The sequence below is a fragment of the Taudactylus pleione genome, unplaced genomic scaffold (assembly GCF_031769625.1).
Source record: "Taudactylus pleione unplaced genomic scaffold, aTauple2 ptg000166l, whole genome shotgun sequence".
NCBI classification, from domain to species: domain Eukaryota; kingdom Metazoa; phylum Chordata; class Amphibia; order Anura; family Myobatrachidae; genus Taudactylus; species Taudactylus pleione.
In genome coordinates this window covers 2,120,021-2,192,109 of record NW_028284568.1, presented here as the reverse complement: position 1 = coordinate 2,192,109, position 72,089 = coordinate 2,120,021, and positions in this window count along the sequence as shown.

Here is a 72,089-nt window from a genome sequence, read left to right as displayed (position 1 = left end):
GTTTCTCACATAAAGTGGCTATAGTGCTCATGTTACTCACATAAAGTGGCTATGGTGCCTGTGTTACTCACATAAAGTGGCTATAGTGCCTGTTTTTCCCACATAAAGTGGATTTGCTGCCTCTTTTACTCACATAAAGTGGCAAACTCAGGCACCATAGCCACTTTTTGTGAGTAACTGATGTGCACCCTTACTGATGTGCCCTTTACTAACGTGCCCCTTATTGATGTGCCACTTACTGATGTGCCCTTTACTGATGTGCCCCTTACTGATGTTCCCTTAGTAATATGCCCCTTACTGATGTGCCCTTTACTGATGTGCACCCTTACTGATGTGCCCTTTACTTATGTGCCCCTTACTGATGTGCCCCTTACTGATGTGCCCTTTACTGATGTGCCCTTTACTGATGTACCCCTTACTGATGTGCCCCTTAATGATGTACCCCTTACTGATGTGCCCTTTACTGATGTGTCCCTTACTGATGTACCCCTTACAGATGTGCCCCTTACTGAAGTGCCCTTTACTGATGTGCCCCTTACTGATGTGCACCTTACTGATGTACCCCTTACTGATGTGCCCCTTACTAATGGACCCCTTACTTATGTGCCCCTTACTGATGTGCCCTTTACTGATGTGCACCTTATTGATGTACCCATTACTGATGTGCCCCTTACTAATGTACCCTTTACTGATGTGCCCCTTACTGATGTGCCCTTTACTGATGTGCCCCTTACTAATGTACCCCTTACTGATGTGCCCCTTACTTATGTGCCCTTTACTGATGTGCCCCTTACTGATGTACACCTTACTGATGTGCCCTTTACTGATGTGCCCCTTGCAGATGTGCCTTTTACTGATGTGCCCTTTACCGATGTACCCCTTACCGATGTGCCCCTTACTAATGTGCCCTTTACTGATGTGCCCCTTACTGATGTGCCCTTTACTGATGTCCCCTTAGTGATGTGCCCTTTACTGATGTGCCCTTTACTGATGTGCCCCTTACTGATGTGCCCATTACTGATGTCCCCTTAGTGATGTGCCCTTTACTGTTGTGCTCCTTACTGATGTGCCCCTTACTGATGTACCCCTTACTGATGTGCCCCTTACTGATGTGCCCTTTACGGATGTGCCCCTTACGGATGTGCCCCTTACTGATGTGCCCTTTACTGATGTGCCCCTTAGTGATGTGCCCCTTAGTGATGTGCACTTTACTGATGTGCCCCTTACTGATGTGCACCTTACTGATGTGCCCTTTACTGATGTGCCCCTTACTGATGTACCTTTTATTGATTTGCCCTTTACTGATGTACCCTTACTGATGTGCCACTTACTGATTTACCCTTTACTGATGTGCCCCTTACTGATGTGCCCCTTACTGTTGTGCACCTTTACAGATGTACCCCATACTGATGTACCCTTAGTGATGTGCCCCTTACTGATGTGCCCTTTACTGATGTGCCCCTTACTAATGTGCCCTTTACTGATGTGCCCTTTACTGATGTGCCCCTTACTGATGTTATCCTTAGTGATGTGCCCCTTACTGATGTGCCCTTTACTGATGTGCCCCTTACTGATGTGCCCTTTACTGATGTGCCCCTTACTGATGTTCCCTTTACTGATGTATCCTTAGTGATGTGCCCCTTACTGATGTGCCCTTTATTGATGTGCCCTTTACTGATGTGCCCCTTACTGATGTACCCTTACTGATGTGCCCCTTCCTGAAGTGCCCTTTACAGATGTGTCCCTTACTGATGTGCCCTTTACTGATGTGCCCTTTACTGATGTGCCGCTTACTGACGTACCCTTAGTGATGGGCCCTTTACTGATGTACCCTTTGTGATGTGCCCCTTACTGATGTGCCCTTTACTGATGTGCCCCTTACTGATGTGCCCTTTACTGATGTGCCCCTTACTGATGTTATCCTTAGTGATGTGCCCCTTACTGATGTGCCCTTTACTGATGTGCCCCTTACTGATGTACCCTTAGTGATGTGCCCCTTACTGATGTGCCCTTTACTGATGTGCCCCTTACTGATGTGCCCTTTACTGATGTGCCCCTTACTGATGTATCCTTAGTGATGTGCCCCTTACTGATGTGCCCTTTATTTATATGCCCTTTACTGATGTGCCCCTTACTGATGTACCCTTAGTGATGTGCCCCTTACTGATGTGCCGTTTACTGATGTGCCCCTTACTGATGTGCCCCTTACTAATGTGCCCTTTACTGATGTGCACCCAGTGTTTTGCATACATACATGCACCTTGTGTATGTATGTCCACAATGAGGAAGACTGGCAAATCTACATAGTACTAAGTTGCTCTATCTTTACATGAGTGTAAATGAAATGACAGCCACAGAATTGCAAGTCCACAGGCACATTTTCACATCCAATTTTAAATCAGACTCAAAGTGTTTAATGTTAAAATTATATTTTTATTATTATGCAACAGTTGCATTTTTCAAAGCCAAAAGCAAGAAGAAATAGTGAAATAAATTCCTAGAAAAACATTAAACTCTCCTTTCTAGCCCTAAAGCGTAAATCCCGCCAAAGACCTTTTAGCTTATGTAAAGAGCTTATATTTCCCAAACCAAGTGAATGGTTTTAGCTCCATTCTCCAGTCAAAGAAAGTAAAATCTTTGGAACTTCCTGGAAAAGCACATTATAAAAGGTTTTTCTTTTTGATTTTTTTTGTACAGTAAATCAGTAATTGTTGATGGTTTATTTTCCTTATCCAAGAAAAATATAGTAAAATAAGCATTGAATATATCTGTAAATATAAGTTACGGTTGTTGAACTTCTGGTTCCTAATGCTCTGTCAATGGGTAACGTCAGAAAAAAGTAATTTTAAACCGACTTCCTATAGATCAAAGCCCAGGATCCACATAATGGGAATAACTCACACCAGCCAGAGCTGCAACACTTGTTGCTATGACACTAACGGCAACCATAAATCCTTACCCTAAACCTAACTCTAATAACCACCCTAATACTAAGTCCAACCCAAACTACCACCCTAATACTAAATTCAAACCTAACCACAACCCTAATACTAAATCCAACACTAACCACCACCCTAACACTAAATCAAACCCTAACCACCACCCTAATACTAAATCCAACCCTAACTACCTCCCTAATACTAAATCCAACACTAACAACCACCCTAATATTAAATCCAACCCTAACCACCACACTAATAATAAATCCAGCCCTAACTACCACCTTAATACTAAATCCAACCCTAACCGCCACCCTAATACCAAATCCAACCCTAACTACCACCCTAATATCAAATCCAACAAAGTAATACTAATACAACCCTAACCTCCACCAAAATTCTAAATCCAACCCCAACTACCAGCCTAATACTAATACCACCCTTACCACCACCCTAATACTAAATCCAACCCTAACCACCACCCTAATACTAATACAACCTTACCATCACCCTAATACTAATACAACCCTAACCATCACCCTAATATTAAAACCAACCCTAACCATCACCCTATTATTAATACAACCTTACCATCACCCTAATACTAATACAACCCTAACCATCACCGTAATATTTAATCCAACCCTAACCATCACCCTATTACTAATACAAACCTAACCTCCACCCTAACACTAAATCCAACCATAACCTCCACCCTAACACTAAATCCAATGCTAACCACCACCTTAATACTAAATCCAATGCTAACCATCACCCTAATATTAAATCCAACCATAACCACCTCCCTCATACTAAACCAAACTCTAACCATCACCATAATACTATATTCAACAACAACCTTAATACTAAATCCAACCCTAACCAACACCCTAATACTAAATCCAACTCTAACCACCACCTTTATACTATATCGAACCCTAACCACTACCCTAATACTAAATCCACCCTAACCACCACCCTAATTCTAAATACATCCCTAACCATCACCCTAATATTAAATTTAACCCTAACCATCACCACAATACTAAATCCAACCATAACCTCCACCCTTATACTATATCCAACCCTAACAACCACCTTAATACTAAATCCACCCTAACCACCACCCTTATACTAAATCCAACCCTTAACATGACCCTAGAAGACATCCAACCATGACCACCACACTAACCCAAAATCCAACCCTAACCAGCACCCTAATACTAAATCCAAACCAAACCAATACCCAAAATCTAAATCCAACACTAACCATCATCATAATACTAATACAACCCTAACCATAACCCTAACACTAATACAACCCTAACCTCCACCCTAATACTAAGTCCACCCTAACCACCACCCTAATACTAAATTCAACCCTAACCACCACCCTAATACTAAATCCAACCCTAACAATCACCCTAATACTAATTCCAACCCTAACCATTACCTTAATACTAAATTCAACCCTAACCATCACCCTAATACTAAATCCAACCCTAAACTCCTATCCTAACAACCTCCTTAATATTAAATCTACCATAACCACCACTCTTATACTAAATCCACCACTAACCACCACCCTAGTAGACAGCCAACCCTAATGCCCACCCAAATACTAAAACCAACCACGACCACCACACTAAAACAAATTCCAACCCTAAGCACCACCTTAATTCTAAATCCAAACCTAAACACCACTTTAAAATTAATACAACCTTATCCACCACTCTAATACTAAATCTATGCTAACCACTACCCTAATACAAATACAACGCTAACTACCACCATAGTAAAAATCCAACCCTTACCACCACCCTAATACTAAATACAACCCTAACCAGCCCCCTAATACTAAACCTACATTAACTACCACTCTAATAATAAATCTACCCTAACCACCACCCTAATACTAAATCAAACCCTAACCACCATAATACTAAATCCAACAATAAACACCACCATAATACTAAATCCAACCCTAACCACCATCCTAATGATAAATTCAACCCTAACCACCCCCCTAATACTAATGTCAACCCTAACCACTACCCTAGTACTAATACAACCCTAAAATCCACCCTGATACTAAATCCACCCTAACCACCACCCTAATACCAAATCCAACCCTAGCAACCACCCAAATACTAAATATAACACAACCCACTACAAAAATACTAAATTCAACACTAACCACCACTCTAACACTAAATCCAACCCTAACAACCAACCTAATACTAAATCCAACAATAACAACCATTCTAATAATAAAGTATACAGAATGATAAATCCCCATGGTCGGTATACACTATGATAAATCTCCATGGTCAGTATACATAATGATAATTCCCCATGGTTGGTATAAAGAATTATACATACCCATGGTCAGTATACAGAATGATAAATACCCATGGTCGATATAAAGTTTAATACATCCCGATGGTTGGTATACGGAATGATAGATCCCCATGGTCGGTATACAGAATGATACATCCCCATGGTCAGTATACACATCCCCATGGTGTATATAAGGAATGATACATCCCGATGGTCAGAATACGGAATGATACGTCCCCATGATTGGTATACAAAATGATACACCCCCATGGTCGGTAAACAGAATTATACCTCCCCATGGTCAGTATACAGAATAATACACCCCCATGGTCGGTATATGGAATGATACATCCCCATGGTCAGTATAAGGAATGATACATCCCCATGGTCAGTATAAGGAATGATACATCCCCATGGTCGGTATACGGAATGATACATTGTTATGGTCGGTATACGGAATGATACATCCCCATGGTTGGAATACAGAATGATACATTGCTATGGTCGGTATATGGGATGATACTTTCCCATGGTCAGTATACAGAATGATACATACCCATGGTTTGTATATGGAATAATGATACATCCCCATGGTCGATATACAGAATCATACACCCCCATGGTCTGTATAAGAAATGATACAACCCCATGGTCTGTATACGGAATGATACATCCCCATGGACGGTATATGGAATGGTACATTGCTATGGTCGGTATATGGAATGATACATCCCCATGGTCAGTAAACGGAATGATAAACCCCCATGGTCGGTATATGGAATGAAACATCCCCATGGTCACTATACGGAATGATACATCCCCATGGTCGCTATACGGAATGATACATCGCCATGATCAGTATACAGATTAATAAACCCCCATGGTCGGTATATGGAATGAAACATCCCGATGGTCATTATACGGAATGATACATCCCCATTGTCGGTTTACGGATTGATACATCCTATTGATCGGTATATGGAATGATACATCCCCATGGTCAGTATACAGAATGATACATCCCCATGGTCGGTATATAGAATGATACATCCCCATGAATGGTATACGGAATGATACATCCCCAATGATACATCCCCATGGTCAGTATACGGAATGATACATCCCCATGGTTGGTATACAGAATGACACATCCCCATGGCCGGTATACAGAATGATATATCCCTATAGTCAGTATACAGAGTGATACATCCCTAGGGTTGGTATACGGAATGATACATCCCCATGGTTAGTATACGGAATGATACATCCCCAAAGATACGTACCCATGGTCGGTATACGGAATGATACATCCCCATGGTCGGTATACGGAATGATACATACCCATGTTCTGTATACTTAATGATACATCATTAAGTATACGGAATGATACATCCCCATGGTCAGTATACAGAATGATACATCCCCATGGTCGGTATACTTAATGATACATCCCCATGGTTGGTATATGGAATGAAACATCCCCATGGTCGGTATACGGAATGATACATCCCCATGGTCGGTATACGAAATTATACAACCCCATGGTCAGTATTGTTGATTTTAAAATGAACCTCTATATACCCCTGCCTGTACCTTCTAAAATCCTTCCTATAAACCTCTAAGGATGATGCTAATTTGCGTGCGCAGTCATACAATAAATAGAGACTCCAGACTCAGAACATGTGGTTCCAAAGCACAAAGTATTATTCAAGTAAAAGTACAGTCAGTTACTCGCAATTGATACATACACAATTTAGGCGTAAAAGGAAATAATACAGACCCAAGTACAGTATACATACGCTGCGCCTCCGGACACGGAGATTGGCATCAGTAAGAGACCTTCAGTTCATACAGCATTCAGCATGGACTAAAAACCCAGTATCCGGGCACACATATTTATCCCCCCCAGACTAAAACAGGACAATGGGGAAGTTTCTTGCTGATGTCATTGGTTCCCAGAGGAGAAGCATATGTTACAGCACATTTAACAGGCTGGTTCAAATAGACTCTCCCCGCCTCTAACAACAGATGAATCTTTCTAGTAACACGCTCTGTAACATTTAAACATTTTGCTGCTTGTAAGTTCTGCGATCCATAACTTGTTTGCATGATGCGATCTCTCCACCGATAACACCAGAATGCTGTAAAAAGCGTACACATCAGAACAAAACCAAACTTGCTAATCATGTATAATACCTTAGGCCCTGATTCAGACCCACTCACAAGCGGCTGTCCGCTCGCAAGTGGGTCAATGGTCTGCACTGAGCATGCGCACGACGGAGTGAGCTCCGTCGTGCGCATGCGCCAGACGCGACAAGCGAAGGAAAGTCCTTTGCTCGTTGTGTCTGATCAAAGGGGGCGAGCTGTTGATGTTGATTGACAGCACGCCCCCTTTGGTGGGTGTGCCGGGGGCGTGCCTCCATGACAGGGGCGTTCCCACGTGAACGCCTCCCGTCAGAAGCCGGCCCACTGACAACACTAGTGATGTCAGTGGGAGTGATTTTGGCTCTGATAGAGCCAAAATCACTCCGGGGCTTGCGGTTGAAAACCTCAACCGCAGGCTCCGGCTCGCAGTTTCGATGGTCGTGATGGTCACGACCATCGCGGCCATCAAACTGCACGCTCGTATAGGCTGTGGGTGGTGACCCACAGCTATATGAGCGTCCAGGAGGACGCTCCTTTTTTATGGAGGGCGGCCCTCATTCAGAGCGTGCGCTCTGCTCAGAGCGTACGGCTCTGAATGAGGGCCTTAGTTATCAAATACCTTTATTTCTCAGCATTTAAACTAACTTAACCAACTTAAATCATACATTTTGAAGCTTATTGAACCTTATGTGTGAATATGAAATGTGTGAGTATTCGGGGTTTGATATAAAGACATATTTAATGTGTGTATGAAGATGAGTGCATTTGTCTCTAACATTTTCTAGATAGTTCTACATGTCCTGTCAACAGGCCCTCCCACCTTTCCTGTGTTCAAAGGACAGATAACTCTGTCGGTCTCTTGTGTGAAAATGCAAAATATCCCAACTACAAGAGACAGACCCAAGGTGACACTCCAGCCCCCGAAATCATGTCATTGCAGGAAGTCTGCTTATTTATTCTAGCCAGACCACCCATAGTGGGCAAACACTATGCAGGAAGCTTATCTACACAAGCCAGTTATCACCTGGCCACTTGCTTAATGCAATATTGTAAAGCCATTTCTGGAATATATCCTTTATAATACGTAAAGTAATGAAAGGCTTTTAGTGAATCGCCATAACTTATGGTAAAGGTCACAGATGCATTCGCATGATGCTAATGGTATTATCGCCACATGTACTAAAATGTGAGTTTATCTAAAATGGCGCTTAGGCGGCCATTTCGCAAAATGGCGTCTTGCGGCCAGTCGCAAAATGGTGTCGCTGCGATTCAATTTTAAACTGATCTTGTCTCAGCCAATAATCCAGCTTCGACAGTATACGGAATGATACATCCCCATGGTAAGTATACGGAATGATACATACCCATGGTTGGTATACAGAATGATACATCCCTATGGTCGGTATACAAAATGATACATCCCCATGGTCGGTATACGTAATGATACATCCCCATGGTCGTTATACGGAATGATACATCAACATGGTCGGTATACAGAATGAGACATCCCCATTGTTGGTATACAGAATAATACATCCACATGGTTGGTATACAAAATAATACATCACCATGGTCGGTATACAGATTGATACATCCCCATGGTTGCTATTCAGAATAATACATCCCCATGGTTGGTATACAGAATGTTACATGCCCATGGTCGGTATACAGAATGATACATCCCCATGGTTGTTATACGGAATGATACATCCCCAATAATAAATCTGCATGGTCGGTATATGGAACGATACATCCCCATGGTCGGTATACGGAATGATACATCCCTATGGTTGGTATACGGAATGATACATCCCCATGGTCAGTATAGGGAATGAAACATCCCCATGGTCGGTATAAGGAATGATACATCCCCATGGTGGGTATACAGAATGATACATCCCCATGGTCGGTATACGGAATGATACATCCTCGTGGTCGGTATACAGAATGATACATCCCCATGGCCGGAATATGGACTGATACACCCCCATGGTCGGTATACGGAATGATACATCCCTATGTTCAGTATACGGAATGATACTTCCCTATGGCAGGTATACAGAATGATACATCCCCATGGTCGGTAAACGGAATGATACATCCCCAATGATACATCCCCGTTGTCCGTACATCCCCATGGTTGGTATACGGAATAATGATACATCCCCATGGTCGGTATTCAGAATGATACAACCCTATGGTCGATATATGGAATGATACATCCCCATGGTCGGTATACGGAATGATACATCCCCATGGTCGGTATACGGAATGACACATCGCTGTGGTCGGTATATGGAATGATACATCCCCATGGTTGGTACATATGGAATAATAAACCCCCATGTTTGGTATATGGAATCATACATCCCAATGGTCGTTATACGGAATGAAAAATCCCCATGGTCGGTATACAGAATGATACATCGTTATGGTTGCTATATGGAATGAAACATCCCCATGGTCAGTTTACAGAATGATAAATACCCATGGTAGATATAAAGTTTAATACATCCCGATGGTCGGTATATGGAATGATAGATCCCCATGGTCAGAATACAGAATGATACATCCCCATTATCAGTATACACATCCCCATGGAGTATGTAAGGAATGATACATCCCGATGGTCAGTATACGGAATGATGCATCCCCATGGTCGGTATATGGAACGATACATCCCCACGGTCATTATACAGAAGGAAACATCCCCATGGTCGGTATACAGAATGATACACCCCCATGGTCGGTAAACGGAATGATAAATTTCCATGGTCGGTATACAGAATAATACACTCCCATGGTCAGTATACAGAATGATACATCCCAATGAATGGAAAACGGAATCATACATCACCAATATACATCCACATGGTCCATACATCCACATGGTTGGTATTTGGAATGATACATCCCCACTCATACATCCACATGTTCAGTATACAGAATGATACATCCCCATGGTCAGTATTTAGAATGATACATCCCCATGGTCGGTATACAGAATGATTCATCACCATTGTTGATATACAGAATGATACATCCTCATGGTTGGTATACAGAATGATACATCTGCATGGTCGGTATACAGAATGATACATCCCCATGGTTGTTATACGGAATGATACATCCCCAATAATAAATCTGTATCGTCGGTATACGGAATGATACATCCCCATGGTCTGTATACGGAATGATACATCCCTATGGTCGGTATACGGAATGATACATCCCCATGGTCGGTATACGGAATGAAACATCCCAATGGTCGGTATACAGAATGATACATCCCCATGGTTGGTATATGGAATGAAACATCGCAATGGTCGGTAAATGGAAAGATACATCCCCATGGTCGGTATACGGAATGATACATCCCCATGGTCGGTATATGGAATGATACATCCCCATGGTTGGTGTACGGAATGATACATCCCTATGTTCGGAATACGGAATGATACATCTCTATGGCAGGTATACGGAATGAAACATCCCCATAGTCGATAAACGGAATGATACATCCCCAAAGATACATCCCCATGGTCCGTTCATCCACATGGTTGGTATACAGAATAATCATACATCCCCATGGTCGGTATTCGGAATGATACAACCCTATGGTCGGTATACGGAATGATACATCCCCATGGTCGGTATACGGAATGATACATCCCCATGGTCGGTATACAGAATGACACATTGCTGTGGTCGGTATAAGGAATGATACATCCCCATGGTCGGTATACGGAATAATAAACCCCCATGTTTGGTATATGGATTGATATATCCCAATGGTCGGTATGCGGAATGATACATCCCCATGGTCGGTATACGGAATGATGCATCCCCATGGTCGGTATATGGAACGATACATCCCCACGGTCGTTATACAGAAGGAAACATCCCCTTGGTCGGTATACAGAATGATACACCCCCATGGTCGGTATACGCAATGATACATCCCCATGGTCGGTGTACGGAATAATAAACCGCCATGGTTGGTAAATGGAATGATACATCTCCATGGTCGGTATACGGATTGATACATCTCCATTGTCGGTGTACAGATTGATACATCCCCATGGTCGGTATACAAAATAATACATTCCCATGGTCGGTATACGGAATGAAACATCCCTATGGTCGGTATACGGAATGATACATCCCCATGGTCGGTATACGGAATGATACATCCCCATGGTCGGTATACGGAAAGATACATCCCTATGTTGTTTGTACGGAAAGAAAAATCCCAAAGGTCAGTTAAAGGAATGATACATCCCCATGGTCGGTATACGTAATGATACATCCCCATCGGTTGGTATACGGAATGATACATCACTATGGTCGCTATACGGAATGAAACATCCCCATGGTCAGTACACATAATGATAAATACCCATGGTTGATAAAAAGTTTAATACATCCCGTTGGTCGGTATATGGAATGATAGATCACCATGGTCGGTATACAGAATGATACATCCCCATTGTCAGTATACACATCCCCATGGTGTATATAAGGAATGATACATTCCCATAGTCGTTATATGGAACGATACATCCCCATCGTCATTATACAGAAGGAAACATCCCCATGGTCGGTAAACGGAATGATACATCCCCATGGTTGGTATACAGAATAATACACCCCCATGGTCGGTATACAGAATAATAAATCCCTATGGTCGGTATATGGAATGATACATCCCCATGGTCGGTATATGGAATGATACATCCCCATGGTCGACATACAGAATAAAACACCCCCATGGTGTGTATACGGAATGATGAATCCTGATGGTCAGTATAAGGAATGATACATCCCCATGGTCGGTATACGGAATGATACATCCCCATGTTCGGTATACGGAATGATACCTCCACATGGTCTGTATACGGAATGATACATCCCTTTGGTCGGTATACAAAATGATACATCCCCATGGTTGGTATACGGAATGAAACATCCCCATGGTTGGTTAACGGAATGATACATCCCCATGGTCGGTATTCGGAATAATAAACCCCCATGGTCTGTATATGGAATAATACATCCACAAGGTCTGTTTGCAGAATGATACATCCCCATGGTCGGTATATGGAATGATACTTGCCCATGGTCAGTATACAGAATGATACATCCCCATGGTCGGTATACATAATGATACATCCTCATGGTCGGTATACAGATTGATACATCGTTATGGTCGGTAAACGGAATGAAACATCCCCTTGGTCGGTATACGGAATGTTACATCCCCATAGTGGGTATACAGAATGATACATCCCCAATGATACATCCCCATGGACCGAACATCCCCATGTTTGCTATACGGAATAATGATACATCCCCATAGTCGGTATATGGAATGATACATCCCCATGATCGGTATACAGAATGATACATCCCCATTGTCGGTATACAGAATAATAAACTGCCATGGTCGGTATATGGAATGATACATCCCCATGCTTGGTATACGGATTGATACATCCCCATTGTCGGTATACGGAATGATGCATCACATGCTCGGTACATGGAATGAAACATTCCCATGGTCGGTATACGGAATGATACATCCCCTTTGTCGGTATACGGAATGATACATCCCCATGGTTGGTATACAGAATGATACACCCACATAGTGCTTGTACGGAATGATAAATCCAAAAGGTCAGTTAAAGGAATGATACATCCTCATGGTCGGTATACGTAATGATACATCCCCATGGTCAGTATACGGAATGATACATCATTATGGTCGCTATACAGAATGAGACATCCCAATGGTCAGTATACAGAATTATAAATACTTATGGTCGATATAAAGTTGAATACATCCCGAAGGTCAGTATATGGAATGACAGAGCCCCATGGTCAGTATACAGAAAGATACATCCCCATTGTCAGTATACGGAATGATGCATCCCAATGGTCGGTGTATGGAACGATACATCCCCATGGTCGTTATACAGAAGGAAACATCCCCATGGTCGGTATACAGAATGATACACCCCCATGGTCGGTAAACGGAATGATACATCCCCATGTTCGGTATACAGAATAATACACTCCCATGGTCGGTATACAGAATGATAAATCCCCATGGTCGGTATATGGAATGACACATCCCTATGGTCGGCATACAGAATGATACACTCCCATGGTGTGTATACGGAATGATAAATCCTGATGGTCAGTATAAGGAATGATACATCCCCATGGTCGGTATATGGAATGATACATCCCCATGGTCGGTATACGGAATGATACATCCCCATGGTCGGTATACGGAATGATACATCCCCATGGTCGGTATACGGAATGATACATCCCCATGGTCGGTATACGGAATGAAACATGCCCATGGTTGGTTTACGGAATGATAGATCCCCATGGTCGGTATATGGAATAATAAACCCACATGGCCGGTAAATGGAATAATACATCCCCATGGTCGGTTTGCAGATTGATACATCCCCATGGTCGGTATACGGAATAATACATCCCCATGGTCAGTATACGGAATGATACATCATCATGGTCAGTATACAGAATGATACATCTCCATTATTGGTTTACAGAATTATACATCCACATGGTTGGTATACAGAATGATACATCACCATGGTCGTTATACAGAATTACACATTCCCATGGTTGGTATACAGAATGATACATCCCCATGGTGGGTATACAGAATGATACATGCCCATGGTCAATATACGGAAGGATACATCCCTATAGTCACTATACGGAATGATACATCCCCATCGTCGGTATACGGAATGATACATCCCCATGGTCTGTGTACGGAATGATACATTCCTATTTTTGGTATATAGAATGATACATCCCCATGGTCAGTATATGGAATGAAACATCAACATGGTCGGTATACGGAATGATACATCCCCATGGTCGGTGTACGGAATGATACATTCGCATGGCCGGAATATGGAATGATACACCCCCATGGTTGGTATAAGGAATGATACATCCAAATGCTCGGTATACGGAATTATACATCCCTATGGTTGGTATACGGAATGATACATCCCCATGGTCGGTATACGGAATGATACATCCCCAATGATACATCCCCATGGTCCGTACATCCCCATGGTTGGTATATGGAATAATGATACATCCCCATGGTCGGTATTCAGAATGATACATCCCCATGGTCGGTATACGGAAAGATACATCCCCATGGTCGGTATATGTAATGATACATCTCCATGGTCGGTAAACGAAATGATACATCGGTGTGGTCGGTATATGGAATGATACATCCCCATGGACGGTATACGGAATAATAAGCTCCCATGTTCGGTATATGAAATGATACATCCCCATGGTCAGTTTACAGAATGATACATCCCCATGGTCGGTATACGGAATGATACATCCCCCAGGTTGGAATACGAAATGATACATCCCCATGGTAAGTATATGGAATGATACATGCCCATGGTCAGTATACGGAATGATACATCCCCATGGTCGGTATACGGATTGATACATCTCCATTGTCGGTGTACGGATTGATACATCCCCATGGTCGGTATACAAAATAATACATTCCCATGGTCGGTATACGGAATGAAACATCCCTATGGTCGGTATACGGAATGATACATCCCCATGGTCGGTATACGGAATGATACATCCCCATGTTCGGTATACGGAAAGATACATCCCTATGTTGTTTGTACGGAAAGAAAAATCCCAAAGGTCAGTTAAAGCAATGATACATCCCCATGGTCGGTATACGTAATGATACATCCCCATCGGTTGGTATACGGAATGATACATCACTATGGTCGCTATACGGAATGAAACATCCCCATGGTCAGTACACATAATGATAAATACCCATGGTTGATAAAAAGTTTAATACATCCCGTTGGTCGGTATATGGAATGATAGATCACCATGGTCGGTATACAGAATGATACATCCCCATTGTCAGTATACACATCCCCATGGTGTATATAAGGAATGATACATTCCCATAGTCGTTATATGGAACGATACATCCCCATCGTCATTATACAGAAGGAAACATCCCCATGGTCGGTAAACGGAATGATACATCCCCATGGTTGGTATACAGAATAATACACCCCCATGGTCGGTATACAGAATAATAAATCCCCATGGTCGGTATATGGAATGATACATCCCCATGGTCGGTATATGGAATGATACATCCCCATGGTCGACATACAGAATAAAACACCCCCATGGTGTGTATACGGAATGATGAATCCTGATGGTCAGTATAAGGAATGATACATCCCCATGGTCGGTATACGGAATGATACATCCCCATGTTCGGTATACGGAATGATACCTCCCCATGGTCTGTATACGGAATGATACATCCCTTTGGTCAGTATACAAAATGATACATCCCCATGGTTGGTATACGGAATGAAACATCCCCATGGTTGGTTAACGGAATGATACATCTGCATGGTCGGTATACAGAATGATACATCTGCATGGTCGGTATACAGAATGATACATCGCCATGGTTGTTATACGGAATGATACATCCCCAATAATAAATCTGTATCGTCGGTATACGGAATGATACATCCCCATGGTCTGTATACGGAATGATACATCCCTATGGTCGGTATACGGAATGATACATCCCCATGGTCGGTATACGGAATGAAACATCCCAATGGTCGGTATACAGAATGATACATCCCCATGGTTGGTATATGGAATGAAACATCGCAATGGTCGGTAAATGGAAAGATACATCCCCATGGTCGGTATACGGAATGATACATCCCCATGGTCGGTATATGGAATGATACATCCCCATGGTTGGTGTACGGAATGATACATCCCTATGTTCGGAATACGGAATGATACATCTCTATGGCAGGTATACGGAATGAAACATCCCCATAGTCGATAAACGGAATGATACATCCCCAAAGATACATCCCCATGGTCCGTTCATCCCCATGGTTGGTATACAGAATAATCATACATCCACATGGTCGGTATTCGGAATGATACAACCCTATGGTCGGTATACGGAATGATACATCCCCATGGTCGGTATACGGAATGATACATCCCCATGGTCGGTATACAGAATGACACATTGCTGTGGTCGGTATAAGGAATGATACATCCCCATGGTCGGTATACGGAATAATAAACCCCCATGTTTGGTATATGGATTGATATATCCCAATGGTCGGTATGCGGAATGATACATCCCCATGGTCGGTATACGGAATGATGCATCCCCATGGTCGGTATATGGAACGATACATCCCCACGGTCGTTATACAGAAGGAAACATCCCCTTGGTCGGTATAAAGAATGATACACCCCCATGGTCGGTATACGCAATGATACTTCCCCATGGTCGGTGTACGGAATAATAAACCGCCATGGTTGGTAAATGGAATGATACATCTCCATGGTCGGTATACGGATTGATACATCTCCATTGTCGGTGTACGGATTGATACATCCCCATGGTCGGTATACAAAATAATACATTCCCATGGTCGGTATACGGAATGAAACATCCCTATGGTCGGTATACGGAATGATACATCCCCATGGTCGGTATACGGAATGATACATCCCCATGGTCGGTATACGGAAAGATACATCCCTATGTTGTTTGTACGGAAAGAAAAATCCCAAAGGTCAGTTAAAGGAATGATACATCCCCATGGTCGGTATACGTAATGATACATCCCCATCGGTTGGTATACGGAATGATACATCACTATGGTCGCTATACGGAATGAAACATCCCCATGGTCAGTACACATAATGATAAATACCCATGGTTGATAAAAAGTTTAATACATCCCGTTGGTCGGTATATGGAATGATAGATCACCATGGTCGGTATACAGAATGATACATCCCCATTGTCAGTATACACATCCCCATGGTGTATATAAGGAATGATACATTCCCATAGTCGTTATATGGAACGATACATCCCCATCGTCATTATACAGAAGGAAACATCCCCATGGTCGGTAAACGGAATGATACATCCCCATGGTTGGTATACAGAATAATACACCCCCATGGTCGGTATACAGAATAATAAATCCCCATGGTCGGTATATGGAATGATACATCCCCATGGTCGGTATATGGAATGATACATCCCCATGGTCGACATACAGAATAAAACACCCCCATGGTGTGTATACGGAATGATGAATCCTGATGGTCAGTATAAGGAATGATACATCCCCATGGTCGGTATACGGAATGATACATCCCCATGTTCGGTATACGGAATGATACCTCCACATGGTCTGTATACGGAATGATACATCCCTTTGGTCGGTATACAAAATGATACATCCCCATGGTTGGTATACGGAATGAAACATCCCCATGGTTGGTTAACGGAATGATACATCCCCATGGTCGGTATTCGGAATAATAAACCCCCATGGTCTGTATATGGAATAATACATCCACAAGGTCTGTTTGCAGAATGATACATCCCCATGGTCGGTATATGGAATGATACTTGCCCATGGTCAGTATACAGAATGATACATCCCCATGGTCGGTATACATAATGATACATCCTCATGGTCGGTATACAGATTGATACATCGTTATGGTCGGTAAACGGAATGAAACATCCCCTTGGTCGGTATACGGAATGTTACATCCCCATAGTGGGTATACAGAATGATACATCCCCAATGATACATCCCCATGGACCGAACATCCCCATGTTTGCTATACGGAATAATGATACATCCCCATAGTCGGTATATGGAATGATACATCCCCATGATCGGTATACAGAATGATACATCCCCATTGTCGGTATACAGAATAATAAACTGCCATGGTCGGTATATGGAATGATACATCCCCATGCTTGGTATACGGATTGATACATCTCCATTGTCGGTATACGGAATGATGCATCACATGCTCGGTACATGGAATGAAACATTCCCATGGTCGGTATACGGAATGATACATACCCTTTGTCGGTATACGGAATGATACATCCCCATGGTTGGTATACAGAATGATACACCCACATAGTGCTTGTACGGAATGATAAATCCAAAAGATCAGTTAAAGGAATGATACATCCTCATGGTCGGTATACGTAATGATACATCCCCATGGTCAGTATACGGAATGATACATCATTATGGTCGCTATACAGAATGAGACATCCCAATGGTCAGTATACAGAATTATAAATACTTATGGTCGATATAAAGTTGAATACATCCCGAAGGTCAGTATATGGAATGACAGAGCCCCATGGTCAGTATACAGAAAGATACATCCCCATTGTCAGTATACGGAATGATGCATCCCAATGGTCGGTGTATGGAACGATACATCCCCATGGTCGTTATACAGAAGGAAACATCCCCATGGTCGGTATACAGAATGATACACCCCCATGGTCGGTAAACGGAATGATACATCCCCATGTTCGGTATACAGAATAATACACTCCCATGGTCGGTATACAGAATGATAAATCCCCATGGTCGGTATATGGAATGACACATCCCTATGGTCGGCATACAGAATGATACACTCCCATGGTGTGTATACGGAATGATAAATCCTGATGGTCAGTATAAGGAATGATACATCCCCATGGTCGGTATATGGAATGATACATCCCCATGGTCGGTATACGGAATGATACATCCCCATGGTCGGTATACGGAATGATACATCCCCATGGTCGGTATACGGAATGATACATCCCCATGGTCGGTATACAACATGATACATCCCCATGGTCGGTATACGGAATGAAACATGCCCATGGTTGGTTTACGGAATGATAGATCCCCATGGTCGGTATATGGAATAATAAACCCACATGGCCGGTAAATGGAATAATACATCCCCATGGTCGGTTTGCAGATTGATACATCCCCATGGTCGGTATACGGAATAATACATCCCCATGGTCAGTATACGGAATGATACATCATCATGGTCAGTATACAGAATGATACATCTCCATTATTGGTATACAGAATTATACATCCACATGGTTGGTATACAGAATGATACATCACCATGGTCGTTATACAGAATTACACATTCCCATGGTTGGTATACAGAATGATACATCCCCATGGTGGGTATACAGAATGATACATGCCCATGGTCAATATACGGAAGGATACATCCCTATAGTCACTATACGGAATGATACATCCCCATCGTCGGTATACGGAATGATACATCCCCATGGTCTGTGTACGGAATGATACATTCCTATTTTTGGTATATAGAATGATACATCCCCATGGTCAGTATATGGAATGAAACATCAACATGGTCGGTATACGGAATGATACATCCCCATGGTCGGTGTACGGAATGATACATTCGCATGGCCGGAATATGGAATGATACACCCCCATGGTTGGTATAAGGAATGATACATCCAAATGCTCGGTATACGGAATTATACATCCCTATGGTTGGTATACGGAATGATACATCCCCATGGTCGGTATACGGAATGATACATCCCCAATGATACATCCCCATGGTCCGTACATCCCCATGGTTGGTATATGGAATAATGATACATCCCCATGGTCGGTATTCAGAATGATACATCCCCATGGTCGGTATACGGAAAGATACATCCCCATGGTCGGTATATGTAATGATACATCCCCATGGTCGGTAAACGAAATGATACATCGGTGTGGTCGGTATATGGAATGATACATCCCCATGGACGGTATACGGAATAATAAGCTCCCATGTTCGGTATATGAAATGATACATCCCCATGGTCAGTTTACAGAATGATACATCCCCATGGTCGGTATACGGAATGATACATCCCCCAGGTTGGAATACGAAATGATACATCCCCATGGTAAGTATATGGAATGATACATGCCCATGGTCAGTATACGGAATGATACATCCCCATGGTCGGTATACGGATTGATACATCTCCATTGTCGGTGTACGGATTGATACATCCCCATGGTCGGTATACAAAATAATACATTCCCATGGTCGGTATACGGAATGAAACATCCCTATGGTCGGTATACGGAATGATACATCCCCATGGTCGGTATACGGAATGATACATCCCCATGGTCGGTATACGGAAAGATACATCCCTATGTTGTTTGTACGGAAAGAAAAATCCCAAAGGTCAGTTAAAGCAATGATACATCCCCATGGTCGGTATACGTAATGATACATCCCCATCGGTTGGTATACGGAATGATACATCACTATGGTCGCTATACGGAATGAAACATCCCCATGGTCAGTACACATAATGATAAATACCCATGGTTGATAAAAAGTTTAATACATCCCGTTGGTCGGTATATGGAATGATAGATCACCATGGTCGGTATACAGAATGATACATCCCCATTGTCAGTATACACATCCCCATGGTGTATATAAGGAATGATACATTCCCATAGTCGTTATATGGAACGATACATCCCCATCGTCATTATACAGAAGGAAACATCCCCATGGTCGGTAAACGGAATGATACATCCCCATGGTTGGTATACAGAATAATACACCCCCATGGTCGGTATACAGAATAATAAATCCCCATGGTCGGTATATGGAATGATACATCCCCATGGTCGGTATATGGAATGATACATCCCCATGGTCGACATACAGAATAAAACACCCCCATGGTGTGTATACGGAATGATGAATCCTGATGGTCAGTATAAGGAATGATACATCCCCATGGTCGGTATACGGAATGATACATCCCCATGTTCGGTATACGGAATGATACCTCCCCATGGTCTGTATACGGAATGATACATCCCTTTGGTCAGTATACAAAATGATACATCCCCATGGTTGGTATACGGAATGAAACATCCCCATGGTTGGTTAACGGAATGATACATCCCCATGGTCGGTATTCGGAATAATAAACCCCCATGGTCTGTATATGGAATAATACATCCACAAGGTCGGTATGCAGAATGATACATCCCCATGGTCGGTATATGGAATGATACTTGCCCATGGTCAGTATACAGAATGATACATCCCCATGGTCGGTATACATAATGATACATCCTCATGGTCGGTATACAGATTGATACATCGTTATGGTCGGTAAACGGAATGAAACATCCCCTTGGTCTGTATACGGAATGTTACATCCCCATAGTGGGTATACAGAATGATACATCCCCAATGATACATCCCCATGGACCGAACATCCCCATGTTTGCTATACGGAATAATGATACATCCCCATAGTCGGTATATGGAATGATACATCCCCATGATCGGTATACAGAATGATACATCCCCATTGTCGGTATACAGAATAATAAACTGCCATGGTCGGTATATGGAATGATACATCCCCATGCTTGGTATACGGATTGATACATCCCCATTGTCGGTATACGGAATGATGCATCACATGCTCGGTACATGGAATGAAACATTCCCATGGTCGGTATACGGAATGATACATACCCTTTGTCGGTATACGGAATGATACATCCCCATGGTTGGTATACAGAATGATACACCCACATAGTGCTTGTACGGAATGATAAATCCAAAAGGTCAGTTAAAGGAATGATACATCCTCATGGTCGGTATACGTAATGATACATCCCCATGGTCAGTATACGGAATGATACATCATTATGGTCGCTATACAGAATGAGACATCCCAATGGTCAGTATACAGAATTATAAATACTTATGGTCGATATAAAGTTGAATACATCCCGAAGGTCAGTATATGGAATGACAGAGCCCCATGGTCAGTATACAGAAAGATACATCCCCATTGTCAGTATACGGAATGATGCATCCCAATGGTCGGTGTATGGAACGATACATCCCCATGGTCGTTATACAGAAGGAAACATCCCCATGGTCGGTATACAGAATGATACACCCCCATGGTCGGTAAACGGAATGATACATCCCCATGTTCGGTATACAGAATAATACACTCCCATGGTCGGTATACAGAATGATAAATCCCCATGGTCGGTATATGGAATGACACATCCCTATGGTCGGCATACAGAATGATACACTCCCATGGTGTGTATACGGAATGATAAATCCTGATGGTCAGTATAAGGAATGATACATCCCCATGGTCGGTATATGGAATGATACATCCCCATGGTCTGTATTCAGAATGATACATCCCCATGGTCGGTATACGGAATGATACATCCCCATGGTCGGTATACGGAATGATACATCCCCATGGTCGGTATACAAAATGATACATCCCCATGGTCGGTATACGGAATGAAACATGCCCATGGTTGGTTTACGGAATGATAGATCCCCATGGTCGGTATATGGAATAATAAACTCACATGGCCGGTAAATGGAATAATACATCCCCATGGTCGGTTTGCAGATTGATACATCCCCATGGTCGGTATACGGAATAATACATCCCCATGGTCAGTATACGGAATGATACATCATCATGGTCAGTATACAGAATGATACATCTCCATTATTGGTATACAGAATTATACATCCACATGGTTGGTATACAGAATGATACATCACCATGGTCGTTATACAGAATTACACATTCCCATGGTTGGTATACAGAATGATACATCCCCATGGTGGGTATACAGAATGATACATGCCCATGGTCAATATACGGAAGGATACATCCCTATAGTCACTATACGGAATGATACATCCCCATCGTCGGTATACGGAATGATACATCCCCATGGTCTGTGTACGGAATGATACATTCCTATTTTTGGTATATAGAATGATACATCCCCATGGTCAGTATATGGAATGAAACATCAACATGGTCGGTATACGGAATGATACATCCCCATGGTCGGTGTACGGAATGATACATTCGCATGGCCGGAATATGGAATGATACACCCCCATGGTTGGTATAAGGAATGATACATCCAAATGCTCGGTATACGGAATTATACATCCCTATGGTTGGTATACGGAATGATACATCCCCATGGTCGGTATACGGAATGATACATCCCCAATGATACATCCCCATGGTCCGTACATCCCCATGGTTGGTATATTGAATAATGATACATCCCCATGGTCGGTATTCAGAATGATACATCCCCATGGTCGGTATACGGAAAGATACATCCCCATGGTCGGTATATGTAATGATACATCCCCATGGTCGGTAAACGAAATGATACATCGGTGTGGTCGGTATATGGAATGATACATCCCCATGGACGGTATACGGAATAATTAGCTCCCATGTTCGGTATATGAAATGATACATCCCCATGGTCAGTTTACAGAATGATACATCCCCATGGTCGGTATACGGAATGATACATCCCCCAGGTTGGAATACGAAATGATACATCCCCATGGTAAGTATATGGAATGATACATGCCCATGGTCAGTATACGGAATGATACATCCCCATGGTCTGTATACGGAATGATACATCCCCATGGTTGGTATACAGAATAATACAACCCCATGGTGTTTATATAGAATGATAAATCCCGAAGGTCAGTATAAGGAATGATACATCCCCATGGTTGGTATACCTAATGATACATCCCCATGGTCGGTATACGGAATGATACATCATTATGGTTGGTATACGAAATGAAACATCCCCATGGTGGGTATACAGAATGATACATCCCCATGGTCGGTATATAGAATATTACATCCCCAATGATACATCCCCATGGTCCGTACATCCCCATGGTTGGTATACAGAATAATGATACATCCCCATGGTCGGTATATGGAATAATGAACCCCCATGGTTGGTATATGGAATGATTCATCCATATGGTTGGTATACAGATTGATACATCCCCATGGTCGGTATACGGGCTGATACATTCCCATGGTCAGTATACTTAATGATACATCCCCATGGTCAGTGTATGCAATGAAACATCCCCATGGACGGTATACGGAATGATACATCCCCATGGGCGGTATACGAAATTATACATTCCCATGGTCAGTAAACAGAATGATACATCTCCATGGTCAGTATACGGAATGATACATCCCCATGGTGTTTAATCGGAATGATAAATCCCCATGGTCGGTATACAGAATGATACATCCCAATGGTCGGTTTGCAGAATGATATATCCCCATGGTCGGTATACGGAATAATACATCCCCATGGTCAGTATAGGGAATGATACATCACCATGTTCGGTATACAGAATGATACATCTACATTGTTGGTATACAGAATTATAAATCCAGATGGTTGGTATACAGAATGATACATCACCATGGTCGTTATACAGAATTATACATTACCATGGTTGGTATACAGAATGATACATCCCCATGGTTGATATACAGAATGATACATGCCCATGGTCAATATAAGGAATGATACATCCCTATGGTCACTATACGGAATCATACATCCCCATGGTTGTTATATGGAATGATACATCCCCAATCATAAATCAGCATGGTCGGTATACGGAATGATACATCCCCATGGTTGGTAAACGGAATGATACATTAATATTTTTGGTATACATAATGATACATCCCAATGGTCAGTATATGGAATGAAACATCAACATGGTCGGTATACAGAATGATACATCCCCATGGTCGGTATATGGAATAATAAACCCCCATGGTCGGTATATGGAATGAAACATCCCCATGGTCAGTATACGGAATGTTACATACCCTTGTCGGTATATGAAATTATACATCCCCACGGTTAGTATACAGAATGATATATCGCCATGGTCAATATACGGAATGATACATCTACATGGTGTTTATACGAATTATACATCCCCATGGTTGGTATACAGAATGATACATCCCTATGGTCGGTGTACAGAATGATCCATCTATATGGACGGTATACAGAATGATACATCCCCATGGTCGTATACGGAACGATACATCCCCATGGTTGGTATACGGAATAATACATCACCATGATCGGTATACAGAATGATACATCCCCATCGTCGGTATACGGAATGATACATCCACATTGTTGGTATACAGAATGATACATCACCATGGACGTTATACAGAATTATACATTCTCATGGTTGGTATACAAAATGATACATCCCCATGGTTGGTATACAGAATGATACATGCCCATGGTCGGCATACAGAATGATATATCCCTATGGTCACTATACGGAATGATACATCCAAATCATCGGAATACGGAATGATATATCCCCATGGTCGGTATACGGAATGATACATCCCCAAGGTCGGTATAAAGAATGATACATCTCCATGAATGATATACGGAATGATACATCCCCAATGATACATCCCCATTGTCCGCACATCCCCATGGTTGGTATACGGAATGATACATCCCCAATGATACATCCCCATGGTCGGTATACGGAATGAAACATCCCCATGGTCGTTATACAGAATGACACATCCCCATGGTCAATATACGGAATGACACATACCCACGGTCAGTATAAAGAATGATACATCCCCATGGTTGGTATACAGAATGATATATCACTATAGTCAGTATACAGAGTGATACATCCCTAGGGTCGCTATACGGAATGATACACCCCCATGGTTGTTATATAGAATGACACATCCCCATGGTTGGTATACAGAATGATATATCACTATAGTCAGTATACAGAGTGATACATCCCTAGGGTCGTTATACGGAATGATACATCCCCATGGTTGTTATATAGAATGACACATCCCCATGGTCGATATACAGAATGACACATACCCATGGTCGATATACAGAATGATACATCCTCATTGTTGGTCTACAGAATGATACATCCCCATGGTTGGTATACAGAATGATACATGCCCATGGTTGGTATACAGAATGATACATCCCTATGGTCACTATACGGAATGATACATTCTCATCGTCGGTGTATGGAATGATATATCCCCATGGTCGGTATACGGAATGATACATCCCGAAGGTAGGTATACAGAATGATATATCCTCATGAATGGTATACGGAATGATACATCCCCAATGATACATCCCCATGTTCCGTACATCCCCATGGTTGGTATACGGAATGATACATCCCCAAAGATACATCCCCATGGTCGGTATACAGAATGATACATCCCCATGGTCGGTATACAGAAAGACACATCCTCATGGTCGATATACGGAATAACAGATCCCCATGGTCGGAATACAGAATGAAACACCAACATGGTCGGTATACAGAATGATACATCACTATTGTCAGTATACACAGTGATACAACCCTAGGGTTGGTATACGGAATGATACATCCCCATCGTTGGTATATGGAATGACACATCCCCAATGATACGTCCCCATGGTCGCTATACGGAATGATACATCCCCATTGTCGGTATACGGAATGAGACATCCCCATGGTCGGTATACTTATTGATACATCCCCATGGTCGGTATATGGAATGAAACATCCCCATGGTCGGTATATGGAATGATACATGTCTATGGTAGGTTTACAGAATGATACATCCCCATGGTCAGTATACGGAATGATACATCCCCATGGTATTTATACGGAATGATACATCCCCATGGTCTGTATACAAAATGATACATCCCCATGGGCGTTATACGAAATGATACAGCCCCTTGGTCAGTATACAGATTGATACATCTCCATGGTCAGTATACGGAATGATACATCCCCATGGTGTTTATACGGAATGATACATCCCTATGGTCGGTACACAGAATGATACATCCCTATGGTCGGTATACAGAATGATACATCCCCATGGTCGGTATACGGAATGATACATCCCCATGGTCGGTATACGGAATGATACATCACCATGGTCGGTATACGGAATGATACATCCCCATGGTCAGTATATAGAATGACACATCCCTATAGTCAGTATACAGAGTGATACATCCCTAGGGTTGGTATATGGAATGATACATCCCCATGGTTGGTATACGGAATGATACATCCCCAATGATACGTCCCCATGGTCTGTATATGGAATGAAACATCCCCATGGTCATTGTACGGAATGATACATCCCCATGGTCAGTATACGGAATGATACATCCCCATGGTCAGTATACGGAATGATACATCCTCATGGTGTGTATACGGATGATACATCCCCATCATCAGAATACGGAATGATATATCCCCATTGTGGGTATGCTTAATAATACATCCCCATGGTCGGTATACGGAATGAAACATCCCCATGGGCGGTATACGAAATGATACATTCCCATGGTCAGTATACAAAATGATACATCTCCATGGTCAGTATAGAGAATGATACATCTCCATGGTGTTTATATGGAATTATACATCCCCATGGTCAGTATACGGAATTATACATCCCTATGGTCGGTATACAGAATGATACATCCCTATGGTCGGTATAGAGAATGATACATCCCCATGGTCGGTATACGGAATGATACATCCCCATGGTCGGTATACAGAATGATACATCCCCATGGTTGGTATACAGTATGATACATGCCCATAGTCGGTATACGGAATGATACATCCCCATGGTTGTTATACGGAATGATACATCCCCAATAATAAATCCACATGGTCTGCATGCAGAAAGATACATCTCCATGGTCGGTATATGGAATGATACATTCCTATGGTCGGTATACGGAATGATAGATCCCCATGGTCGATATACGGAATTATAAATCCCTAATGATACATCCCCATGGTCAGTACATCCCCATGGTTGGTATATGGAATAATGATACATCCCCATGGTCGGTATTCAGAATGATACATCCCCACGGATGGTATCTGGAATGATACATCCCCATGGTCCGTATACGGAACGATACATCCCCATGGTCGGTATACGGAATGATACATCCCCATGGTTGGTATACAGAATGATATACCCACATGGTGTTTATACGGAATGATAAATCCCAAAGGTCATTATAAGGAATGATACATCCCCATGGTCGGTATATGTAATGATACATCCCCATGGTCGGTATATGGAATGATACATCGTTATGGTCGGTATACGGAATGAAACATCCCCATGGTCGGTATACGGAATGATACATCCCCATGGTTGGTATACGGTATGACACATCCCCAATCATACATCCCCATAGTCTGTACATCCCCTTGGTTGGTATGCGGAATAATCATACATCCCCATGGTTGGTATACGTAATGATACATCTATATGGTCGGTATACGGAATGATACATAACCATGGTCGGTATACGGAATGAAACATCCCCTGGTCAGTATACGGAATGATACATCCCCATGGTTGGTATACGGAATGACACATCCCCAATGATACATCCCCATGGTCTGTACATCCCCTTTGTCTGTATACGGAATGATATATCCCCATGGGCGGTATATGGAATGATACATCCTCATGGTTGGTATACGGAATGATACATCCCCATGGTCGGTATACGGAATGATACATCCCCAAGGTCAGTTTTCAGAATGATACATCCCCATGAATGGTATACGAAATGATACATCCCCATGGTCCGTACATCCCCATGGTTGGTATATGGAATGATACATCCCCAATGATACATCCCCAAGGTCGGAATACATAATGATACATCCCCATGGTCGGTATACAGAATGATACATCCCTATAGTCAGTATACAGAGTGATACATCCCTAAGATTGGTATAAAGAATGATACATCCCCATGGTTGGTATATGGAATGATAAATCCCCAATGATACGTCCCCATGGTCTGTATACGGAATGAAACATCCCCATGGTCGGTATACGGAATGATACATCCCCATAGTCGGTATACTTAATGATACATCCCCATGGTCGGTAGATTGAATGAAACATCCCCATTGTCGGTATATGGAATGATACATCCCCATAGTCTGTATACTTAATGATACATCCCCATGGTCGGTATATGGAATGATACATCCCCATGGTGTGTATACGGAATGATACATCCCCATGGTAGGTATACAGAATTTTACATCCTGATGGTCAGAATACAGAATGATACATCCCCATGGTCGGTATACGGAATGATACATCCCCATAGTCGGTATACTTAATGATACATCCCCATGGTCGGTAGATTGAATGAAACATCCCCATTGTCGGTATATGGAATGATACATCCCCATAGTCGGTATACTTAATGATACATACCCATGGTCGGTATATGGAATGATACATCCCCATGGTGTGTATACGGAATGATACATCCCCATGGTCGGTATACAGAATTTTACATCCTGATGGTCAGAATACAGAATGATACATCCCCATGGTCGGTATACGGAATGATACATCTCCATTGTTGGTATACGGAATGATACATCCCAATTGTTGGTATACAGAATGATACATCCGCATGGTTGGTATACAGAATGATACATGCCCATGGTAGTTATATGAAATGATACATCCCCATGGTCGGTTTTCGGAATCATACCAACCATGGGGATGGTATTCGGAATGTTACATCCTAATGGTTATACGGAATGATTCACCCGAGTAATAAATCTGCATTGTCGGTATACGGAATGATACATCCCCATGGTATGTATACAGAATGATACATCCCTATGGCCGGTATACGGAATGATACATCTCCATGGTCAGTATATGGAATGAAACATCCTGATGGTTGGTATACGGAATGATACATCCCCATGGTCGGTATACGGAATGATACATGTCCAATACATACATCCCCATGGACCGTACATCCCCATCGTCGGTATACGGAATAATGATGCATTCCCATGGTCGGTATACGGAATCATACATCCCCATGGTCAGTTTACGGAATGATACTTCCCCGTGGTCGGTATACGGAATAATAAACCCCAATGGTCGGTATATGGAATGATACATCCCCATGGTTGGTTTACTGATTGATACATCCCCCTGGTCGGTATTCGGAATGATACCAACCATTTGGATGGTATTCGGAATGTTACATCCTAATGGTTATACGGAATGATTCATCCCCAGTAATAAATCTGCATTGTCGGTTTACAGAATGATACATCCCCATGGTATGTATACGGAATGATACATCCCTATGGCCGGTATACGTAATGATTCATCCCCACGGTCGGTATATGGAATGATACATCCCTATGGTTGGTATACGGAATGATACATCCCCATGGTCAGTATATGGAATGAAACATCCCGATGGTTTGTATACGGAATGATACATCCCCATTGTCGGTATACGGAATGCTACATCCCCATGGACCGTACATCCCCATGGTCGGTTTACGGAATAATGATGCATCCCCATGGTCGGTATACGGAATGATACATCCCAATGGTCGATTTACGGAATGATACATCCCCGTGGTCGGTATACGGAATAATAAACCCACATGGTCGGTATATGAAATGATACATCCCCATGGTCGGTATACGGAATTATACATCCCCAATGATACATCCCCATGGTCGGTATATGGAATGATACATCCCCATGGTCGGTATACGGAATGAAACATCCCCAATGTCGGTTTACGGAATGATACTTCCCCTTGGTCGGTATACGGAATAATAAACCCCCAGGGTCGGTATATGGAATGATATAGCCCCATGGTGTTTGTTCGGAATGATAAATCCCGAAGGTCAGTATAAGGATTGATATATCCCCATGGTCGGTATACATAATGATACATCCCCTTGGTCGGTATACGGAATGATACATCGTTATGGTCGGTATACGGAATGAAACATCCCCATGTTCAGTATACAGAATGATAAATACCCATGGTCGATAATAAGTTTAAAACATCCTGATGGTCGGTATACGGAATGATAGATCCCCATGGTCGGTATACAGAATGATACATACTCATGTTCAGTATACACATCCCAATAGTGTATATAAGGAAAGATACAGCCCGATGGTCAATATAGTGAATGATACATCCCAATGGTCGGTATACGGAATGATACATCCCCATGGGCGTTATACAGAATGAAACATCCCCATGGTCGGTATACAGAATGATACACCCCCATGATCGGTAAATGGAATTATACATCCCCATGGTAGGCATACAGAATAATACACCCCCATGGTCGGTATATGTAATGATACATCCCCATGGTCGGTATACAGAATGATACATCCCCATGGTCGGTATACAGAATGATATATCCCCATGGTCGACATGCAGAATGATACACCCCCCTGGTGTGTATACGAAATGATAAATCCTGATGGTCAGTATAAGGAATGATACATCCCCGTGGTCGGTATACGGAATGATGTATCTCCATGGTCGGTATACGGAATGATACATCCCCATGGTCGGTATACGGAATGATTCATCCCCAAGGTCGGTATACAGAATGATACATCCCCATGAATGGTATACGGAATGATACATCCCCAATGATACATCCCCATGGTTGGTATACGAAATGATACATCCCCATGGTTGGTATACGGAATGATACATCCCCAATGATACGTCCCCAAGGTCAGTATACGGAATGATACATCCCCATGGTTGGTTTACAGAATGATACATCTCCATGGTCGGTATAGTTAATGATACATCCCCATGGTTGGTATACTTAATGATACATCCCCATGGTCGGTATATTGAATGAAACATCCCCATGGTCGGTATACTTAATGATAAATCCGCATGGTCGGTATATGGAATGATACATCCCCATGGTCGGTATACGGAATGATACATCCCCATGGTCAGTATACGGAATGATACATCCTCATTGTCAGTATACGGAATGATACATCCCAATGGTCAGTATACGGAATGATACATCCCCATGGTCAGTATACGGAATGATACATCCCCATGGTTGGTATACAGAATGATACATCCCTATGGTCTGTATACAGAAAGATACATCCCCATGGACGGTATATGAAATGATACATCCCCATGGTCGGTATTCGGAATGATACATCACCATGGTTTTTATACGGAATGATACATCCCCAATGTTGGTATACAGAATGATACAGCCCCACTGTTGGTATACAGAATGATACATCCCCACTGTTGGTATACAGTATGACACATCCCCATTGTTGATTTACAGTGTGATACATCCACATGGTTGGTATACAGAATGATACATCACCATGGTCGGCATACAGAATGATATATCCCCATGGTTGGTATACAGAATGATACATCCCCATGGTCGGTATTCGCAATGATACATCCCCATGGTTGTTATACGGAATGATTCATCCCCAGTAATAAATCTGCATGGTCGGTATACGGAATGATACATCCCCATGGTAGGTATACTGAATGATACATCCCTATGGTCAGTATATGGAATGATACATGCCCTGGTCAGTATATGGAAAGAAACATCCCCATGGTCAGTATATGGAATAAAACATCCCCATGGTCAGTTTACGGAATGATACATCCCCATGGTCGGTATACTGAATGATACATCCCCATTGTCGGTATACTGAATGATACATCCCCATGGTCGATATACGGAATGATACATCCCCATGGTCGATATACGGAATGATACATCCCCATGGCCGGTATATGGCTTGATACACCCCCATGGTCGGTATACGGAATGATACATCCCCATGGTCGGTATACAGAATGATACATCCCCATGGTCGGTATATGGATCTTAATGATTTGTTACGTACACTGCGCCAAGGAGTATTGTTTGTTGCTATGTGTGAAGCTTCATTCAGATGTGACTGAATGTTTACACGCACATTATGTCTAACACTAAATGTCGCCATTACTGAGCGTTTCGTGGATGCCCATTGCTGCTGCTGGCGCATGCTGTAGGGGGCATTGGCACTGACCCAAAGTCCTGTCAGAAAGTATCTGTGCACCAATTATTTTGCATGTGTTATTTGGTTACTATCAGCATGAAATGACATTATGAGTAGGCAGGTGAAAGGCACAGGAAGCAGACAGGCATTTGTGTTCCCCAGCTGAGGCTTTACTGGGAAGTTATATGAGCGTTCATGCATTTTATAAAGTGATTCATAAATGTAAGAGGAAATAAATATTACCATAAAATGACATTACGGGTTTCCCTCAGTGAGTCATAATTTACTCATTACTAATCTACACAGTATGTGAGAATGTCCAGCGACGCAGTCAGCACCGTCTATGACGCAGATTCCTGAATAATACAAAGTATTCCCTAGACAGCAAGATTTGCAGAGATTAGGAAACTATCTAAATGTATTCAGTCCTTAATCAAGTTTTTGTTTCCTATAAACTAGTTCCTCTCTCTGCCTTTACTTGAAAGCACCATATAATCTCAGAGCCTGTAAGCATTGTATCAGCCAGTTCAGCCACAGAAATCCTGAAAACCCTGTTTGTGTAAATTAAGAAGGGATTGGTCTAAACCATTACTTCAACTCCTTCTGTTTGTAATGTGCTTTTGTCGCTCTGAGCCCGCAGAGCATTGCAACTATACGTAGACTTTGCTGATTGTGTACGATAGAGGCAGTAAATCCACAAGAGGGCAGAAGTGGAATTGACAGGGGCAGCCGGCAGGCATTTCCAGCATAAACATTTACCAGATGTAAAGGGCTAAATCTAATAGGGTGAGAGTTGTTAAAAAATGCTAATTTTGCTCTAAACTCACATTTTATTACAACTAGTACATGTAATAGGGTGTATTCCCTCAACTCGCAATGGCCAAACTCACATCCAGACGATTTTCCATGGAAAACATACAATTTGCCAAAAGTAATAGAGGGGAGTTATTAACTCGCACAGAATTACTGAAATAAAACTCGCAAAAATAATTGACCTGCTTAAGGCTAGGAATTTTATCCTGAGCAGGTGCGAGTTACACAGAGCCATGTACAGAGTGTGAGATCTGTGAAGGATTCTTTGTGTAAAAATTTTATAAAGTGTAAAAATCAAGAAAAAAAATGATGTGGGCCCCCCCACCAAAACCACGACCAACACCAGGCTGTGTGAGCTGGTCCTTGTTGTGAAAATACGGGGAAAAGAGATGTAGGGGTCCCCCCATATTTTCAACAACCAGCACTGGGCTCTATCAGCCGTTCCTGGTTGTGGTAATACAGGGGACAAAGGGACCTATTAATGATGTAAACTATCGGGGTCTGAACCCCAATAATTAACATTCTAATTCATTATTGCTCCAGCGCGATGACAGCTGATATGAAATCAGCTGTCCCCGCAACCGGCTTCACTGCTCCTTTCCATGATGGTAGTGCGCATGCGTGACCTACATTCATAGATGCCGACATTCTGGCTGCCCCTTCCTGGAGAGGCAGCCAGATCTGCAAAATCGGGAGGCATGACCAATGTTTGTGGGCGGAGCGGGAGGTGTGGCCATGTGATAGCGGTATTTTGGCCCCGTCCCCACAACACAATGCAGAGATTTCCGGTATTGTGCAGCAGGGGGCGGGGCTAAAATTACATGATTCGGATTGAATTGCGTCACCGGCCCCTCGCTGTGGGGGATTCTCATACAATCACAGGGGGGGGCAGGAGGGGTCCGTGGCTGCCTGGAGGCTTGCCTGCCTTTCCGGGGTGCCAGAAACGGCACACGATTTGGGAGGGTAGGCAAATATGCCTACATGCCAAGCATGCACGCAAGAGCCTCGACGTCTGGCAAAAGGAGCCGGACAAAGGCGGAGAGATCCTAAAGGATCACTCTTCGCAACCCGTACCTCCTTCCCATAGGGTAGGAATGGGTTACGATTCAAAAGTGGGAGAAAAAGCCATCTGAAGATGGCAAATGCTACTGCACTCAAGCACTGAAAATATTGTATTTTCGGAGCTTGAAGAATTCTGTCCCCATACTAGTGTATGGGGACTTCGGGCCCTTCCGCAAAAGGAAGGTAAGTAGGAGATATCTCTGATACTAGTGTATGGGGACAGCGGGCCATTCCGGGAGAGGAAGGTAAGTAGGAGCTATCTGTGATACCAGTGTATGAGGACAGCGGGCCATTCCGGGAGAGGAAGGTAAGCAGGAGATATCTGTGATACTAGTATATGGGGACTGCGGGCCATTCCGGGAGAGTAAGGTAAGCAGGAGATATCTGTGATACTAGTGTATGGGGACAGCGGGCCATTCCGGGAGAAGAAGGTAAGCAGGAGATATCTGTGATACTAGTGTATGGGGATACTAGTTTATGTGGACAGCGGGCCATTCCGGGAGAGAAAGGTAAGCAGGAGATATCTGTGATACTAGTGTATGGGGACAGCGGGCCATTTCGAGAGAGAAAGATAAGCAGGAGATATCTGTGATACTAGTGTATGCGGACAGTGGCCCATATCGGGAGAGGAAGGTAAGCAGGAGCTATCTGTGATACTAGTGTATGAGGACAGCGGCCCATATCGAGAGAGAAAGATAAGCAGGAGATATCTGTGATACTAGTTTTTTGGGACAGTGGGCCATTCCGGTAGAGGAAGGTAAGCAGGAGATATCTGTGATACTAGTGTATGGGGTGTATATCTGTGATATCTCCTGCTACACTTTCTTGGTGAATGGCCCAAAAACTTAATTTTCACAACATACAGGTGAAAATGTTAATTTTCAACTGCTTTTGTAAAAATTAAGTCATGATGAATACTCCCCAAAATGAGTAGCGGTCCGCCATATTAACCACAACCAGCAGCAGGCTCTTTCAAGTGGGGGTGTAATGCCGCAGCCTTGGGACCCACTTCACGTTGTCCACAGTCGACAGCATTCTGCACCCCAGGCTGGAGATCCCTGGTGATTCCCCTAATAAAGGAGTCCCCACTTTCCAAGGTACCCCAGGCCGGGGATGGTAGACCAGGGCTGTCCCCGGCACCCCTGAGTTGTGGGACCCGAGTTGTTAGTGTAAAAAATAGTTAAAACATTATTGTCCTTTACAGAAGAGCTGTAGGTCCCAGCAAGCCTCCCCCACATGCTGGTACTTGGAGAACCACAAGTACCAGCATGCCGACATTAAGTGCATGCTGGTAGCTCTAGTATACCTCCAAAAGAAATATTAAAAAAAGATAAGACTCACACACCATATGTTTAATAATTTTATTACACATACATACACTCACTCATTCACTCACACACCTGTACTCACACTACATACTTACCTTGTCCCTAGTGTCTGTCTGTGCCCTTCTCCAGTAGAATAAACCATCGGTGCCTGTAAAAATAACACCATAATTACCTATCCCTTGGTTCCAGTCCACTTTATTTCCTATAGGCAAGGGGACACACCAGAGCTAGGGACAAGATATGTATATAGTGTGAGTGCAGGTGAGGGAATAAGTGAGTGTCATACTTTCCAACTCTCCCTCATTGTCAGGGAGACTCCCTGAAATAGTAGCAACCTCCCTGTCTCCCCGAAGAGTCTAGCTATATCCCTGATTGCACCTTACCCCCATTATAAAGCTGCTCTATTTAAAAAGAAATCATTTCCCTGCATTGGTTATATATGTATGTGTATATTAGAGATGAGCGGGTCAAGATCTGGACCCACCTGAACTTCCAGATCAGAGGCAAGAAACTCAATAACATTAATTTCCACTAGGTTCAGGAATTGTGACCACCTTACAGCTCACAATATTGTTTTCATCCGGTTTAGGCCAGAGATGAACGAGAACTGGACCCACCCGAACATTGCAATTCCAATTCGGATCCAAGACCGGCTTAGGTTTTCCCGCGTGACTCAGATCTCAAAACGAGGCAAAACTTCATCCTCCCGCTGTCGGATGCTCGCGGGTTTTGGATCCTATAAAGGTCTTGGTGATCGGCTCCATTTTCACTCCAGATGTGGAAAGAGAAGCTAGCAGATGTGTGTAGTCAGTGTCACTAGTGTAGTTAGTTACTTACAACTTGTCAACTTACTGTGTTGTCCTGTCGGGGTCTGGGGCTGAAGGTGCTGCTGTGTTGTCCATAAAAGGGTTTGGGCTGCAGTATATAAAGGTCTTGGGCTGCAGAGATGAGCGAGAACTGGACCCACCCGAACATTGCAATTCCAAGTCAGATCCAAGACCGGCTTGGGTTTTCCCGCGTGACTCGGATCTCAAAACGAGGCAAAACTTCATCCTCCCGCTGTCGGATGCTCGCGGGTTTTGGATTCTATAAAGGTGATCAGCTCCATTTTCACTCCAGAGGTGGAAATGGAAGCTAGCAGATGTGTGTAGTCAGTGTCACTAGTGTAGTTAGTTACTTACAACTTGTCAACTTACTGTGTTGTCCATAAAAGGGCTTGGACTGCAGTATATAAAGGGGGGCATCAGTGGGTGCTGCAGCTGCTGTGTCACTTGTCCTGTCAATCAAGGGGCTGCTGCTGTGTTGTACATAAGGGATACTGCTGTGTTGTTGTCCTGTCTATCAAGGTGCTAGGGCTGCAGTCCATAAAGGGGTGCTGTGTTGTCCATGAGGGGGTGCTCTGTCAATCAGGGGTGCTCTTCCCCAGTGTAAAAAAAAAGTTTCTTGTTGTATGTGTGTGCGTTAGCAACTTAGCTGCGCTATTATTGTTTGGTGACGCTGCGTCCAGACCACAGTTTATCATCCACATATTTGTGACTCTGCAGATGATCTGTCCACAACCTGTGGGGGTGCTTTGCTGTCCATAAAGGGGTGCTGTGGTGTTCATCAAGGGGCTGCTGCCAGGTCCCGGGGTGCTGTAGTTATTTTTGTTGTTATTTATTTAATATTCATAAAAAATCTTGTGACACTGTAAGTGGAAATGCTGAAAAAATGGTTGAAAAAATGGAATAAAACAGCTAAAACTGCATTCTCTGATATAATGTCACTACCCATGGCCCCTCTACCTGAATATCAGCGAGTCAGAGGGGCAACTCCATGTAACCGTATTCCAGAGTGCAGCTGCTCCTCCTGTAGCCCAGGTCAGAAGATATATAGGGGTGTGAGGACATGAGATGTGTGTTACAAATGTACTGGCAGCATCTCAGTCCTTGCAGAGATCAATTTACTTTTTAGTCCTTTTGTGTCCCCCATCCGTCTCCTAGTGTATGTGTGATCATTCTCAGGACACACATTTCCATTAGCATGTATATTATGTACTGTAATAATGTAAGTTATTGAAATGTTTAATACTGGATAAGCCTTGATGTTAGCCTGGTCCATATGTCTGTGTTAGAGCAAGGTGACACCTCCCAAAACAAAAGACCCTCTAAGTTAATTCCCACCTCCCCAGGGGACGCTCAAGATTTACTCCTCCTTCCATTTGCCTGTTTTGTGCATCACGTGAACCTGGTAGACTGAACGGAACCATCCCAGCAGGTGTTCGTCAGGGAAGTAATACCCAGAGGAGGTAGGAGAAAGTGACAGCATAAGGGACTCGCACCAATCAGGAAACGGTGCAACCCCCCCTGGGAGGTCACAATATCGTGGGAAATTGGAAGATTTTAAAACAGGTCACTGAAGGCAACTCCACATGTTAGTCGCTGACTTTGGCTAAGAGGTCTCGCTCTGCCATGGTACTAGTGGAACGCATCACCAGTTCTGTGGATTTATACTTTGGAAATTCTGCAAGGACCTATACGCTATTCATTGCTGTGTGTTCTGTGATTAGCTTCTACTGTATGGGATCCTGGAATCAATTGTTTGGACCCAGGGACTATCACTGCTGTGTGATCTCTGATAGTTTCTACGTGTCAGGTCCCGGAAGCGATTGAGTGGACATACGCTATTCACTGCTGTGTGATCAGTGATAGTTTCTACTGTGGGGACTGAGGGTCTCTAGCTATTTTGTGGAATTGTTCTGGGACATTATACTCTACTGGGACTGCCTCTGTCTGGACTGCTACCTGTTTATTGCCCGTTCACTGGATTTACTGCTTGTCCTGACATATTATCTATTTCTGTGTGCTGTGGAAAAATAAACCATCACGTTGGTTTCATCTGCTCGGTGTCTGGGTGATTGAGAGAACCCCGTATCCTCACAAGGGGGTTTGATGATATGGACTAAAATGGAGCTCACTAAAGTGGACAATGAATCCCTGATCTAACAGGGAGCGCAGCTGTAACTTATACACAACACAGGATGGGATGACGATATAGGCTTGGGTGCTGGTAGAATCTGGGGTGATGGTATAGGCTGGGGTAATGATATAAACTGGGGTTATAGCCTGGAGTGACGTCTGGGCAAAAGACCAGATAAGCCATGTCTTGGGAATGGAATTATTTTAACACAAATCCTGACAACAGTCAAGCCATCTGTACCCTTTGTAAAGCCAGAGTAATTACATGCACCTGCTGAATGGCAAAAATTTACAGACATTTTTCGGGCCACAGAGAGCATCTCCTGCACGGCTCTGTCATTTTAAAAAAAAAATTGCACCACCAAGTTGATTGCATGAGCAAAACATGAGACGTGTTGGAATACACCCAGCTGTAATGCTCTCACAATATTTGTGGTGTTGTCAGAAATCACAAATCCTGAGTAGAGTCCAATTGGGGTAAGCCATTTTGCAGTGACTTCCTTGAGTTTTTCTAAAAGCTTGTCAGTGGTATGCCTCTTAGTGATATTGGTGATACACAGAGTAGCCTGTCTCTGAATGAGCTGCTTAGATGTTGCTGTTGTTGGTGCCGCTGAAGGCAATATACCCACCCAATGGTCTGTCACAATCATGTCATCTTGTGTTTGCTCTGTTCCGCTTGTCCAGATATCTGTGCTTATATGGACAGTGGGTACAACAGCATTTTGGAGGACACTAATTAAGTTTTTGTTAATGTCCCTTTACAAGTTGGGAATAGTTTTTCTAGTGAAGTGGAATCTAGATGAGTTTTGGTAGCGGGGACACCGGACCTCAATTAACTGTCTAAAACCCACTGCTCTAATGGCGGATATTGGATGTACAACTAATACCAGCATAGATGTTATGGCATCAGTGAACCACTGTGTAACTGGGTGACTGCTGTCATACTTGCTACTCCTTGCAAAGGATTGTTTAACAGTCAATAGTTTTTTAAAGTACTACTAGTAGTGTTCCTGGTCCCCTTCTGGGATTAAATTCCACTCCCAGCAGCAGGAATAGCTTTCTAGGATTCTTCTGTGGCAAGGACTAATGTGAATGATATAAATATTTCTTGTAAATGCCTCCCCTCCTCCCCCCCCATCCTCCCTCATAGATTTTCTTTGGAATAAATTTTTTTTATTAAATTTACTACTAATCAAATCTTCCTTTCCCTGCCTTCAACTACATACATACTCCAAATCCCTCAGGTCTCTTGAATAATAAAAACATTTGTTTCCTGATGTGCCATGTTGGAAATTGAATTACCACTGCTGCTGCAATCTTTGACATGTGGTTGCTGAATGCCAAAAATGTCCGGAAATGTTTATGCCCACAAACAGCATTTCCTGCATGCCCCTTTAATTTTAAAAAATATTCTGAACCACCAAGTTGATTTTGTGGGCAAAACATGAAACATATTGTTCACCCATGCTCTCCCCTCCTCCCTCATAAATTTGCATTGGAATAACAAAATTTAATAAAATTTACTACAAATCAACCCTTCCTCTCCCTGCCTTCAACTGCATACATGCTCCATCTTTCTTATGCCTCTTGATTAATGAAAACATACAGTATGTTTCCTTATGTGCCATGTTGGAATTTGAACTACCACGTGTTTGTGCCACTTAGCTTAGTCAGCCAGCTAGCTTGGTGCAAATTTTGGGCCTAAACTAGGGATGTGCACTGACCCCTGTGTTTTGGTTTTGGATCTGAATCTCATTCAAGGTTTTGGACGTGGATTTGGTTATACAAAACCACCTTTTCGTGTTTTTTTTTCAGTTTTGGTTTTGGATCTGTATTTTGTTCCAAAAAATTATATAAAGCCACATAATTTGGTCCTGTTTTTGTACCTACAGTAAAATTAACCTTAATAACAATCATTTTCAGGCATTTCCAGGCATTTTTAACCACCTCACAGCTCACAATATTGATTTCACTATTTTTCACTAATATAGGCCAAAGGCTGCAGCGAGTTTGCTGGCTAAAGTAAGCAACAGAGCAGCAGCACAAATGCACGGCAGTTTAAAAAATTATAGGACATCTATGAAACATTGCCACACAGCAGTGGCAGACAGGATGGCAGTTTAATAAACTGTAATAATGTCAATCGGTAATGCCCCAAATTATGCAAAATGTAAAGAAAAGAGGTGCAAGATGGAATTGTCCTTGGGCCCTCAAACACACATTTATGTGGGATATTAAAAAGGACACAGTTTAACAAACCAAGCACTTTTGCGACAAGGACTGACACATTTGTGGCTTAATTCCTTGGTTTGTTTTGGCCCTCAAAAATCATTTTTTGGAAGGACTACCTTCAATTATTAAGGAGGAGGTTGATGATGATGGTGTTGGTGCTGGAGATTGCCTGTGCTGGTCCAAACTGTTTGTAGCTGTTACTGGACTGCTTGTTATTAATTTAAAAATTATTATAATTTTTTTAAACAAATTGCATGAACTTGCTGCAAATGATGTAACAGGGAGGATGTGATGGTTAACATCCCTTCCTCTGAAAACTTTGGCTTTACAAATGGTACAGATGCCTTCACAACTGTTGTCAGAATTTAGATTAAAATAATTCCACACCCAAGACGTGGCTTTTCTGGCTTTATTTTTATCATGAGCAACAACTGCTGCCACTCGTGGCTGATTTATGCAACCAACAACCTCATCATCAACATTAGCATCAGATACTGTAGGACACAAATTTTCTCCTCATCCTCCTTTTCCACTTCATCCACACTATCATCCTGATTTTCTATTATTTCACCATCTAATACTAGCACAACCATCATGGCATCAGTGATCCGCTGTGCAACTGGGTGACAGCAGTTATACTTACTTCCTCTATCAAAGGATTGTTTGATAGTCAATTGTTTTTTTAAATTACTATTAGTAGTAGTCTTCTTGGTCCCTTTCTGGGATGAAGATCCACCCCAGCAGCAGCAGCACCAGCAGCAACAGGAGTAGCACTCAATGAACCTTCCAAGGAATCACGGATAGAAGAGGAGTCAGTCATGCTTATGAAATTGGATGCAGCAGGACTACTTCCGATCACGATTCAGAATGTTGATGATGCAGGTGTTGGTAGTGGAGATTGGAAATGTAACAAACACTTTGGAATTTGATGAATGTGCTGCAAGGGATGTAACAGGGAGGAGGTTCCTAGATGGTTAAGGTCCTTACCTCTTCTCACTCTTGCTCAGAAAACATTACAGATGGCTTGATAACTGTTGTCCTAAATTGGGTGGAAATAATTCCATACATAAGAAGTGGATTTTGTTGTCTTTTGCCCCAGCATGACAATGGACTTTCATACTATGGGCAACAACTGTTGACTGATTGACACAAACAACATCCTCGGCATCAACATCCTCATCATCCTTGTTAGCGCCAACTACAGAAATATCCTCCTCATCCTCCTGGTGCAATTCCACAGAAGCATCCTTGATTGCTACGTCAGCATGTTGACTTGTGGTGCTCATCCCCACATTTGCAGAGGGCACACAAATGGTGGAAGGCGGATCCTCTTCAAGTACAGTATTAGAAAGATCAGGCTCACACATGGCAACCACGGACACACTCTCTTCTGGGATCTGTGACTTTTTTGAGCACACAGTTGGTTCATGTGCCTTAGCAATTTTTATTTTTTCACACTTCTGTAGGGAGAAGGGCTTACATCATCATAAGATGCAGAACCCACAAGTCATAAATAAAGGCCAAGGCCTTATCCATTCCTTGACATTTCGTGTAGTAAATGTGAAACATTGCTTGTTTGATTTTAAATGCCCTGACTGAAGCCCTTGGGCATTGCCCTTCATAGATAACATTGACGGCCTTGCATTGTCAACATGCAGCAGCTAAGCTGGTATGTGGTTAATGTTCTCCTCTCATTTGATCGTCCTCCATATCAACAAACTTACACTGCAGGCTGACCGCCAGTGTCACCAAACAATATTTTTAACACTGGGGAAGAGCACCCCTGAATGAGGCAGCAGCCCCTTGATGAACAACACAGACAGCACCCCTTCTTTATGGATAACAAAGCACCCCTGCCAAGTGCGGACAGACCACCTGCAGAGTCACAAATACGTGGATGATAAACTGTGGTCTGGCTGGCAGTGTCACCAAACAATATTAATAATAATAATAATAATAATAATAATAATAGTTGCTACCGCACACACACAAAAAAAATATTTATTTTGAATTTTTTTTTGATTGATTAATTTTATTTCACTTTTATTTTTTTAACATTGGGGAAGAGCACCCCTGAATGAGGCAGCAGCCTTTTGATGAACAACACAGACAGCACCCCTTCAAAAATATATGGAAGATAAACTGCGGCAGTGTCAATGAACAATAATAGTCCAGCTAAATTGCACACACACACAAAGAAAAAAAAAAGCACTTTTTCTATTACACTGGGGAAGAGCACCCCTGATTGTCAGAGCACCCCCTCCCCCTGGACAACAAAGCACCCCTTAATGGACTGCAGCCCCAGCCTGAAGGACAGGACAAAAACTCTGCAGCAGCCACACTTAATTGACACAGCAGCTGCAGCACCCACTGAAGGAAGATCACACTTATATACTGCAGCCTAAGCCCCTTTATGGATAACACAGCAGCAGCCTTCAGCCCAAGACCCTGACTGGACACACACACTGAGTGACTGACAGCTTCTCTCTCCACAGGTTCTTGGAGAACCGGACCCGCTCATCTATAGCCTAAACCAGATGAAAACAATATTGCGAGCTGTGAGATGGTCACAATTGACTGAAAATGAGTGTACATTGATGTTATTGAGGTTATTAATACTGTAGGAACAATAAAAAGCCCAAATTATGTGATTTTAGCAGTTTTTATAAATTTTTATAAAAAAGTCCAGATCCAAAACCAATACCAAAACTCGCAAGGGCAGTTTTGGCAAAACCAATCCAAAACCAAAATACAAAGGAGATACAGATCTAAAACCAAAACACGGGGGTCGACGCACATCCCTAATATTCACCTGATTGATGATCTGTATATATCAGAGATGGGTGCCAGCCCCCATGTTTTGGTTTTGGATCTGTATATCCTTGTGTTTTAGATCTGGATTTGGTTTTGCCTAAACTTCCCCTTGCGTGCTTTGGTTTTGGTTTTGGATCAGATTTTTTTTCTTTAATTTATAAAATCTGCTAAAATCACATAATTTGGGGGTTTCTTTGTTCCTACTCTATAATTATTATTATTATTATTATTATTATTACATTCTATTTATAGGGCATCACAAGTGGTCTGTAGTGCTGTACTTACAGTAAAGGGTACCCAGAACATTACAGTACAATACAGTAACCAACTTATAAACAAAGACAAGTAACAATTACCAATACAATTCTCCATATACAGTACACCTCTGAAGGTGAAGACTAGAGAAGAAGGCTATGAGACAGTGGGGAGGAGAACCCTGCTACTAGGAGCTTACAATATCAATAACATTAATTTCCACTCATTTCCAGTCAATTGTGGCCACCTCACAATATTGTTTTCATCCAGTTTAGGCTCAAATTTGCACCAAGCCACCTGGCTGACAAAGCTAAGCAGCAGCAGTGGGTGGCACAAACAAATAGCAGTTCATCCTCCAACATGGCACTTCAAGAAACAAATGTTTTTTATTATTCAAGAGGTCTGAGGGAGTTGGAGTATGTATGTAGTTGAAGGCAGGGACAGAATGGTTTGTTTGGTAGTAAATTTAATTTCATTTTTTGATTTTGAAGCAAATTAATGAGGGAGGAGGGGATGAGGGGAGGGGTGGTGAGGTATATACAAAAAATATTTTACTCATTCAGATCAGTCCATGCCCTAGACGAATCCTTGAGTGCTATGCCTGCTGCTGCTGGGAGTGGATTTTCATCCCAGAAGGGGACCATTACGACTACTAATAATGCTTTCAAAAACAATTGACCATTAAACAATCCTTTGCAAAAATTCCACTTCACTAGAATAGCATTTCTCATCCTGTACTGGGACATTAAATATAACTTAATTAGTGACCTCCAAAATGCCATTGTACCCACTGTCCACTTAACCACATATATGTGGACAAGCTGAACAGAGCAAATACAATATTTAACTGCGCAATTGCAAGATTTAAGATATAAAGTTTAAGTCTTACATTGTATCTTTCTTGAAACTCCTTGAGTGCTCTGCCTTCTGCTGCTGCTGGGAGTGGATTTTCATCCCAGAAGGGATGAAGACATTGTGTCTTTCTTCCCAATGGACACAAATTTGAAGAGATGCAAAGAGCTGATGGTAAGCAAATTGTTAGCTCAAGTGGCACATGATGCAGCGGTGGCTTCTCCTTCAGTTTCTCCAGCAAGTGCATCTACCGAGAAAAAAGTAAACTTTCCCCCCACAAAAAACACTTTTGGTGAGTCAACACAACAGTTTTTTTTATCTTGTGCCCAGGCATGATAATGGGCTTTTCCTTTTCATGGGCAACAACTGTTTCATCCACTGGTGCTTAATTTACACAATCACCATACACACTAACAACATCCTCATCATCAGCATCCTCATCATCAACATCCTCATTGTCAACATCCTCATTAGCATCAGCTACATAAATATCCTGCTCATCCTGGTGCACTTCCACAGAAGCATCCTGGATTTCTATGTCAGCATGTTCACTTATGCTTATATCATCATAAGAGGCAGAACCACCAGTCATAAAGCCATGGCCTTATCCTTTCCTTGCCACTTCATGTGGAGAAATTGGCATATTGCCAATTTTATGTCTTTCTGCAGCTAACTTTCCCTTTGATGTTTTCTTCTTTACCACTGTAAAAGATTGGTTCTTGATTTTTGATGCCCTGACTTAACCCCTGTATGCCCTTGGGCATCAGCTTTAGTAGATGATGTAGATGGACTAGTATCATCATGACTGGTGGCGCTGGCAGCAGCTCCAGTATGTGGTTCCTGCTCTCCTCTCAAGTCTCAACTGATTGTTCTCCATATCAACAAACATGAATGAAGTGGGGTACAGTACAAATATCAGTTTGTACCAATTTGAAATATTACACTGCGGTATCAATGACCTACAGCGTCACAAGATTTTTTTGATTAAGTAAAGAATAACACACTGCACTGCCCTTACAGTGTCACAAGATTATTTATGAATAAGAATAACACACTGCGCTAACACTTACAGTAATGTCATTATGTTTTATATACAGTATAACGCATGTTATTTAGCACTTTGTTGTGGTCTTGTAGTCGGCGTGTAATCATTTATTTACAATTGAGGTAAGAAGTGAAAAGTTGCATATTAGTCTGCACTACCACTTACAGTGTCACATTATTAATTATTTCTGAATAAGAATAACACACTGCGCTATGACTTATAGTGTCACAATACAAGGACGATAAACTGCGGTCTGGCCGGCAGTGTCACCAAACAATTATAGGGCAGCTAAGTTGCTAACACACACACACACAAAATAAATATATATATTTTTTGTGGATTGATATATTGATATTATTAATTTAATTTCACTTTTATTTGTTTTACACTGGGGAAGAGCACCCCTGAATGAGGCAGCAGCCCCTTGATGAACAACACAGACAGCACCCCTTCTTTATGGATAACAATCCACCCTTGCTTAGTGCAGACAGACCACAAATACGTGGATGATAGTCTGCGGTCTCTCTGGCAGTGTCACCAAACAATAATGGCGCAGCTAAGTTGCTAAAGCAAAAAAAAAAAACACTTATTTTTTTAAACTGGGGAAGAGCACCCCTAATTGACAGAGCACCCCCCTCCCCTGGAAAACACAGCACCCCTTTATGGACTGCAGCCCTAGCCCCTTTATGCATAGGACAATAGCAGCAGCCCTTATGTATAATATAATAACACAGCAGTATCCCTTATATATAATATAATAACACAGCAGCAGCTCTTATGTATAATATAATAACACAGCAGTATCCCTTATATATAATATAATAACACAGCAGCAGCTCTTATGTATAATATAATAACACAGCAGTATCCCTTCTATATAATATAACACAGCAGCAGCTCTTATGTATAATATAATAACAGCAGCAGCCCCTTGATTGACAGGACAAGTGACACAGCAGCTGCAGCACCCACTGAAGCCCCCCTTTATATTCTGCAGCCCCAGCCTCTTTATGGACAACACAGCAGCAGCCTTCAGCCTCAGACCCCGACAGGACAAGATGGTCAACACACTGACACAGACAGTGACAGCAACATGTCTGTTCAGTTCACCTTCCACACCTGGAGAGAAAATGGCATTGATCACCGGGACCTTTATAGAATTCAAAACCCGTGAGAATCTGACAGCGGGAGGATGAGGCTTTGCCTTGTTTTGAGATCTGAGTCACGCGGGAAAACCTGAGCTTGCAGCCCGATGCACAAGATCCCGATAGTGGAGGTAAGTTAAGTATTTCCATAGGCGTCACTAGGGTTGGTGTCACCCGGTGTGGTAGCTCATGGTGTCACCCCCCCAATGACCTCCTCCTGTATCACACCACATGGAATCCTTAATGTTTTGTACTAGTTTCACATGTACATCATAATTCCTGTATATCAGTAAATGCAATACAAAATCATATACACAGGTAAAATTAAACAACATTTACATACGAGTTATGCAAATTAAACTCAACACCTAAATTATGTTTGCACACTTGCAAGGTATTACGGATGTGAGTAAAGAGAAGTGGGCGTCTTTATATTGCGCTGTGGCAGTATTGCGATCCCACACATTTGCATAATTTTGCAGAACTGTGTGAACGATTGCTACCGCATTCCCATTAGTGATCCGTGCTGAATCCGCCCCCAGGAAGGTTTCTCCACTTTTTAATTCACTTCTTGCAGGTGTCATTTTGTATAAAATTCAATGATTGCACTGAGCGAAATAAAAAGTGGGTCACGGGGATCCCTTACTTTAAAAAGTTGGGGTCCTACTAGACAGTTTCTGGGTCCATCACAATTTATGCTTCACTGTCTGTAGCACGTAAAATGCCCCACAGGGCATATTTTGCACTGAGAATGAAAGGGGGAGAAGGGGCACAGGGGTGGGAGGGCAGAGTGCAAAGGAGAGCAGAAAGAGATAGGAGAACTGGAGGCACAGGGCTGGGAGAGACTATACAGGAGAGCAGAAGGGGTACAGACATGGGGAATGGGGGTGGAAGGGCAGAGTGTAAAGGGGGGAGGGGAACAGGGGGCACAGAGGTGGAAGGGCAGAGTACACAGGAGAGCAGAATGGGTATAGACATGGGGAGAGGGGAACAGGGGCACGAAGGTGGGAGAGGAGACTACACAGGAGAGCAGAAGGGGTACAGACATGAAGATTGGGGGTGGGAGGGCAGAGTATAAGGGGGGAGAGGGAAACAAGGGTCACAGAGGTAGGAGGGCAGAGTACACAGGAGAGCAGAAGGGGTACAGACATGGAGATTGGGGGTGGGAGGGCAGAGTATAAGGGGGGAGAGGGGAACAGGGGGCACAGAGGTGGAAGGGCAGAGTACACAGGAGAGCAGAAGGGGTACAGACATGGGGATTGGGGGTGGGAGGGCAGAGTATAAGGGGGGAGAGGGGAACAGGGGTCACAGAGGTAGGAGGGCAGAGTACACAGGAGAGCAGAAGGGGTACAGACATGGGGATAGGGGGTGGGAGGACAGAGTATAAGGGGGGAGAGGGGAACAGGGGTCACAGATGTAGGAGGGCAGAGTACACAGGAGAGCAGAAGGGGTACAGACATGGGGAGAGGGGAACAGGGGCACGAAGGTGGGAGAGGAGACTACACAGGAGAGCAGAAGGGGTACAGACATGGGGAATGGGGGTGGAAGGGCAGAGTGTAAAGGGGGAGGGGAACAGGGGACACTGAGGTGGAAGGGCAGAGTACACAGGAGAGCAGAATGGGTATAGACATAGGGAGAGGGGAACAGGGGCACGAAGGTGGGAGAGGAGACTACACAGGAGAGCAGAAGGGGTACAGACATGGAGATTGGGGGTGGGAGGGCAGAGTATAAGGGGGGAGAGGGGAACAGGGGGCACAGAGGTGGAAGGGCAGAGTACACAGGAGAGCAGAAGGTGTACAGACATGGGGATTGGGGGTGGGAGGGCAGAGTATAAGGGGGGAGAGGGGAACAGGGGTCTCAGAGGTGGGAGGGCAGAGTACACAGGAGAGCAGAAGGGGTATAGACATGGGCAGAGGGAAACAGGGAGTACAACATCTGAAATACTATTGGATTAATATTGAAATTAGCTGTTTGTTTGTTTGTTGTTGATACTGCACCCCCCTAGTGATGCCACTGATTATTTCTAACCCTCTCCCCCCTAACTCTAACTTCCCCCCCTTAGTGCCTAAATTTAACCACCCCTCCCCACACCCTAAACCTAACCCTCCTAGGGGGTGTCTAACCCAAACCTCGCCCCCTAGTGCCTAAACCTATCCTCCCCTTCCCCTAGCCTAACCCTAACCCTCCCCAGGGGAGTGCCTAACCCTAAGTCCCCCCTGTGTGCCCTAAACCTAACCCCCCCATCCTCGACTACATACATACTTAGCCCCGGCATTGGACAATCAGTCTGGCATCCTGTCGGGGTCCCGGCCTCGAGATTAACATAGGCGTCGGTATTTCGATTCCTATGTTAGCACACTTGATGGGATTATGCTGACGGTATTGAGACCAACGGCCATGCGTCTGCCGGTCTCATAACTGCCATATATATAAATATATACGTGTATGTGTATATGTAGCTGTATATATATTAGGGATGTGCAGGCTCGGTTCTACTCGGTTCCGTTCGGTTCTTTTTACCGAACCTTATTGGCTATCCAAAACTCGTGACAGCTGAAACCCAATAAGATCCGGTAAAAAGAACCGAACGGAACCGAGTAGAACCGAGCCTGCACATCCCTAATATATATATATATATACGTTCGTGTGTGTACATATAAACAGTGTATACAGTATGTTTGAGTGTGTATATATATATATATATATATATGTATGTGTGTAGTATTTATTATATATATATATATATATATATATACACAGTATAGGGTGGGGATGGAGGGCAGTAACTAGCAGCAATCAGAGCCAGGTAGACTGAGGTGATCTGGCATATAATATGCTGGGTTCCTTTATTAGTATATATCAATATAAGATAATGGACTACATACAGTATATCACGTCTCTGACGTGCAGTAAGGGTCTGGTGGGAGAGGTCAAAGCTTAGACAACTGTCAGTAACTGTAATGTAGCTGTGACTTAGTAATAGTGTTTGTTGGTTACTCCTGTCTTTAGCACCAACCACAGGGACAAGTGTAAAATGAGCAACATTCTAAATTGTATGGCCACATAATGACCTACATAGCACCTAACCAGAATGTCACACACTGGAAATATACAGCATATATTTATACCAACCCTCTAGGTCAGCCTGGACAGTGCCTACCCCACTAATGTACCCAACCATTTGCCTGTAAACCACTCTTTGGGCGCTTTATCTGCACAATGAAGGTGGCCGCCATCATTTGCTTGCTGGTGACCCAGCGTATATATAGACATGACACTTGCTGTGTTCTGTACTTGGCTGTGGAATGTGTCCTGTGCTGTAATTCCGCTGTCATTTGTGTGGCACATGGACGCTACGTGCGTGGGACAGGTAGCAAACATTCTTCTTTGATTTTGGCCACAAGTTGTCTTAAAAAGGATCTTTTAAAAGACTTGAATGTTGACCTGTATGTCATTGTTTTTGGGTTCAAGTTGAATATCTTCTATACAGTAAATGTTCTATTGTACAATGTGATGGAATACGCAGGGGATATTAGGTAAATGTAAGTACGTTATGCAGCAATACGCAGCCATCCAGATGTAAGATGGGACAATGTTTCCTCACTGATTATACAGTGGTTTCAGCAGACTCATTGCGCAGACCACATGGCACGGTAATGCAATTTGTCAATAGGTGTCTCTTGTTTTCATTGTGATATGGCTACATATATATCAAATTATACACTGTACATATGTCTCTGGGAATATATTGCTCTCTGTTATAGCTATTTGTATTCATTACATACCTAAATTTACTGCCCTTTCCATATGGCAAACTTTCCCCTGACATCTCATAATCCAAACACAACAATTTCCTTTGCCTTTTAAGTGATGTATGACACAGATAAGCGTGCGAAATGTAAATGGGAACCATAAGGGAAATGCAGACGAGCTGCGCACATGAAAGGGGGTTAGAATGTAAATATTGCTGAGATGATATCACATGTAATAAACTGGCATTTGCACACATTTCTCATAAACCACCATCGGGGCTCATTTACTAACCGGACAGAATGTGACCCTGCAGCACTTCTCATTCTGCTGAAATGTTTCTACAGTACATATCTGCCATGTATATAGGTGCATTCCCACCAGACGTCGGCCACCAGGACCTCATCATCATTTCCAATTTAGACAGGTGATTTGGTGCAAATATACTGTAGCTCAAGAAGCAGGAGAATATTTTGTAACTTCCTAAATGACTTCCACTGATGTTGCACTGTGTAAGGTTGGCTGAGGGATGCGTCCTTCAATGTTGCAGGTGAAGTCGGGCACTTACCTTACAATACTCGCTCTCACCTACAGGCCACCGATGATGCTCCAGTTGATGGACTAGGAACACAGATCAGATGTGAACATAATCCACCTCCTGGACCCTGCAAGGGAAGGAAAGCAAACAAAACTGGAAAGATCTCCAATGGGATAGGTGTATAGTCATCATTAGCACTGTTGTCCTAAGACTGGCTACTCCTTAGTGCAAAGCACTGGGATCAGTGTATAGTCATCATTAGCACTGTTGTCCTCAGACTGGCTACTCCTTAGTGCAAAGCAATGGGATAGGTGTATAGTCATCATTAGCACTGTTGGTCTCAGACTGGCTACTCCGTAGTGCAAAGCACTGGGATCAGTGTATAGTCATCATTAGCGCTATTAGCCTCAGACTGGCTACTCCTTAGTGCAAAGCACTGGGATCGATGTATAGTCATCATTAGCACTGTTGGCCTTAGACTGGCTACTCCTTAGTGCAAAGCACTTGGATCAGTGTATAGTCATCATTAGCTCTATTAGCCTCAGACTGGCTACTCCTTAATGCAAAGCACTGGGATCGGTGTATAGTCATCATTAGCACTGTTGTCCACAGACTTGAGGATGCAGTTTGTGAACCAGTGCCATACATCTTATTGAAATCCCTATTTTAAACTGGTTAATGTGTTAAAATTCAAAATAGACGTAAAATCTGCCCTTTGCTGGAGTAATGGAACATTTAAATTTTGACGGCAATTGTGTATACACTGGATAATCAGGTATTTCTTGGTTTTGCAGGTCAGGTGGGATACGCTGCAATATAGGATGCAGGCCAGGCTGCTGTATAGTATAGGGTGCGAGTTGGGCAGCAGTATAGCCTGCAGGTCAGGTGGGATAGGCTGCATTATAGGATGCAGGTCAGGCTGCTGTACAGTATAGGGTGTGGGTAGGGCTGCAGTATAGCCTGCAGGTCAGGTGGTATAGGCTGCATTATAGGATGCAGGTTAGGCTGCTGTACAGTATAGGGTGCGTGTTGGGCTGCAGTATAGCCTGCAGGTCAGGTGGGATAGGCTGCAATATAGGATGCAGGTCAGGCTGCTGTACAGTATATGGTGCGGGTTGGGCTGCAGTATAGCCTGCAGGTCAGGTGGGATAGGCTGCAATATAGGATACAGGTCAGGCTACTGTACAGTATATAGTGTGGGTTGGGCTGCAGTATAGCCTGCAGGTCAGGTGGGATAGGCTGCAATATAGGATGCAGGTTAGGCTGCTGTACAGTATATGGTGTGGGTTGGGCTCAGGGCCGGATTAAGGCTATAGGGGGCCCAGGGCACATCAGACAGGGGGCCCTATTACAGAGGTAGGCAGATTAATTATCTCTCTCTCACTCTCTCCCTAATATGTATTTTGTTACCATATAATGTGTGTGTGTGGGTGTATGTTCTGCCGTATATGCTCCCAAATGGTATTACTATACCCCTCACCCCACATAGTGAGCCTGATTCCGAGGTGGGTGCAGCTATGGTTACCAACAGGGGACGCATATTGGAATTGCACGGAGATCTATGCAATTTCAATAGGTGTTCCTGGGCGGGGACGTAAATGGCGATGGGCGTGTTGGTGTCGGACGCAGTTTCACTGGCACTGCCGCAGACATTCTGAGCAACCATAAGGTTGCTCTAATGTCTGATGGTGCAGTTGTTGTTCGATTAATGGTGCGTCTTCATGTGGGCATCGGCGGATTTGTTTTGCGGCCGGTGGGTGTCTCAACAAGGTGCCTACCGACCGCGGCATTAGCATCAAGACGCTGTAGTGGCTGCGACTTTGTCTCAGCTGCTACTGCAAATCCATCCACCTCTGAATCAGGCCCAGTATTGCTACACTCCCACCTCATCACCCAGATGGCAATAATATACCACCCATAATATTACTGCACCCCACCACCCAGAAGGCAGTAATATCCCCCATAATATTACTGCACCACCACCCAGATGCCAGTAATGTACCCCCCATAATATATCTGCACTCCCACCCCACCACCCAGATGGTAGTAATATACTCCCCATAATATTAATACACCCCCCATCCCATTAACAGAACCCCCACAGATAACATTAATGCACCCCACCCCCAGACTGTATTAATATACACCATACATCTTCTCATCCACTGTACTTACCTCAGCAGGAAGATCATGGTGTCCTGGTGTCAGCAGACTGTGACTGCAGAGCTCGGAGGAGGAGAGAGACAGGTTGCCCCACACAGACAGGGGACTCGGGGGAGAGAAGACGACTGGGTGGAGGGAGGAGACTAGGGGAGGAGAAGGCTAAACACAGGGTAGAGTGGGGGAAAGGGGCGGGGCTTAACGGAGGCAAAGGGGCGGAGTCTCAGCCGGGAGGCCTCAGAGGAGAAAGAGGCTTCCTTACTGCAGCGCACTCACAGCCCTGCATAGTTTACTGCATACAGGGCCAGGACTGGCAATACAAATCCCGGTACACTGATATCTCTGGGGGACCCTCCCTCCCAATCATCTCTTACCTCCTCTCCCCCCTCAACCCGACCCCTGTGGGTGGCTTAAAAAAAAAAAAAAAAAAAAGATATATTATATATATATATATATATATATATATATATACACACACACACACAGGAATATCGTGGGCGGCACTCAAAGGACTTCAATATTTGAATAGTAAAACAGGAGACACTATACTCCAAGCGTAGCTTAACGTTTCAGTAGCTTTATCAACTTTCGAGGACAGAACCTCGCATAGGAGATGGTGAGTATGTTTTTTTTCACAGGTCCCCTATGGATACTTTACCGGACAAGTGGACCGATGCTACAGGTTACATAGGTGAGTATGTGTACATGTGTGTGTGTGTGTGTATGTATGTTTAATAAACTTATACTGTCACGGTGTGTGTGTCCTGTGTTTTTTTAAACATTTTTTTTACAGGTGAACTACAGGTACTAGTGGGCCCTTGTGGTTCTCCAAGTACCAGCATGCGGGACAGGCTTGCTGGGACTTGCAGTTCTACTTGTAAAGACAATGTTTGATATTCTTTATTTACACCACACCACACAATCAACCCGCCACCCACCACCACCAGGGGTGGCGGGGATAGCCCCGGGCTATCAGCCTGGGGTGCCCTGGAGAGGGTGACCCCTTTATTGGGGGGGTCCCCAGCTCTCCAGGGAACCCCGGCCTGGGCTGACTAGCAGTCAGGGCTGATGCTGCGGCTGGGGGGCCCGGTGAAAGGGCTCCCCTGGCTGTGGCATCAGCCCCCCGCTAGAAAAAGTCCAGTGCTGGTTCTGGAACATACAGGGGAACCCTACTAATTTTTTTCCCCTGTATTTCCAGAACCAGGACCGGATCAGAGCCCAGAGCTGGTTGCGCAGAATACGGGGGACCCCTACGTCGTTTGTCCCCCGTATTTTGGCAACCAGCGCTGGTTCTGACTAGCCCGGTGCTGGTTGTGCTTAAGTACAGGGGACCCCCACGTCGTTTGTCCCCTGTATTTAAGCACACCCAGCACTGGGTCACTAATGCCTGGGGCTGGTTGCTCTTTTTTGGGGGGGGGCACGCCATTTTTTTCTTTTTTTACACAGGTTTTTTTTTTTTTTTACCACAGCAGCACAGACAGGTCTCACGGACCCGTCAGTGCTCTGTGTCAATGACACAGATGCAAGTAGCACGGATCTCCTGGTCCGTGCGTGCATCTGTGTCATTGAAATACACAGCAGCACAGACGGGTCTCACTGACCCATCTGTGCTCTGTGTCACTGTCAGTCACACAGATGCATGTAGCATGGATCTCACGAGTCCGTGCTACATGCAAATGAGCACCATAATGCTGATTGGCTGAGAGCCGTGACAGACGGCTCTGTCAGCCAATCAGCACTTTGCCCATTAAAGGCAAAGGCATTTTTTTTAAAATGGCCGCTCGAGGCAAAACCTCGAGATCCGACAGAAGATCTCGAGGTTTTGCCTCGGGAGAGGGATCCGGGGCAGACAGGGAGATCCGAGCTTGGGCTCGGATCGCCCCGGATCCCCGAAGTTCGGGTGGGTTCGGTTCTCAGAGAACCAAACCCGCTCATCCCTAATATATATATATACAGTCAGGTCCATAAATATTGGGACATTGACAGAATGTTCATATTTTGGCCTCTATTCACCACCACAGTGGTTTTGAAATGAAACAAACAAGATGTGCTTTATCTGCAGACTTTCAGATTTAATTTGAGGGTAATTACATCCAAATCAGGTGAACGGTGTAGGAATTACAACGGTTTCTATATGTGCCTCCCACTTTTTAAGGGGCCAAAAGTAATGGGACTATCAACTCAAAAGCTATTTCATGGACAGGTGTGGGCTATTCCCTTGTTATTTCATTATCAATTAAGCAGGTAAAAGGTGTGGAGTTGATTCTAGGTGTGACATTTGCATTTGGAATCAGTTGCTGTCGACTCTCAATATGAGATCCAAAGAGCTGTCACTATCAGTGAAGCAAGCCATCATTAGGCTGAAAAATCCAAACAAACCCATCAGAGAGATAGCAAAAACATTAGGTGTGGCCAAATCAACTGTTTGGAACATTCTTAAAAAGAAAGAACGCACTGGAGAGCTCAGCACACCAAAAGACCCGGAAGACCATGGAAAACAACTTTGGTGGATGACAAAAGAAGTATTTCTCTGGTGAAGAAAAACCCCTTCACAACAGTTGGCCAAATCAAGAACACTCTCCAGGAGGTAGATGTATATGTGTCAAAGTCAACAATGAAGAGAAGAGTTCACAAGAGTGAATATAGAGGGTTCACCACAAGATGCAAACCATTGGTGAGCCACAAAAACAGGGAGACCAGATTAGAGTTTGCCAAACAACATCTAAAAAAGCCATTACAGTTCTGGAACAACATCCTATGGACAGATGAGACAAAGATCAACTTGTACCAGAGTAATGGGAAGAGAAGAGTATGGAGAAGGAAAGGAACTGCTCATGATCCAAAACATACCACCTCATCAGTGAAGCATGGTGGTGGTAGTAGTGTCATGTTATGGGCATGTATGGCTGCCAATGGAACTGGTTCCCTTGTATTTATTGATGATGTGACTGCTGACAAAGCAGTAGAATGAATTCTGAAGTGTTTTGGGCAATATTATATGCTCATATTCAGTCAAATGCTTCAGAACTCATTGGACGGCGCTTCACAGTGCAGATGGACAATGACCCGAAGCATACTGCAAAAGCAACCAAAGAGTTTTTTAAGGCTAAAAAGTGGAATGTTATGCAGTGGCCAAGTCAATCCCCTGACCTGAATCCGATTGAGCATGCATTTCACTTGATGAAGACAAAACTGAAGTGAAAATGCCCCAAGAACAAGCAGGAACTGAAGACATTTGCAGTAGAGGCCTGGCAGAGCATCACCAGGGATGAAACCCAGCGTCTGGTGATGTCTATGCGTTCCAGACTTCAGGCTGTAATTGCCTGCAAAGGATTTGCAACAAAGTATTAAAAAGTGAAAGTTAGATTTAGGATTGTTTAGTTTGTCCCATTACTTTTGGCCCCTTAAAAAGTGGGAGGCACATATAGAAACCGTTGTAATTTCTACACCGTTCACCTGATTTGGATGTAATTACCCTCAAATTAAATCTGAAAGTCTGTAGTTAAAGCCCATCTTGTTTTTTTCATTTCAAAGCCACTGTGGTGGTGAATAGAGGCCAAAATATGAAAATTCTGTCAATGTCCCAATATTTATGGACCTGACTGTATATACATACATACACACATACACACACATATACATACATACATACATACATACATACACACAACATCCACTCTGCTTATACTCATTTTTATATAGTATAACTATATAATTGGAAGTAGCAGCAAAAGGAAAAATAAGCTGACTTACCAAACTGTCTGTTGGTTGCTGCGTTGCCAGTGGGACTGCAAGGGAGGGTGTTTGTAGTGGGAGAGGTGGTGGTGCTGCAGGCCTGCAGTTGCTGTGCTGTAACTGACAGTACACGCGGGAGCCAGTTACTTTGTGCTCCCTGCCCTGGCTGGGGAGTCGGACTGCAGTCACAGTGTTGCTCTTCTCAGGCCGCGACAGCAGGGAAGAGCCGGTGCCTGGAGGGAGCAGCTTGATGACGTCGCGTGTCACACGTCAGTCATAAGCCCAGGCCAGTACAAGACTGCCGGACCAGACCAAGTGACAGCGGTAAGGGGGGGTGTTGGGCGGCTTAATATTTTTTTTATTTTTGCCTATTTGGGTGGGCAGATGGACCATTCAGTGTCTAAATAACTATTATGTTGGACCCAACCACAAAGTTTTCTACAGGTCCAGGGGGGCCCCTTGTGAGAGGGGGGCCCGGGGTTACTTGCCCCCTTTGCCCCCCCCCTTAATCCGGCTCTGGTTGGGCTGCAGTATAGCCATACTTGCCGACAATAAGCTCCAGCCTTCCGGGAGGGAGCTGATTGTTGGCTAAATGCAAGGGGCGGGACCGGCCAATGGGGGCGGGGCTGGGGTGGAGGCGGCCATTTGGTGTCACACTGGGGGCGGGGATGCATGATCACATCATCGTGACTCCGCCCCCTTTTCACAATGCTGTTATATTCAGCATTGTGAAGCAGGGGGCGAGGCCACGATGACGCGATTCTGCGCGAATCGCGTCATCGGGCCCCCCGCTGCGGGGGTTTCCGTTTTTTTCGGGGGCAGGTCGGGAGGGTCGCAAGCTTCCGGGAGGCTTGTCTGCCTTTCAGGGGGGCCGGAAGCGGCACCCGAAAATCGGGTGGCTCCCGGCCAAATCGGGAGGGTAAGCAAGCCTGAGTATAGCTGCAGGTCAGGTGGGATATGCTGCAATATAGGATGAAGGTCACGCTGCTGTACAGTATAGGGTGCGAGTTGCGCTGCAGTATAGCCTGCAGGTCAGGTGGGATAGGCTGCAATATAGGATGCAGGTTAGGCTGCTGTACAGTATATGGTGCGGGTTGGGCTGCAGTATAGCCTTCAGGTCAGGTGGGATAGGCTGCAATATAGGATGCAGGTCAGGCTGCTGTACAGTATATGGTGCGGGTTGGGCTGCAGTGTAGCCTGCAGGTCAGGTGGGATAGGCTGCAATATAGGATGCAGGTCAGGCTGCTGTACAGTATAGGGTGTTTGTCGGGCTGCAGTGTAGCCTGCAGGTCAGGTGGGATAGGCTGCAAAATAGGATGAAGGTCAGGCTGCTGTACAGTATAGGGTGTGAGTTTTGCTGCAGTATAGCCTGCAGGTCAGGTGGGATAGGCTGCAATATACAATACAGGTCAGGCTGCTGTACAGTATATGGTGTGGGTTGGGCTGCAGTATAGCCTGCAGGTCAGGCAGAGGCGGGCTGGGCCGGGGGGCAGGGTGACAGACGCCCCCCGGGCCGGTCCCATTTGCTGCACTTTGGGCTGGCCACTGGTCCCTGCAGAATGGGCTGCGCTCAGGGGCGGATTGCTTGGCCAGACCCCTGCACATTGCTGCCAGTCCGCCTCACACTGTTTCAGGGCCAGATGCCACGATCGGAGCTCAGCTTATCTCCGATCGGGCAGCGTTCACTGTTGAGCAGTGCGTCTAATTACTGCACTGCGACTGGCTAGTGGCCAGTGCAATAAAGTTTTATTTTTTATCCTATTGGAGCAGCGCGCCTGACATAACGACATCACATGCGCAGCTTCACTGCTGAGCTGTGAAGGAGAGGAGTCGCGGCCGAGAAAGGAGCGTACTGAAGAGGCTCAGCATGGTGAGTTTCTGTCTGCATAATAACAGTTTACCCCCCCCCCCCCACACACACACACACGCAGTTAGTACAGGCTTATCGCAATGTGCCTCCCTCGCAACTGTCTGAGCTGGGTGCCAATGGCGTCTTCACAGTGTGCTGCTGGGTGGCCACGGTGTTTGTGTGTGCCTGCTGGGGGGGAATGTACTACTACTCAGACAGTGACTCTCAGTATTATCACCAAAGGCACAGACACGCCCTCTGAGGAAAGGGAATATATATGTGAGTACAGTTTAAATATAGAAGGGGTGTGAGCTGGGTAGTGGATATATCCCCTTCAGTTTTTGTACTCTGATGTCATTACTGTTCAAAGTCAATCTTTACTACCCACATGGCATAGAAGGGGAATATAAATATGTGAAAACATGGAAAAGAAAACATGTCTTACCTTTGTGATCACCCTCCTCAGCCGGCTGCTCAGCGAAGCATCGACGGTTTCCAGGCAACCGCCCAACGTCATTTTACCAGACCAGACTCTGTGATGCTGCTGTATGCAACGCTCTCACACCGCCAGACGGACTCAGCATGGCCACGTCCCTTACAAACTAGAATTGCACTCATAAAGGTAAGACATGTTTTCTTTTTCCTTGCTACACGTCCTGATAAAAAGGTTCAAGAACCTTGAAGCGTCTACTTGCACATAAAGCTATAAAAAAAAATGAATTTAATTAAGGAGGAGTACCGCCTGTCTATCCTGTCTAAACCTGGGGCTGCATAGCTACTAGGGGTGTGCACCGGCCACTTTTCGTGTTTTGTGTTTTGGTTTTGGATCTGGATCTTTCTTCGTGTTTTGGATCTGGATTGGTTTTGCCAAAACCACCCTTCCGTGTTTTGGGTTCTGGGTTTTGTGTTTTGGATCTGTATTTTTTTGAAAAAAATCATAAAAACAGCTAAAATCACAGAATTTGTAGGTTTTTCTGCTCCTATGCTATTATTAACCTCAATAACCTTAATTTCCACTCATTTCCAGTCTATTCTGAACACCTCACACCTCACAATAGTGTTTTTATGTCCAAAAGGTTGCACTGAGGTAGCTGGATGACTATGCTAAGCAACACGAGTGGGCGGCACAAACACGTGACCCATCTAGGCGTGAAACTGCAGTGGAAGACAGGATGGCAGTTTGAAAAACTAGGCCCCAAACTGTACATAATGCAAAGAAAAAAAAGAGGTGCAAGATGGAATTGTCCTTGGGCCCTCCCACCCACCCTTATGTTGTATAAACAGGACATTCACACTTTAACAAACCAATCATTTCAGCGCCAGGGTCTGCCACACAACTGTGGCTGAAATGATTGGTTCGTTTGGGCCCCCACAAAACAAGCTGGCAATTAATCTGTCCCTGCACAAACTGGCTCTACGGAGGCAAGATGTCATCCTCATCCTCCTCATCCACCGATTCCTCACCCTCTTCAGTGTGTACATCCTCATCCTCACAGAGTATTAATTCATCCCTGCTGGAACCACAGGTCCCTCTGTACGTTCTGGAGGCTGGTCTCCCTGGAAGAGTTGATAATTCATTTTATGAACATCATCTTCTCCACATTTTGTGGAAGCAACCTCCTACGCCTTTCGCTGACAAGGTTCCCGGCTGCACTAAACACTCTTTCGGAGTACACACTGGAGGGGGGGCAACTCAGGTAAAATAGAGCCAGTTTGTACAGGGACCTCCAAATTACTTCTTTTTCCTGCCAGTACAGGTACGGACTGTCTGACATGCCTACTTGGATGCTGTCACCGATGTAATCCTTTAACAGACAGACGCACGCTTGTCGCTGCTGCTTTGAGGATGCAAGTGCGGCTACAGCCCACACAATTCACAAAGACAGAAAAAAGAAGAAGAATATTTTTATTGTTTGTGTAGCACACTTTGAGGGTGTCAACAACCTTTAACAGACAGACGCACGCTTGTCGCTGCTGCTTTAAGGATGCAGGTGCGGCTACAGCCCACACATTTCACAAAGACCGAAAAAAAAGAACAATATTTTAATTGTTTGTGTAGCACACTTTGAGGGTGTCACCACCCTTTAACAGACAGACGCACGCTTGTCGCTGCTGCTTTAAGGATGCAGGTGCGGCTACAGCCCACACAATTCACAAAGACAGAAAAAAGAAGAATATTTTTATTGTTTGTGTAGCACACTTTGAGGGTGTCACCACCCTTTAACAGACAGATGCACGCTTGTCGCTGCTGCTTTGAGGATGCAAGTGCGGCTACATCGCACACAAGTCACAAACACATAAAAAAAATAGTTTTTTATTTTTTGGAGCACTTTGAGAGTTACACCACCCTTTAACAGACAGACGCACGCTTGGCGCTGCTGCTTTAAGGATGCAGGTGCGGCTACAGCCCACACATTTCACAAAGACCGAAAAAAAAAGAACAATATTTTAATTGTTTGTGTAGCACACTTTGAGGGTGTCACCACCCTTTAACAGACAGACGCACGCTTGTCGCTGCTGCTTTAAGGATGCAGGTGCGGCTACAGCCCACACAATTCACAAAGACAGAAAAAAGAAGAAGAATATTTTTATTGTTTGTGTAGCACACTTTGAGGGTGTCACCACCCTTTAGCAGACAGACGCACGCTTGTCGCTGCTGCTTTGAGGATGCAAGTGCGGCTACAGCCCACACAATTCACAAAGACAGAAAAAAAAAGAACAATATTTTAATTGTTTGTCTAGCACACTTTGAGGGTGTCACCACCCTTTAACAGACAGACGCACGCTTGTCGCTGCTGCTTTAAGCATGCAGGTGCGGCTACAGCCCACACATTTCACAAAGACAGAAAAAAAAAGAACAATATTTTAATTGTTTGTGTAGCACACTTTGAGGGTGTCACCACCCTTTAACAGACAGACGCACGCTTGTCGCTGCTGCTTTGAGGATGCTGGTGGAATCTAGACGGGATTTGGAACCGAGGACACACTACCTCCATCAATTGTCTAAATCCCACTGCACTAATGGCGTACCGGACGCACGTCTAACACCAACATAGCAGTCAAGGCCTCAGTTATACGTTTTGCTTCAGGATGACTGCTGTCGTACTTCATCCTCATCGCTAGGGACTGTTGGACGGTCAATTGTTTAGTAAAAGTAGTGATGTTCCTACTTCCTCTCTGGGATGATGAACAACTCCCAGCAGCAGCAACAGCACTAGGAGGAAGTGGTTCTTGATCTTTCCCTATTTTATTTTTATCGGAGAAAGTTTGGTCCTCCATTTATGTTATATTGATATATACGTGCGGCTAAAGCGCACACAAACACAGAAAATATTTTTTTATTTTTGCTGGAGAGTAGTGCACTTTGTGGGTTACACCACCCTTTAAGAAATGAGCCAGCCGGCTCTTTACTTATGGGACACAGGCGCACGCTTGGCGCTGCTCCTTTGTTGATGCACGTGCAGCCACAGTGCACACAAGTCACAAACACAGAAAATATATATTTTTTTGTTTTGGAGTGTACTTTGGGGGTTACAGAACCCTTTAACGGTCAAGCCAGCCGGCCCTTTACTTATGACACAGGCGCACGCTTGGCACTACTTTGTTGATGCGCGTGCGGCTACTGCGCACACAATTCACAAACACAGAAAATAATTTTTTTTTTGGTTTGGACTGGAGTGTACTTTGGGGGTTACAGAACCCTTTAATGGTCAAGCCAGCCGGCCCTTTACTTATGACACAGGCGCACGCTGGGCACTGCTTTGTTGATGCACGTGCGGCTACTGCGCACACAATTCACAAACACAGAAAATAATTTTTTTTTGGTTTGGACTGGAGTGTACTTTCGGGGGTTACAGCACCCTTTAACGGTCAAGCCAGCCGGCCCTTTACTTATGACACAGGCACACGCTTGGCACTACTTTGTTGATGCACGTGCGGCTACTGCGCACACAATTCACAAACACAGAAAATAATTTTTTTTTTGGTTTGGACTGGAGTGTACTTTCGGGGGTTACAGCACCCTTAACGGTCAAGCCAGCCGGCCCTTTACTTATGACACAGGCGCATGCTTGGCACTACTTTGTTGATGCACGTGCGGCTACTGCGCACACAATTCACAAACACAGAAAATAATTTTTTTTTTGGTTTGGACTGGAGTGTACTTTGGGGGTTACAGCACCCTTTAACGGTCAAGCCAGCCGGCCCTTTACTTATGACACAGGCGCACGCTTGGCACTACTTTGTTGATGCACGTGCGGCTACTGCGCTCACAATTCACAAACACAGAAAATAATTTTTTTTTTGGTTTGGACTGGAGTGTACTTTCGGGGGTTACAGCACCCTTTAACGGTCAAGCCAGCCGACCCTTTACTTATGACACAGGCGCACGCTTGGCACTACTTTGTTGATGCACATGCGGCTACTGCGCACACAATTCACAAACACAGAAAATAATTTTTTTTTTGGTTTGGACTGGAGTGTACTTTCGGGGGTTACCGCACCCTTAACGGTCAAGCCAGCCGGCCCTTTACTTATGACACAGGCGCACGCTTGGCACTACTTTGTTGATGCACGTGCGGCTACTGCGCACACAATTCACAAACACAGAAAATAATTTTTTTTTGGTTTGGATTGGAGTGTATTTTCGGGGGTTACAGCACCCTTTAATGGTCAAGCCAGCCGGCCCTTTACTTATGACACAGGCGCACGCTTGGCACTACTTTGTTGATGCACGTGCGGCTACTGCGCACACAATTCACAAACACAGAAAATATTTTTTTTTTTGGTTTGGACTGGAGTGTACTTTGGGGGTTACAGCACCCTTTAACGGTCAAGCCAGCCGGCCCTTTACTTATGACACAGGCGCACGCTTGGCACTACTTTGTTGATGCACGTGCGGCTACTGCGCACACAATTCACAAACACAGAAAATATATTATTTTTTTAGCACTTGGGGGGAGCACCGCTGATGGACAGAGCACCCCCTGGACAACACTACAGCACCCCTTTAGGACTGGGACACTGCAGAGGACTTTGGAGTGGACACTGCCCCTATGGAGAACTGACTGCACAACACCGCAAGTCCAGCCAGCCCCTATGGACTTTGAAGTAGTGGACACAGCCCCTATTAACAACAGCAGCACAGCACAACACAGCCAGCCCCTATGGACTTTGAAGTAGTGGACAACAGCAGCACAGCGCAGTACAGCACAGCACAACACTACTCTGCACTACACTACACTACACAGCCCAGCCAGCCCTAACTCCCACCCTCCCTCTTCACTGTCAACAGCCGAGTGAGAAAATGGCGCCAACGCGGGTACCTTATACAGGATCCAAAACCCGCGAGACTCGGAAGGCGGGATGATGACGTTTTGCCTCGATTTCAGATCCGAGTCAGGCGGGAAAAGTCGAGCCTGACTCGGATCGGACTCGGATCGGGGGGGCTCGGGGGGGTTCGGATTTCAGAAATCCGAACCCGCTCACCCCTAATAGCTACTAATAAGAAGGATACTTGCGCTATAAAAATCAGGGCTCCACTCATGGGCCAGTGCTTTGTGGATGCCCCCCAGGCTAAACTTTGCCAGCCAGCCCCTGAGGTCAGGTGGGATAGGCTGCATTATAGGATGAAGGTTAGGCTGCTGTACAGTATAGGGTGTGGGTTGGGCTGCAGTATAGCCTGAAGGTCAGATGAGATAGGCTGCAATATAGGATGAAGGTCAGGCTGCTGTACAGTATAGGGTGTGAGTTTTGCTGCAGTATAGCCTGCAGGTCAGGTGGGATAGGCTGCAATATACAATACAGGTCAGGCTACTGTACAGTATATGGTGTGGATTGGGCTGCAGTATAGCTTGCAGGTCAGGTAGGATAGGCTGCATTATAGGATGCAGGTCAGGCTGCTGTACAGTATATGGTGTGGGTTGGGCTGCAGTATAGCCTGCAGGTCAGGTGGGATAGGCTGCATTATAGGATGCAGGTCAGGCTGCTGTACAGTATATGGTGTGGGTTGGGCTGCAGTATAGCCTGCAGGTCAGGTGGGATAGGCTGCATTATAGGATGTAGGTCAGGCTGCTGTACAGTATATGGTGTGGGTTGGGCTGCAGTATAGCCTGCAGGTCAGGTGGGATAGGCTGTATAATAGGATGAAGGTCACGCTGCTGTACAGTATTTGGTGCGGGTTGGGCTGCAGTATAGCCTGCAGGTCAGGTGGGATAGGCTGCATTATAGGAAGCAGGTTAGGCTGCTGTACAGTATATGGTGTTGTTTGGGCTGCAGTGTAGCCTACAGGTCAGGTGGGATAGGCTGCATTATAGGAAGCAGGTCAGGCTGCTTTACAGTATAGGGTGTGGGTTGGGCTGCAGTATAGCCTGCAGGTCAGGTTTGATAGGCTGCATTATTGGATTCAGGTTAGGCTGCTGTACAGTATATGGTGTGGGTTGGGCTGCAGTATAGCCTGCAGGTCAGGTGGAATAGGCTGCAATATAGGCTGCAGGGCAGGCTGCTGTACAGTATATGGTGTGAGTTGGGCTGCTGTATAGCCTGCAGGTCAGGTGGGATAGGCTGCAATATAGGATGCAGGTTAGGCTGCTGTACAGTATAGGGTGCGAGTTGGGCTGCAGTATAGCCTGCAGGTCAGGTGGGATAGGCTGCAATATAGGATGCAGGTTAGGCTGCTGTACAGTATAGGGTGCGAGTTTTGCTGCAGTATAGCCTGCAGGTCAGGTGGGATAGGCTGCAATATACAATACAGGTCAGGCTACTGTACAGTATATGGTGTGGATTGGGCTGCAGTATAGCCTGCAGGTCAGGTAGGATAGGCTGTATTATAGGATGAAAGTCAGGCTGCTGTAAAGTATATGGTGTGGGTTGGGCTGCAGTATAGCCTGCAGGTCAGGTGGGATAGGCTGCATTTTAGGATGTAGGTCAGGCTGCTGTACAGTATATGGTGTGGGTTGGGCTGCAGTATAGCCTGCAGGTCAGGTGGGATAGGCTGCATTATAGGATGTAGGTCAGGCTGCTGTACAGTATATGGTGTGGGTTTGGCTGCAGTATAGCCTGCAGGTCAGGTGGGATAGGCTGCATTATAGGATGCAGGTCAGGCTGCTATACAGTATATGGCGTTGGTTGGGCTGCAGTGTAGCCTGCAGGTCAGGTGGGATAGACTGCAATATAGGATGCAGGTCAGGCTCCTGTACAGGATATGGCGTTGGTTGGGCTGCAGTATAGCCTGCAGGTCAGGTTTGATAGGCTGTATTATAGGATGAAGGTCACGCTGCTGTACAGTATTTGGTGCGGGTTGGGCTGCAGTATAGCCTGCAGGTCAGGTGGGATAGGCTGCAAAATAGGATGAAGGTCAGGCTGCTGTACAGTATAGGGTGTGAGTTTTGCTGCAGTATAGCCTGCAGGTCAGGTGGGATAGGCTGCAATATACAATACAGGTCAGGCTACTGTACAGTATATGGTGTGGATTGGGCTGCAGTATAGCCTGCAGGTCAGGTGGGATAGGCTGCAATATAGGATGCAGGTCAGGCTCCAGTACAGTATATGGCGTTGGTTGGGCTGCAGTATAGCCTGCAGGTCAGGTGGGATAGGCTGTATTATAGGATGAAGGTCACGCTGCTGTACAGTATATGGTGTGGGTTGGGCTGCAGTATAGCCTGCAGGTCAGGTGGGATTGGCTGCAATATAGGAAGCAGGTTAGGCTGCTGTACAGTATATGGTGTTGTTTGGGCTGCAGTGTAGCCTACAGGTCAGGTGGGATAGGCTGCATTATAGGAAGCAGGTCAGGCTGCTTTACAGTATAGGGTGTGGGTTGGGCTGCAGTATAGCCTGCAGGTCAGGTTTGATAGGCTGCATTATTGGATTCAGGTTAGGCTGCTGTACAGTATATGGTGTGGGTTGGGCTGCAGTATAGCCTGCAGGTCAGGTGGAATAGGCTACAATATAGGCTGCAGGACAGGCTGCTGTACAGTATATGGTGTGAGTAGGGCTGCAGTATAGCCTGCAGGTCAGGTGGGTAGGCTGCAATATAGGCTGCAGGACAGGCTGCTGTACAGTATATGGTGTGAGTTGGGCTGCAGTATAGCCTGCAGGTCAGGTGGGTAGGCTGCAAAATAGGATGCAGGTCAGGCTGCTGTACAGTATAGGGTATGGGTTGGGCTGCAGTATAGCCTGCAGGTCAGGTGGGAAAGGCTGCATTATAGGATGCAGGTCAGGCTGCTGTGCAGTATAGGGTGTGGGTTGTGCTGCAGTATAGCCTGCAGGTCAGGTGGGATAGGCTGCATTATAGGATGCAGGTCAAGCTGCTGTACAGTATTTGGTGTGGGTTGGGCTTCAGTATAGCCTGCAGGTCAGGTGAGATAAGCTGCAATATAGGATGCTGGTCAGGCTGCTGTATAGTATATGCTGTGGGTTCGACTGCAGTATAGCCTGTAGGTCAGGGGGGATAGGCTGCAATATAGGATGCAGGTTAGGCTGCTGTACAGTATATGGTGTGGGTTGGGCTGCAGTATAGCCTGCAGGACAGGTGGGATAGGCTGCATTATAGGATGATGGTCATGCTGCTGTACAGTATAGGGTGCGAGTTGGGCATCAGTATAGCCTGCAGGTCAGGTGAGATAGGCTGCAATATAGGATGCAGGTCAGGCTGCTGTACAGTATAGGGTGTGAGTTGGACAGCAGTATAGCCTGCAGGTCAGGTGGGATAGGCTGCAAAATAGGATACAGGTCAGGCTGCTGTATAGTATATTGTGCAGGTTGGTCTGCAGTATAGCCTGCAGGTCAGGTGGGATAGGCTGCATTATAGGATACAGGTCAAGCTGCTGTACAGTGTTGGGTGCGGGTTGGGCTGCAGTGTAGCCTACAGGTCAGGTGGGATAGGCTGCATTATAGGAAGCAGGTCAGGCTGCTTTACAGTATAGGGTGTGGGTTGGGCTGCAGTATAGCCTGCTGGTCAGGTTTGATAGGCTGCATTATTGGATTCAGGTTAGGCTGCTGTACAGTATATGGTGTGGGTTGGGCTGCAGTATAGCCTGCAGGTCAGGTGGAATAGGCTGCAATATAGGCTGCAGGGCAGGCTGCTGTACAGTATATGGTGTGAGTTGGGCTGCTGTATAGCCTGCAGGTCAGGTGGGATAGGCTGCAATATAGGATGCAGGTTAGGCTGCTGTACAGTATAGGGTGCGAGTTGGGCTGCAGTATAGCCTGCAGGTCAGGTGGGATTGGCTGCAATATAGGATGCAGGTTAGGTTGCTGTACAGTATAGGGTGTGAGTTTGGCTGCAGTATAGCTTGCAGGTCAGGTGGGATAGGCTGCATTACAGGATGCAGGTTAGGATGCTGTACAGTATAGGGTGTGGGTTGGGCTGCAGTATAGCCTGTAGGTCAGGTGGGAAAGGCTGCATTATAGGATGCAGGTCAGGCTGCTGTGCAGTATATGGCGTTGGTTGGGCTGCAGTGTAGCCTGCAGGTCAGGTGGGATAGGCTGCAATACAGGATGCAGGTCAGGCTCCTGTACAGTATATGGCGTTGGTTGGGCTGCAGTATAGCCTGCAGGTCAGGTGGGATAGGCTGTATTATAGGATGAAGGTCACGCTGCTGTACAGTATTTGGTGCGGGTTGGGCAGCAGTATAGCCTGCAGGTCAGGTGGGATAGGCTGCAATATAGGAAGCAGGTTAGGCTGCTGTACAGTATATGGTGTTGTTTGGGCTGCAGTGTAGCCTACAGGTCAGGTGGGATAGGCTGCATTATAGGAAGCAGGTCAGGCTGCTTTACAGTATAGGGTGTGGGTTGGACTGCAGTATAGCCTGCAGGTCAGGTTTGATAGGCTGCATTATTGGATTCAGGTTAGGCTGCTGTACAGTATATGGTGTGGGATGGGCTGCAGTATAGCCTGCAGGTCAGGTGGAATAGGCTGCAATATAGGCTGCAGGACAGGCTGCTGTACAGTATATGGTGTGAGTAGGGCTGCAGTATAGCCTGCAGGTCAGGTGGGTAGGCTGCAATATATGCTGCAGGACAGGCTGCTGTACAGTATATGGTGTGAGTTGGGCTGCAGTATAGCCTGGAGTTCAGGTGGGTAGGCTGCAAAATAGGATGCAGGTCAGGCTGCTGTACAGTATAGGGTGTGGGTTGGGCTGCAGTATAGCCTGCAGGTCAGGTGGGAAAGGCTGCATTATAGGATGCAAGTCAGGCTGCTGTGCAGTATAGGGTGTGGGTTGTGCTGCAGTATAGCCTGCAGGTCAGGTGGGATAGGCTGCATTATAGGATGCAGGTCAAGCTGCTGTACAGTATTTGGTGTGGGTTGGGCTTCAGTATAGCCTGCAGGTCAGGTGAGATAAGCTGCAATATAGGATGCAGGTCAGGCTGCTGTATAGTATATGCTGTGGGTTCGACTGCAGTATAGCCTGTAGGTCAGGGGGGATAGGCTGCAATATAGGATGCAGGTTAGGCTGCTGTACAGTATATGGTGCGGGTTGGGCTGCAGTATAGCCTGCAGGACAGGTGGGATAGGCTGCATTATAGGATGATGGTCATGCTGCTGTACAGTATAGGGTGCGAGTTGGGCTTCTGTATAGCCTGCAGGTCAGGTGAGATAGGCTGCAATATAGGATGCAGGTCAGGCTGCTGTACAGTATAGGGTGTGAGTTGGACAGCAGTATAGCCTGCAGGTCAGGTGGGATAGGCTGCAAAATAGGATGCAGGTCAGGCTGCTGTATAGTATATTGTGCAGGTTGGTCTGCAGTATAGCCTGCAGGTCAGGTGGGATAGGCTGCATTATAGGATACAGGTCAAGCTACTGTACAGTGTTGGGTGCGGGTTGGGCTGCAGTATAGCCTACAGGTCAGGTGGGATAGGCTGCATTATAGGATGCAGGTTAGGCTGCTGTACAGTATATGGTGTGGGTTGGGCTGCAGTATAGCCTGCAGGTCAGGTGGTATAGGCTGCATTATAGGATGCAGGTTAGGCTGCTGTACAGTATAGGGTGTGGGTTGGGCTGCAGTATAGCCTGCAGGTCAGGTGGGATAGGCTGCATTATAGGATGCAGGTTAGGCTGCTGTACATTATAGTGTGTGGGTTGGGCTGCAGTATAGCCTGCAGGTCAGGTGGGATAGGCTGCATTATAGGATGCAGGTTAGGCTGCTGTACAGTATTGGTTGCGGGTCAGGTGGGATAGGCTGCAATATAGGATGCAGGTCAGGCTACTGTATGGGTATGGTGCGGGTTGGGCTGCAGTATAGCCTGCAGGTCAGGTGGGATAGGCTGCATTATAGGATGCAAGTCAGGCTGCTGTACAGCATAGGGTGTGGGTTGGGCTGCAGTATAGGGTGTGGGTTGGGCTGCAGTATAGGGTGTGTGTTAGCCGGTGGCTGCCTTTCTGCCTGGGCTGCACTGCAGGTGGAAATGCCAGCTGTGGGTGGTTCACGCTGTGTGTGTGTCTGTTAACCAGCGCTGTTATTATCTGCCATGCGTCACTCTTCTCCAGATGCTCCAATAACCTGGGTAAATAGACCCAGAAAATATTTTTGGAAGCTGTTTCCACTGTGGTCCTAACCCGGTAGACCCAGCAATAACCCAAGTTATTTCAGCAGTGGAAAAGGGGTATAATACAGCTCCACTCATACCCCTTTCACATCGTCAACCTGGCTATGACCCGGGATTTTGTACACGGGTTCAACCTGGCTGTGACCTAGGTCAGACCTCTTTCACACTGCACCTTCGACCACTGTTATTCTGGTGTTGGCCCTGTTCACACTGAACCCGGGTCAGCCATGTAAAACCCAATGGATCTCATTAAAAATTGACTTTTTCAGGCTTGCAAAGATAAGATCACAAAAGGGAACACAAGAGAGGGATGGCGACTGCTCCCAGCATTGCAGGAAACATTTTCTGATGGATTACCACTGTGTAGCCTGGGGTTCATAAGTGTTTGTGCTTTACTGCTGTGTGACTCAGCCAGTGAGAGAATGATGCAGCTTCTAACAGCATAGTGTACAGATCACTTCTTCATAACTCCAAATAGCCATCACTGTAATGACAGTAGTGATATTAACCCCCTCCAGGCTGCCAGAATGCTGCTTCTGCTGTTGTCTGCAGTGTGCTGCCTGTGTGTCTGGCTGCTGACATCATCAAGTGAGACACAGGAACATCCAATCAGTGATGCTTGCTGAGTGCTGGGTTGGATAACCTCGGTCGGGCCTGTTCACACTGCACTTCAACCCTGCTTGCTCTTGTGTTTAACCCGGGAATTTTTTTGGGAGTGCGTTCACATTAC